This window comes from Ostrea edulis, chromosome 2, assembly GCF_947568905.1.
Source record: "Ostrea edulis chromosome 2, xbOstEdul1.1, whole genome shotgun sequence".
NCBI classification, from domain to species: domain Eukaryota; kingdom Metazoa; phylum Mollusca; class Bivalvia; order Ostreida; family Ostreidae; genus Ostrea; species Ostrea edulis.
The window spans coordinates 90,268,408-90,334,272 of record NC_079165.1 but is presented as its reverse complement, the minus strand read 5'-3'; the positions used below and the strand labels follow the sequence as shown (position 1 = coordinate 90,334,272).

Genomic DNA, 65,865 nt, shown 5'->3' with positions numbered 1-65,865 from the left:
TATCAATACACAAATTAACAACAAAATGAATATTTTCTATTTCAAGGTTCGCCGGTTTTATTTCATCAAAATTGAAAAAGACATGGCAGAATGAAAATTATCGAGTGTTACATGAAGCAATAAAAAAGGCTGCTCTGAATGCAAGTCAGGACTGAACTCGTTCAGAACAGACGCGCGTTTTTATTACTCCATGTTACACTCGATAATTTCAATATACAGACGACGTTATTTTTTCTCCCAGCCTTTGTAGTTAGTTTGTATTCTTATTTAATCCATTTAGTATTCATTTTTACGGAAATATCTTGTCGTCTTGAAGAAAGGACAGGTTGTCTAAAATGTTTGATAATTTCATATTGTTCGTGTCATTGGTCATTTTAGTTCTCTCTCTCTCTCTCTCTCTCTCTCTCTCTCTCTCTCTCACACAACATTCTAAAAATACAATAACAAACAAAGTTAAAATTCTAATGTAAATCTTTCATTTAATTAAAGAATATACATGTACTCGGGCGTATAATATATATTATCTTCATATTTACGTTCGAAAATTTTGATCTATGTTCGATCAACTTGTTATTTTGATTTTATTTGCTACGAATCTTGACTTATATGCGATAAATTTTGATTTATATTCGAAAATGTTGTTATTTATATTCGATAAATCTTGATTTATATTCGAAAATGTTGTTATTTATATTCGATAAATCTTGATTTATATTCGAAAATCTTGTTATTTATATTCGATAAATGTTGATTTATATTCGATAATATTGTTATTCATATTCGGAAAAAAAAAATCTGATTTATATTTGATAATGTTGATGCACACCTGCTAGAAATATAATGAAATAAGCCTACTGACTTTCATTTGTACCTTATGCCATCCACCTCATATTTTTAAAGGTGTGTTTAAGGGTTTGACTACCGAATACGCCTCATCCGCTCTACTCCTACTATTTCCCCAAGAACAAGGACTGGGCCACGTTTTACAAAAGACTTGCGACTAAAACCAAACTCTTCTTTTGTGAATTATCTATTTTATTGCGTTGTATACATTGTGATTTGTACTGGGAAAAAGAATAATTCGTTTTGTAATTTCATAGAAGTACAATCTTACAAAATTAATTAAGTCGACGAGTTTTTATAACTCTGTAACATTTTGTCTTAGTCGTAAGTTCTGTTGTAAAACACGGTCCAGATCCTTAAAACTCACCTGACAAACAGAGGATATGATCCTTGTAAGGTACAATCCACAATATGATGAGATGTCACGGCAGTACCGACAGTGCGACCTTCAGTACAAATAAAAACCTGACAAACAGAGGATATGATCCTTGTAAGGTACAATCCACAATATGACGAGATGTCACGGCAGTACCGACAGTGCGTCCTCCAGTACACAATATGACGAGATGTCACGGCAGTACCGACAGTGCGTCCTCCAGTACACAATATGACGAGATGTCACGGCAGTACCGACAGTGCGTCCTCCAGTACACAATATGATGAGATGTCACGGCAGTACCGACAGTGCGTCCTCCAGTACAAATAAAAACCTCAAAATGACAGGGTTCAAAGTTCAAGTTTCTTTATTCACTCAAACCAACAATACGTGGTACATGAGGTCAAGTACATGTGATACATTCCAATGGGAAAAGAGATACAGGGAAGAGAGACACAAACATTATCATGTTCACATAAGGAGAAAAAAGTAGGAAGCGAGAGAAAAAACAAAATAGATTAATGGAGGACAGACTAAATCGTATATTTTTTTTGTTATATAAACAAACATAGGTTTCTCAATTTTTAACACTTGTAGTTGACATTATTTCAGAAAATTTAACCACATCTGGATTTGTACAATACCTTGAATGTAAAAGTTGTTTACTTATGGCACACACTGATTTGCATTCTAATCTATGCTTCCCATCCCAATCTCAAGAACCTCAACGGTATTCTAAGAAAAGTCACACATTTTAATGGTACATGTAGTAATCACCGATGGAAGGAAACATGACAATAGTGGTTATTGACCATGATCCGAGTTTTTCAGATTAAAAAAAATGCAAAAGGAAAAATCCTGGATGTACTGACTGACGTTCTTCAACCCTCGAGGTATCAACAAACCAACTGACTACATCAGGATGTATAAGGGCTAAACCTTTACCAGATTTTGAGCGTCACCTACTCGTTTGATTATGTCCTAATACTACAGCCATATTTTCCATTTAATCCCTGTTCACTAATTTCACATGCTTTACCAGCCTACATACTGGCTTACAAGACTGTGTAACTGGTCTAGTTTTCCAACGTTTCATGCCAGCACTATCCACTATTTGACTTTGACCATTATCTGACATAACCAAATTTAAATTATCGTTTCCTGTGATTCTATAATACTTTTTTTTACCCTCTACCTCAGACATACCTGATGATTATTTGACTTTCTGCTAATCCTCTCTTTTTGAATTGGTCTATATTGTTTACCCTTTTGTTCTTTTTATCATTATTTTTTTTAATTAAATATTTTTAATTATTATCATTTCTATATATATTATCTATCATTTATCAAGTTTTTAAAAAATATCATTCTTACTATTCATATTTTCTTCTTTTTTGTTCATTCCTAGTGCACAGTAACGAGAGAATCTCACAGGGCACGAGTTGAATTTTACACTGATTAACAAATTTATACAGGGCACGAGTTGAAGTTTACACTAATTATCATGTTTACGTTGGTAAACTTGTCTTGAAGCTTAGACTTACCTATAGAAAGGGCTAATCAACATTAAATCACATATCAACTTTACAATTTTTTTCTTAATTTTTTTTTTTTTTTTTTTTTTTGGAAAGAAAAAAAACTTTTCTGTGCATTCTGTGATTTTAAACAAGCTTTCGATACAGCTTGGAGATTTGGGTTGTGGCATAAGGTAATTAAGAGTGGGGTTAATGGAAAGTGTTTTAATTACTTAAAAATATGTAGGAATTAAATCTATGGTAAGCTTAAATGGCACAACTACATATAATTTTAACTGTAATATCGGGGTACGCAAAGGTGAAAAATTATACCTTTTTATTTTCTTTATACATTAGGCTAATGACCTAGAGGAGTTTCTACTGGATAGAAATATCATTGATTTACACAGCAGAACAGATGCAATAGAAGAAGAATTGTGAAAGTATTTAAAACTTTTTATGTTGTTATATGCAGACGATATTGTTATCATGGCTGAAACGGATGTTGATTTGCAAAATGCCTTGATATTGTTCAAAATAGAAACTTAATGTTAATATCAGTACGACAATGCTTTTAGTATCTTCTAAAGATCCTATGCCAAAAAAGGTGCTTTACTATAATAACAGTGTAATTGAAAATGTAAAAGAATTTCAATACTTAGGGATAATATTTTCCCGCTCAGGTTCCTTTTGTAAGGCTAAAAATACTTATGTGAACAGGCACACAACGCAATGTATGGCGTAATAAGGAGGATAAGACAATCTACATGTACCAATAGAGTCTCAGCTGGATATTTTTCATAAAGTCGTTGTACCAATTTTGACATATGGCTGTGAAATTTGGGGAAATGAAAATGTTGAAATTATTGTACGGATACACTTAAATTTTCTAAAACATATTTTCCATTTAAAGAGTAGTACGCCTTCTTATATGGTATGGGGTGAGACTGGGCGCTTCCCATTGTAGATACAAATATATACAAGGATGATTTCTTTCTGGATAAGATTACTTACTAGATCGGATGTGTGTATATTATATAAATATTTATATTCGCAATATTCCTAAGGAGGTTTAAAAATTCATGGGTAGATTTTATACAAAATTTCAACATCTTGCGGATTTTCCAATATTTTATGAGGAAAATTTCATTGATAGGAAGTGGACTGTTGCAGTTCTAAAATAAAGATCAATTCCTTCAAAAATGACATATTGATGTAAATAGCTCATCAAAAGGTCAAAATTTATCTGAGAATTTTACCAAATAAATTTAGTAACATACTGGTAAAATTTAGAACTACACTCCATCAACTTCCTGTTGGGACTGGTAGATGGTCAAATATTCCACTTAACGAAAAACTTATTACATTATGTAACTCAGGTAAATAGCAGACGAGTTCCATATTAAAATGCAAATAATTAGTTAATATCAGGAAAAGTTTTTACATCCCAGATTTTGTAATAAGCCGAGTATACTTAAGTTTAGTGAGATAATGTCAAACGCAAGTTTTAAATCGTTGAAAAACCTCTGTTTCTTCGTAACTAAATTTTATGATGCAGTCTGTCCTCTATATCTCTCTTACATTTTCTTTTCCTTTGTTTATTGCGATAGTATGTATATCTCTTGTATTTTCTTTTTTTATTATCCATATCTTTTTTCTATTCACGATTCATTAAGACGACTTATCATTATCTTTTATTTATAATCTGTTGTACCTCATATACCACTGATTGATTGCGCTATTTACAAACATTTGGTCGATAATTTTTGCTTGCAATATTACCAAGAAAAATCTATTCCTTAATTGTACAAAAAGGGTATCTCCCAAATAAGGTTATCATCTCATAATTTATCCATAGAAACTGGCAGACATAAAAATGTACCACGTGAAAAAAAGGTTCTATAAAACATGTACATGTACCACTGAAATTGAGAATGAATACCACTTTTTGTTAGTCTGTCCTGTATATTGTCAGATTAGAGCTAAATTAGTGAAAACATATTACTGGAGTAAACCCTCCATGTTCAAATTTATACAACTATTAAACGTGAACAATGTTAAAGAACTTTGTAACTTGGGAAAATTTATTTGTAAAGCTCTTGAACCAAGAACACTCCATAATATGTAATTTGTATCGTCATTCTCCCTTTTTACTATCATTATACTATTGTATTTACATCTGCTAGATATATTTGTAAGAATTAGACGTTTATTTTCAGCATTGTAATTATTATGTATGTTCAATTTTGTTATAATGCTATAAGCTGTATGTCTTTCGCAAAAAAAGAAGAAGAATTAGATTAGATTATGGGAGCGAAATAAATGAACTTGAGTGTACCAAGTGATTTGGTATGGGCAAAAATCTTTTGTTCGAGGTGTGAAAACTTATCTAAAGATAGGTAACTCGTTCTACCTGAGATTCATTACTACATAGCGTATAGTGGATCAGCCCATTGAACGGATAAGACGTGTCCTATTTCGCTCCCAAGAAAACGTTGATTAGCAATTTTTAAAAAAAAAATGGTAGATTCAGTGCTAGTGTGGTACAAGGTGTAGACGACAAAATGTTCATTGTGTATTCTTGTTTACACAGGGATTTAGCTTTGCTTGTACTTGTATTTGACATGAAATTGTACAATGTGTTAAATTTTGTAGAAAATGCAAAAGTGCGAGAGCAATGCATGATGCAATATAATTTTACAATATTGTATTTCTAATAAGGAAGAATTGCAAATCAGAACTCCTGCATCCCCGGGATTTTAAGCGATGTGCAAAAGCAGCCAAACATCTACAATTTTTTAAAATATCGTCTAATCTGCAGCCGCACATCTGTAAGGAAAACTAAATGCATAGTGATGTAGAACAGGAAGACCTCTACTAAAATTGTAAATTTCATGACCCTGGGGTAGAGGTTCTGACTCCATGGCGGGGCCAAACCTGGTGTACATTGTATATTATTTTATAAAACACCTGAATAGCATCTTTTTTTTATTGCTGTTACTAAATTGAAACTAAATGGATATTTAGAAAGAGCAGATAGTCTTTTACCAAAATTATAAATTTGAAGATTCCAGTGGTAGGCGTTTTTGGCATAAGGATGGGGCTAAAATTGTCGGTTATTGAATGCGTTAACTATTGAGCATCTACATGTATAACTTCTTGATAACTACCATTACAATTATTTTTAACGTTCGTATGAAGCATCTTTGGGACAAGGGTGATAAAGGTTGTAAAATGCAAGACTTCTGCACCCTCAATGCCTTAGAGGCGGGGTAAAACCTGTCAAACATGGACCAGTATTCAACCATCTTTTTCTCTATAACTGCACATCTGTTACAAAATAAATGTAGAGCAGAAAGGCCTTTACCAAAATTGTAAATTTCATGATTTCCGGAGTAGAGGTTCTGAATCCAGGGTGAAGCCATGTGTAAAACATATAGGTGATATCTTCTTTAATGCTATCGATACTAAATTAAAACCAAGTAGATATTCAGAAGGCGTAGGTAGTTCTTTACCAAAATAGCAAACTTCAAGATTCTAGGGGTAAGGGTTTTGTTTCCAGAATGGATCCAAAATTATCAAAGTGATTATTGTCTTCATCATTTGAAAGACTTTGCTGATATGGTATAAAACCTAAAAGTATATTTAGAAAAAGCAGAAAAGGAATTAGCAAAATTGTGAATTTTGTAACCCTTGAGTTTTAAAACAAATAATAAACTCTCTATAATGAGTTTTTGTCATGATAAATAACCTTAATTTTTTTTATGAAACCTAAACATATTAGACTGTACATTTTTAATTATTTAAAGTTAAAAACAAAATTTGGGGGGAAATCGTGAATCAGTCCCTTTAAGCAATTCATCAGTATGGTCACTTTTGGGGGCCTTTATGTTTTTATAAAAACACATGCATCTTGTTTTATACTGTTGCTTAATATAAGAATTTAGCTTAGATAGCGGAACAAGAAAATTATTATGTAATTTACTGTCCTTGGGGCAAGTTATACTTTTAACGTATTGTTTTATTCTACTACCGAATATAAGTATTTAGGTTAGATATGCAGAACAGGAGTTCATAGCATTTGACCCTAGTGATACTTATAACTAATACTCAGGTGGCCGATAAGACGTGTGGGCCTCTTGTTTAATATCATCATGCCTGGAAATAAATCACTGGGCATTTCAAAAAGTCAATTAAAGTACCTGATGAATAGTCAAATTCAACTGCAAAAGCAACGTGTAACTGCTAACATTCACCAGGGATTTAATTAACATTTCCCCTGATGGAATCACAGGTAGACGATGTGTAGCGAATTCACTAGTTTATATTGCTCGTAGAGTTTACTGAAAAATTACTGGGAGAGTGGATTTCTCCAAGGAGGTGATTTGTTGTACAGACATGTCAGAGTTTCATATAATCATTCATTTCTTCATCCACATGGTTTGCCTAATCATTTCTACCTGCAAGATCAATTAACACAAGTATCAGTATAGAGTATTTACACGGGTGATATGATTGATGGTTTTGAAGATTATAATACTTTCCTTTCTCTTGCTTCTACCTTAAATCTCTGTTCTGCAAAAAAAAAAAACAAAAAAAAAAAACAAAAAAAAAAAAAAACAAACCAACCAACATTGGGTGCAATTTATACATGCAAGGTCAGTTAAGCTGCTATATTTACTGTGAATTTAAAATTCTTTATATTTGATCCTCATGCTAATGAAAACTGTAACTCTATTTTAATGACAGTATGTGGATTTTCAAACTTAGATTTAGATCTGCTTCGTTTTGTTTTTTCTTCTTTCACCTTTAAGGCGCCAGTTCTTTCCAAGCAGTATAGGGATATACAGAATACACGTATATAGCATTATCATCTATGTGAGATTCTATATCGTTCGTCATCTCGTTTCAATACTTTCAGTACTTTGATTCTTTGTATTCTCAAAAAGTATAAGTAGCTGACATCCTTAAACGTGATATCTGAAAATTGATGGCATATTAAGATACCTAATCTCACTCCTTGTCATATTTGAGATGGCGAAAAACATGAAATTTTAGGTTACCTGGAATTAAAAGGTATATGTAGCTGATTTCCTTACCGGTGATATCTGAAAATTGATGGCATATCAAGATACCTAGTATCACTCATCTTCACTTTGATACTTGTAAATTAGATATCTAATATAAACACAAATTTCCTTAAGATATCTACGAAAATCTTGAAATTTTAGGTTAAGGGGAATCAAAAGGTATAAGTAGCTGACTTCCTTAAACGTGATATCTGAAAATTGATGGCATATCAAGATACCTAATGCCACTCCCCTTCGTACGGATAGTTGTAAATTAGTCAGATATCTAATACAAACAAGGAGTTCTTTAAGATATTTATGAAAAACTTCAAATTTCAGGTAACCAGGAATCAAAAGGTATAAGTAGATGACTTCCTTAAGGGTGATATCTGAAAATTGATGGCATATCAAGATACTAAATATAAGTCCTTGTCATATGCGAAATGGTAAATTAATGAGATATCTAATACAAACGCCGAGTTCCTTAAGATATCTACACAAAACTTGAAATTTCAGGTTACCAGGAATCAAAAAGTATAAGTAGCTGACTTCCTTAAGTGTGATATCTGAAAATTGATGGCATATCAAAATACCTAATATCACTCCTCTTCACTTTGATAGTTGTAAATTAGTCATATATCTAATACAAACACAGATTTCCTTAAAATATTGATAAAAAACTTGAAATTTCAGGTTACCTGCAATCAAAAGGTATAAGTAGCTGACTTCCTTAAGCGTGATATCTGAAAATTGATGCATATTAAGATACTTAATACCATTCCACTTCACATGGATAGTTGTAAATTAGTCAGATATCTAATACAACCAAGGAGTTCTATAAAATCTTTATGAAAAACTTGAAATTTCAGGTTACCTGCAATCAAAAGGTATAAGTAGCTGACTTCCTTAAGGATGATATCTGAAAATTGATGCATATTAAGATACTTAATACCATTCCACTTCACATGGATAGTTGTAAATTAGTCAGATATCTAATACAAACAAGGAGTTCTTTAAGATATATAATAAAAAACTTGAAATTTCAGGTTACCTGGAATCAAAAGGTATAAGTAGCTGACTTCCTTAAACGTAATATATGAAAATTGATGGCATATCAAGATACCTAATACCACTCCCCTTCACATGGATAGTTGTAAGTTAGTCAGATATCTAATGTAAACAAGGAGTTCTTTAAGATATTTATGAAAAACTTGAAATTTCAAGTTACCTGAAATCAAAAAGTATAAGTAGCTGACTTCCTTAAGGGTGATATCTGAAAATTGATGGCATATCAAGATACCTAATATCATTCGTCTTCACGTGGATAGTTGTAAGTTAGTCAGATATCTAATACAAACACAGAGTTACTTAGATATTTACGAAAAGGTTGAAATTTTAAGTTACCTGCAGTCATAACATATAAGTAGCTGATTTCTTTAACGTTGATATCTGAAAATCGATGGCATATCAAGATACCTAATATCACTCCTCTCCATTTTGATAGTTGTAATTTAGTCAAATATCTAATATAAACACAAATTTCCTTAAGATATCTACGAAAATCTTGAAATTTCAGGTTACCTGGAATCAAAAGGTATAAGTGGCTGATTTCCTTAATGGTGATATCTGAAAATTAATGGCTTATGAAGATATATAATACCACTCCTCTTCACATGAATATTGGTGAATTAATGAGATATCTAATACAAACATAGAGTGCCTTAAGATATTTGCGAAAAACTTGAAATTTCAGTTTACCTGCCATCAAAGGGTATAAGTAGCTGACTTCCTTAAGCGTGATATCTGAAAATTCATGACATATCACGATACACAATATCACTACTCGCCATACGTATCGTTGTAAGTTAGTGAAATATACAATATAAACACGGAGTTCCTTAAGGTATTCACACATATCTTGAAATTTCATTGTACCGATAATCAAAATGTATAAGTAACTGATTTCCTAAAAAGCGATATCTGAAAATTCGTGGCGTACCAAAACACCATCTATCACTTCTTGACATATGTATAGTCGTAAATTCGTCAGATATCTAATACAAACACAACGTTTCTTACGGTATTCACACTTATGTTGAAATTCCAGGGTCACTCGTATCAAATTGTAAAAGTAGCAGATATCTCAAAATGGATGGTATATCAATCAATGAAGGTCTGAATTCAATCCGTATCATTTTTAAGTAAACACTCGGTTGAAAAGGTTTATTCGTATTTTGCATTGCAACGTTATGCAATTGGAGATAATTGAGCATGATTTCATACGACTCCTAGTCGTATTTAGAAATAAATCTGATAGATAATAATTTTCAAGCTCATTAACTTTTATCTGGTAGCTGGCTATCACTAATTATAACTTTTATATTTTGTAGTAGCTGGCTACGAGTAGCTAAGTTTTCTTATTTTTAGTAGCTGGCTACTAGTAGCTAACTTTTCTTGGTTCAAGTAACTGGCTACTAGTAGCCAACTTTTCTCTTTTTAAGTAACCAGTTACTAGTAGCTGGTTACTAGTAGCCAACTTTACCGATCTTTGAATTGAAGTGTGGATTCTTTAACGTGCCAACGCCTGCCGCGACATGGGGCCTCGGATTTTAAGCGTTTGGCGAAGGAGTACTCACTACCTATGTTGGTGCGGTCATGGCACGAGTGGAGCTCAAACTCAGTACCTCCCGGTTGCGACTGAGCTACCGCGAACGTTTGGTGGCATTGATCATTTTAGTGCTTGATATAAAGGTATCTTGCTTGCTTGTTTCAGTGCGCTGCTGCTTTTTATGTGACATCCACTTTTGCTTTATTTAATTATGTTTATACTCTAAATCGTCATAATGGCTGACTTACTTTTAAAATATGAATAAAAATCTAAATATCAGCAATATTTGTCTATTTTTAAAAAAAATTAATTGTCTAGTTATTGTAATGATTCCGGATATTTGAGGTACGACCATGTGGAGTTCTCAATTAGTCACTTTACATCACGTGATCTAATTTGTGTATAAATACCGAGACTCCGCAGTCGTCTGTGTCATTTGTTGCTAGCGTTCGGCAGAGGAAAGAAGAAGAAAACAGTGTAAGTTTGTAAATTAAATAAAGTACAAAATAAAGTACAATTCCTCGCCTGTTCTTACAGTTAGAGAGTGAATTTGGAAGGCCATCAGAAGTCTGGCCTGCCACGAAGAGGTTGACCTCCAGTAAAGAGGCTAGCCATAGTTTGTTTTCTTTGGTGTCGTCCGCATTGGCTGAACAGACCGTCGTTCAGGTCGCTATACTCATTGTCCGTCCCGAATAAGGCATCCTACAGTGAGTGTAGTGGTTGAAGGGCTACCACATATACTGTCCGTCCTGAATAAGGCGTCCTACAGTATATGGGGTAATCCAAGGGCGATTGGGCTCTACATTTTGTTAGTTAGCACTACCAGTTTATCGTTTCTTGCCTCTGATTGATATAGTGATTCTCTGTTTGATTATAATTAAGCTAGATAATGTTAGGACATATTTGTATATTTTGGCAGTCCACTAAAATCATACCAATTAGTTTAAGTTAGTTATTGTTGAATGCCCCAAACCCTGGAATTGACCAGGTACGATCCTAGAATTTAATGTAAATACGTTACAGAATTTGGTGGCAGCGTCGGGATTTGGGGTGAAATTCTATCATTAAAGTTTACATTTGTTCTTGGTTTATTTTAGTCGAGTTTGTTTAATTTTGTGAATTAGTGATATGTCTGAGAGCGATTTGAATGCTGAGATGACTGCCTTAGAACAGGAGCTAAGTAGGCTTCAGGCTAGTATAAATAAAAGTCGGACAAGGCCAGCCGCCAGAGATTCGGGATTACCTGAAAGTAGGCGGACTACCATAGATGACCAAGGTTACATACGGGAGGGCGCAAGACCTAAAACTGTTAGGACGACCACCCTACCTAATACATATACTAGGCCTGACAATCTTACTGATTTAAGTAGGGCAGATGATGGCGGGCCAGATAGATTTTCTATTACGAGCACACCATACCATGCGAATACATCCAGGCATGATTTTCCAGTGATGAATGAGACTAACATTACAACTCACCACCCTGAGAATACTGCACAGAAGGACAAACCCAAGATCACCATTGTGAAACCAGATAAATTTGACGGAAGTTCGTCATGGGCCGATTTTAAATCTCACTTTGATATATGTGCAGAATTGAATAAATGGGCTCTGTCAGAGAAGGGGATGTATTTGGCCGTTGCTTTGCGAGATCAAGCACAGAGTGTTCTTGGAAATCTGCCAGCAGTAGACAGATGTAACTACAGAATTCTAAGTAAGCCTCTAGAGGAGAGATTTTTGCCCTCAAACCAAACAGAATTATACAGAGTTCAGTTAAGGGAAAGGAGGCAAAAGGCTACAGAGTCATTATCAGAGCTTGGGCAGGATATGCGTCAACTTGCAAACTTGGCCTACCCAACCGCCCCTGTTGAAGTGAGAGAAACTCTAGCGAAAGAACAGTTCATTGATGTTCCGAGGGAAAGTGACATGCGATTGCGCATTAAACAAGCCCGGCCAGTTGACTTGAATGATGCAATTAGGCATGCCGTTGAATTAGATGCATTCAATGCAGCTGAACGACGTTTTACTGAGAGCAAAGGTTATCTGAGGGAGGTGAAACCAGAGGAAAAGGAGGACCAAGGAGATACTATTGCTTCCCTCCTGAAAGCAGTCCAGGATATCAAAAAGGAGATGTAATCTATGAAGATGGGAATAGAGAAACAAAGCTCTACAAAACTCCCCTCTGCAGGTGTGACCTGCCATTACTGCAAAAGGAAAGGTCATGTTAAGAAGAACTCTTTCAAGTATCAGAATGCAATACAAGGCAAGCCAAATACCAACTCAAGGCACAAGCCCACAGCTGTAACACATGAACATCGGAATGATGATAAGGAAAAGGATAACACAGCAAATAGGACAGGCATTAGTCGAAAGGATGGCGAAGCAGCCATATTTGTTGATACAATCATTAATGGTTATAAACTAATTGTAGATACTGGTGCAACTTTCAGTATAATTTCACCAGATATACTACATTCTGTTCTTAATGATCCACACCCAACACTTGCTGAAGTTAGCAAACCCATCCTAATGGCGGATAGTACTGCCATGAAAGTAGAGGGATCTCTTTTAATTTCCCTTACAATATCAGGCTTAAAATTTGGCCAAACATTTGCGGTAGCAGACACTGGTGTTGATGGAATACTCGGTCTTGATTTTATGACCAAAAATGAGTGCTTAATTGATTTACCAAACTCCTCTATGGTTATTAAAGGCAAGCAAGGAAAACTTGCTCTTCAGGGGAAGATAGGCTGTTGTAGGATCACCTTATCTGAGAATGTAAGTGTCCCACCTTACAGTGAAATTATAACAATGGGCAATGTTATACCGCCTGTCTTCGAAAAGGTTCCACTCCTTGGTATCGTGGAATCATCTGACCGCTTTTTAGAATCTGATAGAGGACTAGTGGCCAGAACTTTAATAGAAGGCAACAAAATAGCTCCTGTAAGACTAATGAATCCATCTGCAGAGTCACAAACTTTTTATAAGGGGACATTTGTAGCTACTTTGTCAGCCGTTGTGAATATCTATGATAAGACAGACTTCTTACAGAATAATAACAGAAAATTGCCAGACCATCTCAAAGATTTGTATGCAAGATCAGTAGCAAGACTGACTGCAGACAATGCCAATGCTGTTAAAAATATGTTATTGAAGTATTCCCACCTGTTTGCTGCCTCTGATGCTGATTTAGACCAAACTAAAGTTACTCAGCATACCATTAACACTGGAACAGCCACACCAATTAAACAGCCTCCAAGGCGCATGTCCATTCATATGCAAGAGGAGACAGACCTTCATGTTGATGATATGCTTAAATGGAAAATCATAGAGGAATGTACAAGTCCATGGTCATCCCCAGTAGTGTTAGTAAAAAAGAAGGATGGGACCACAAGGTTTTGTGTCGACTACAGGAAGTTGAATAATGTAACCATTAAAGATGCATATTCACTACCAAGAATCGACGATCCCCTTGATCAGCTATCAGGAAAGAAATATTTTTCAACATTAGATCTAAATTCTGGGTATTGGCAAGTGGAAGTAGCCTCCCATGACAGAGAAAAGACAGCATTTGCAACTTGAAAGGGCCTTTACAACTTTAAAGTCATGCCGTTTGGACTTTGCAATGCCCCAGTGACTTTTGAGCGATTAATGGAAACGGTCCTGAGAGGTCTGCAATGACAAATTTGCCTTGTATACCTTGATGATATCATTGTAGTTGGGAAAACTGTAGATGATATGATTAAAAATCTTACCCTAGTGTTTGACCGTTTAGTAGCCGCTGGGCTTAAGTTAAAAGCCAGAAAATGTACATTGTTTGCTACAGAGGTAGAATATTTGGGGCACATTGTGTCCCAAAAGGGGATATCAACAAGTCCAGATAAATAAAAGCTGTACAGAAACGGGAAGTTCCTTCTAATGTAACAGAGCTCAGATCATTCCTAGGATTCTGTAGCTACTACAGGCGCTTTGTGGCAAACTTTGCATTAATCGCCAAGCCACTGCATGATCTAACAAAGAAAGGAGCACATTTTATTTGGAGTGTCAAATGCCAAGAAGCATTTGATCTACTTCGTAAACAATTGTCAACCTCACCAGTACTGGCCCATCCAGATTTCAATGAGAGGTTTATCTTAGACACTGATGCCAGCAGTTTTGCTATTGGCGCAGTGTTGTCAAAAATGCAAGACGGTGTAGAGCGGCCTATTGCTTTTGCAAGCAGGAGTCTAACAAAATCAGAAAGAATGTATTGTGTAACTAGGAAAGAATTATTGGCTGCAGTTCATTTTGTAAAATACTTTCGTCATTATCTGTATGGCCGTCAATTTACATTACGGATAGATCATAGTTCGTTAAGATGGCTGATGAACTTTAAAGATCCTGAGGGACAAGTTGCCCGATGGATGGATGTTTTGTCTACGTTTGACTTTACAATTGAACATCGACCAGGAAGACTGCATGGCAATGCGGATGGCCTTAGTCGCGCACCTTGTAGACAGTGTAAAGTGGACCATTTTGTTGTTGACCATCTGAGTATCTGCAGTGCTAAAGTAGATGACCAATTGTTCCAGCAAAAACCCTTGAAATGCTTACAGAATGATGACAAAGACATATCAAAAGTAAAAACTTGGATAGCAACCAAAAGTAGGCCAAATAAAGAAGTTGTATCATCAGAATCGGTCACAGTGAAATCTCTTTACGCCCAGTGGGACCAGCTTGTTGTTAAGGAAGAAGTCCTATACAGGAAATGGACAGATTTAGTGACAAAACAGGACATACTACAAGCCATTGTACCCAGTAGTGAAAGAAGAACTGTTCTAAAGCACTATCATGATTGTAGGTCTGCAGGCCATCTTGGTATTCACAAAACACTTGCTCGAATTCGTCAGTCTTATTATTGGCCTGGTCTGCAAAGAGATGTGCATTCCTACATTGTTGGTTGTGAAGTATGTACTAGGCGGAACGCACCTACCCCAGCCAACAAGGCCCCAATGAAGTTGGTGTATTCTGGCTATCCATTTGAAAGGATTGCCACTGACCTTTTTGGAGAGCTACCTATGACTACCAGTGGTAATCGATATATCTTGGTGGTTGCAGATTACTTCACAAAATGGACTGAATGTTTTGCAATACCTAATATGGAAGCGGCAACAGTCGCAGCAAAGATTGTTGAGGAGGTTATAGCAAAGTTTGGAGTACTTGCTGTAGTACATTCTGACCAAGGACCACAGTATGAAAATAGTCTCTTCAAAGAAATGTGTAAATTACTAGACATCCAGAAAACGCACATTACCCCTTACCATCTCCAGTCTGACGGGATGGTAGATCGTTTTAACAGAACACTCACAACAATGCTCAGTGCATTTGTAAACGATCACCATACAGACTGGGATGTCCATTTACCTTTCATTGTGATGACCCACCGAAGTTCAGTGCATGAAACTACAGGATTGACACCAAACATGATGATGTTTGGAAGAGAGGTTGCTACTCCTTTGGATCTCCAGTATGAGATGCCACCTCAAATAAAGGACACACCAAGCAATAAATGGGTATGGGAGTTACAGGAACGTCTTGAAAAGGCCCATTCATTTGTTAGGGAAAAGATGAACCAGTCAATGGCCAGACAAAAACATTATCATGATCGAAAATTGAAGTGGAAAAAGTTTGAACTTGGCGAGGAGGTGTATGTTTATTTTCCAAGACGAAAACCTGGGACATCACCTAAATTATCCAGTTTTTGGCAGGGCCCTTACAAGGTTATGAAAAAGATGTCAGATTTGACATACCTTGTAAATTGTGGTCCACGAGGTTCAGATCAAGTTATTCATGTTGATAGAATGCGTAAAAAGCGTATACAAGTTCTATCAGGCGAAAGTGATGGCATCCCACATGGTCAAGCTGATGATATAATGGATGATCCTGATGTTATAGATATATCTGATTCTGATCATCATGCAAGCTATGATGATATCCATTCTGATACTAGGCCCACAAACATTAGTCGCCCAAGCAGAGCCCGTAAACCACCTATCTGGATGCATGATTATGAGACTAACATGTAATGATACTTTGATTACAGTATATAGAAAATAGTTTAAACATGTAATATATGCTTTGTTCACTTATTGTAGATGGCGAAGACGAAAGTTACTCCGGCGAATTGTCGTAGATGCCCTATGTGTACGTTTGTGGCAAGGTCAGGAGAAGAATATAAAAGTCATGTTCTGCAGTGTGCTATGAGAACATTTAACTGCACTTACTGTACCTACTCCAGCAATAAGGAAATCAATGTCAAGAGACATGAAAGAAGAAGCCATCCTGGCCTTCTCGAGGAACCCATCAAACTGGATGGAAAACCTGATAAGAGCAAAGAGTAAACCAGTAGTAAAAGTGTAGAAGAAGAAACAGAAAAGCCAGAGGAAGAGTGGCTGAAGCAAGATTATGGGGATATTATTGGTTTTGTCTCCTCTGACAGTAGCGATAATGAAGGGGAGTCGCATGAGTCTCAACCGAAGAAGATGAACCATCTACTAATGAAGATTTGCTGGAGGGAAGGGTAATCCGGACACAGACAGCACCCAGCAGACCTTTCGTTCCTAAAGTCAAACTTCCTCCTCCCACTGGTAATCCAGAAATGGAAAATAAACAAGACACAAGATGTGAAAGTTGTAAGAGAAAGTTATCCATGGTGGACATTGGAATCCAGACAGAGGCTTGTCAGAAATCTATCTCGTCTAAGCGGATCAAGAGGTTCCGTGAGGGTGATATTGACATTGAAGAAATAGTTGAAGAGAAAACAGAATTCTGCTGACTTTTTGGTTGTGTATAACGCTAGATAGTGAATATATAGTTGATAAAAAAGAAGAAGAAAGGAATTCTTTGTAAATTGTTCGTTTTGTCTTTTATTAAACCTTTGGCTAAAATAGAATTGTTTAGTTTCCAAGCTGTACATGCGGGACGCACGTCATCAGAGGCATGGGTAGTGTAATGATTCCGGATATTTGAGGTACGACCATGCGGAGTTCTCAATTAGTCACTTTACATCACGTGATCTAATTTGTGTATAAATACCGAGACTCCGCAGTCGTCTGTGTCATTTGTTGCTAGCGTTCAGCAGAGGAAAGAAGAATAAAACAAGTTTGTAAATTAAATGAAGTACAATTCCTCGCCTGTTCTTACAGTTAGAGAGTGAATTTGGAAGGCCATCAGAAGTCTGGCCTGCCACGAAGAGGTTGACCTCCAGTAAAGAGGCTAGCCATAGTTTGTTTTCTTTGGTGTCGTCCGCATTGGCTGAACAGACCGTCGTCCAGGCCGCTATACTCATTGTCCGTCCTGAATAAGGCATCCTACAGTGAGTGTAGTGGTTGAAGGGCTACCACATATACTGTCCGTCCTGAATAAGGCGTCCTACAGTATATGGGGTAATCCGAGGGCGACTGAGCTCTACATTTTGTTAGTTAGCACTACCAGTTTATCGTTTCTTGCCTCTGATTGATATAGTGATTCTCTGTTTGATTATAATTAAGCTAGATAATGTTAGGACATATTTGTATATTTTGGCAGTCCACTAAAATCATACCAATTAGTTTAAGTTAGTTATTGTTGAATGCCCCAAACCCTGGAATTGACCAGGTACGATCCCAGAATTTAATGTAAATACGTTACACTATGTAGCTCAGTAGGTTAGCATGTCAACTGCTTAACTGTAGATCGCGGGTTCGAGTGCAGCAGGGTTTTAATTTATTTCAGATTGCTTTTTACTAAAACTGCATTTTTTGACTAAATGAAGTAAATGTGAAAGTTTTCAATTCAAAATATTGTTGTACATAATCACTTTTCATCTATATCAAATTTCTCTGGTGTAGCATTCCTCCTTAATCTTTTATGCCTTACTTGTCTGTATATTCTTGCATGAATGACGTGTTTCATACCGATTGTTAAGCCGTTCTTGGCACACTGATTTTGACTGCGGATAACTCCGTTTACCTGATCAGGATATAGGGCTCACGGCGGGTGTGACCGGTCAACAGGGGATGCTTACTCCTCCTAGGCACCTGATCCCACCTCTGGTGTGTCCAGGGGTCCGTGTTTGCCCAACTATCTATTTTGTATTGCTTGTAGGAGTTATGAGATTGATCACTGTTCGTTATCTTCACCTTGCATGAAATACTTTGTTTAATATATACTAAGTTGAATTAAGGAACGGAGCTTTGAGATACATGTATGCATGTTTCAACTGTTAAAACTGTCTGAACAGCATTTCTCCACATATTTAATGTAGATGAACAACTGAACGATTTAGTTGGGTAACTGAAGTTTTACACGTTATTTGATTTAGTTGGGTAACTGAAGTTTTACACGTTATTTGATTTAGTTGGGTAACTGAAGTTTTACACGTTATTTGATTTAGTTTCTATAATTCCAATATTATTTATTACAATTGTTTTGATTGGACGAAAATAAAGCTGAACAAGAGTTTACACATCAATAAATCCGAAAACGCGATGTATTCATACACGCCTGAAAACAAATAACATAGTGCAGGGAAACTATTCAAATTTTTGCAATTGTTAATAAAGTGAACGAATTGGAATGATAAGAATCAAACATTCTTTTTGAAGAATTTATCGATGTGTAAACTCCGGACATTTACTCACAAACTTAACATAAAAGTGCTTCGCACTTTTATTCAGTTTGTGAGTAAAATGTCCGGAGTTTACACATCGATAAATTCTTCAAAAAGAATGTTTAATCCTATATTAATCCGGACCGTAACATTTTGGAAGGTCAGTCACGTGCAATTTTTGCAGGGTGTAAATTGTAAAGACCATCACTCGGTTAAGGTAATTATAAGTACATGTGTCCCGTTCACGCTTCTCAAATTTCTTGTTTAACTTACCCCTGCCTGCTGACGTGTCGGTTACAATACACGTGTCGATGGAGACCTGGTACAATGTAGTGATAAATGCAGCATGTTAATTTTTGATCGTCTAGATATGTATGTACACCAGCAATATTGATAATCAAATTTTCGGAGCAATCTGTCCCTTCGAATGATGGATTACATGAATAATTATGAAGCAAAATTACATCTAGCACAAAAAATGCACCACTAAACAAACAGAATAGCTAGGCAACACTCTGCGTATTGTCTAGTGTCGAGTATTTGAGCGGACGAAACACCGTTTTTGGTTTTTTTTTGGTTTCAATATCGGGCGTTGAAGCTTAATTAAATCGGGGTAGTTGGAAACCACCTTACAACAAGTACATTATGTCCGACTGATCCGATGTGTTTTGTGAAGTTCAATTTCCAATCCTAAAAACAACCACGTAGTTTATTGTAGACAGTAATTTAAGATTGTTCTTACAGTTGAAAAAATAATGTTGCTTTATTGATTTGTTTCTTTTCCACATGTACGTAACTTTCTTTGTCGGGTGGAAGAGTTAATAGTTATTAGTTAAATTATCGATGGCTAATAGTAACAAACCTTTAAGATTTATTTACTTTTATTCTTATAAATACTATAAGGACTGGTCGTTTGAATATTGAAATAAACCCACGGCTTTCATTTTCTAACAGTGTTTATAACTTTCTATAATCTAAAGAGGCATAACTTGAAAAATATATTAAATTGTTACAGTTAAGTAAGATAAAATGATGCAGGCATTGCAGGGACGACCAAGGAGGTATAAAATATAAAAGAAAATTTTAGTTGTGTTCTTTTGCCGAGATACAACCATTTGCTTGTACATGTACGTCTGTTGCCTCGGGTACCAAACGCTGTAGTATACTACTCGATTGAAAATTTTCCTTCATTCAAGTCGATCCCCCCTCCCCAATCTCACGACCATAACCACTACCCTTTTTCTACATACTAATAAAGTTTTTGTGTTTAGAGTAACAAAGGCTCTAAAGACTGAGGATCTCACTTACGGTGTTCAAATTGTTTGATTTACTACGCATGTCAAAATCTCATCTACGATAAATACCAGATTATGATAATTAAACAGTGGTAAGCAAGGAGATTTTAAGAAGTCGTGCATCATTATGTCATTTTTAGAAATTTCGTTAAACAAAGAAGTAGACAAATATCAGGGCAAAATGTGGTCACATGACCGTTGTAGATATATAAAGACATGTTCCACGATTTCATTAAAATATTCTTTTAGAAAGCTGGAGAGAACAGAATATATTCATCGATAAAAAGGTAAGTACATCTTGTATAGTACATTGAAATAAAACAAAGTGATAAAAACTGCAGTCTGTTTTTCGCTGTGATAGTGATAAATACATGTAGGTAGAGCGGTCGTTTCATGAGCGATAAGTCGTGGGCTCAAATCTCGCTCCAATCAGACTTGAAATTTGTAAACGCAAAAGTCATCTGTCAGGTCTTTCAAATGATATGTTGAAATTAAGAATAATTTCAATATATTCTTACTAAAATTGCCACTAGAACTCATTAGAGCCGAAATTAGATATGGTTGAATTTTTATCTATTTCAGATGAAGTTCTGGACATTTGTAATGGCCTTGTTTCTTCTTATTCTTCTTGTTGTATCAGCGTCAGTTCAAGGTATGCATTAAACACCCTATCATGATGGGGAAAATAAAGATTTGAGTGTCAATTGTAAAAAAAATAATTGAAACTTTCTGAACGTGTTTGTTCATTTCATTTAGGATCAACTACAACAAGTTCAGCTACAACAACTACAACGGATATCAATACATCGACTACACAGTCGCAAGGCGGGGCGAGTGCCGCGACAGCCTCGGGGATGACCATCCTCTCCTGGGCATTGGTGTCCCTCTTCTTCTCACAGTGATACACACAATGATGGTCTTCCAATCATCGCCTAACAGACTCTAGAGACACCACACAACACTGCAGGAATGTTGTCTTACAACTTGTTTTCTTTCATATCTTTGTCGATTTCGATTTAGCAAAACCATGATTTTTACTTGTTTAGGAGAAATCAGACTTTCATATTTATAAAAGATAGTCAGTTTTGTAGATACTTTGATGTACATTTGTATTATCTGATTTCCCCAGAATCTTCTTTTGTAAATATTCCTTCGTCATTTGATATGTGATAAATGACAGATTTCAATCTCAGTAACTCTTATGATTTTGTACAGATATCAGACGAGAGCAAAAAAAAAAACAAGCTGCGGTCAGCAGACACAAGTCTATCTTCATCATTGCAAAGGGGCCTCCGTGGCCGAGTGGTTAGAGCATCGCGCTCATTATCACACGGACTTTACCCTCTGGTCGGCGCGGGTTCAAATACCGCTCGCACCGGTGGGAAAGTTTCCCAGTTTACTTTCGGAAGTTCGGTGGTCTCTTTCCAGGTACATTGTATCTGGGTTTTCTCTTCCACCAATTAAAAACTGGGCGCCACCATATAACTGAAAAATTGTTGAGTGTGGAGAAAAACCGCAAAACAATCAATCAATCATCTTCGCAAGCCAAGTGTCTGATTCGCTTACTCTCATCTCCCCCTTGGTGGATTTAGTCGCATTTCTAAGACTTCAAAATATCCCGCTTTGGCTTTCCAAGGCATCCAATGAAATCGCATCATACACACAGTTTGGTTTGAGTAATGTCTAGCCCGTGCTGTCGCCTTTGCCATGACAATTTGTCTAAAAAACAAAGACGGGGGATTTTCGGAGAAAGTTTTGGGGTTTACGATCAACTTTTAGAGATACTCGATCATGTACTTCACCCAAAATGATGACAAAGGACGGTATGCGCTGGAATAAACTGAACAAACTCAGCTAAATTGAGTACAATATCAAAACGAAAGTAGAAACTCTGACATATGAATGTTGATACGTGATTTACGCCTTAAACACAAAGATGGCATAGGCGTCCAACAAGTATTTACACATAAATAAAAACAATTTTATTGTTTTCATCTTTCAACTCCATTTCGTAAACATACACATGTAACAGAAATTATAATGCGTTACATGATTGGTTAGATTTTGTTTTCGTCAAGAACGATAACTCGCACGATCCGTTAGATGGCAATTCAATCGCAACTAAATCCACCAAGGGGGAGATGAGATTAAGCGAATCGGACACTTGGCTTGCGAAGATGGTCTATCTTATGTTATTAAAGAAAGCCCCACACTTTACAAATTATGATGATAGCCATTTTCTTACCAAAACACTGCAGTTGTAAACAATGCGTGTACGAATCTTATCGCAATTCACCTTTGAATTAGAACGCTTTGGCCGATAAAGCATTGCGTTGTGTGACGACAGAATTGAATCTGTTTGAAATACAATTGCGAAATGCAACAGATACTCTCATTGGTCCGTATGTATAAGACCGCCCAAATTCCCTTATACGGGAGTAGTCGGCATTTGATAACATGACGACCAGATGGAAACAAACTTCAAAGGAAGGAAGAGAAAAAGTTGTATTCTTGTGTTGTTGTCTTATAAATTTAATACCAAAAAATCCCTTACATATTTCCTACAATACTTGTGTACAAACATACCTTCAAATACTTACTAAAGCCCCATTCGACCCAAAAACTCACAGTTTTGATGATTTCGTTCGTTGACGTAGCCATGTTAAGTAGCCAGTCAATTCGAATCCCGGTTCATTTCCATATTGGCACAATAGCGTCTGGATGTGAACTAATACCCCACAAATATTTTAGCTAAATATTTTAAATAATATATCATCCCAGTTCCATTAAATGATAATTATTCAAATAGCTAAACTCACGTAAATGCGACTTTCATTAGTCTGGTCCGGTCTACATCTTTGCCACACGAGTGTTAAGGACCATAATGGGCTTATGTAGCATTTTCCTTAATCAAGAGCTTATTTTACCTTTACAAAAACTATAGTTTTTAATTTCTATTAATTATTCATGTTGATAATAAATGAAGAGCGAATACATAACTTACAACCAATTTAATGAATAAGATACCTATAGTAGCACAGTTCGAATTGACTGGCTACCTAACATGGCTACGTCAACAAACTAAATCATTTGAAGCTGCGAGTTTTCGGGTCGTGTTTGGCTTTAATGAATATAGGAAGGTATGTTTGAACACAAGTATAGTAGGAAAACATGTTAAGATTTTTTATATTGAATTAATGAGACAGCAACACAAGAATACACCGATATCAGACCTCAACCGTGCGCAGCTTTTTGTGCCCCGTAAATCGAAGGTTTTTATTAGAGGTGGATCTGTGGCTCTCTGTTCCGTCACAATATTTTTTCCAGAGAGCTATAAGTTCTCCAGCTAGGCCTAGTAATTTTCTAGTCCGTCCATCTTATATGATCATCTGAATCCTCTCGAGAAAGTGGGCGGGCTGTAATCGGCCAATGAAAACTCTTGTTGTATTACATCAAACATGTCATTCAAACTGTTCACTCGTCTCATTCGATTGTGCCGTCACACAACGCAATACTATATCGGGTAAAGCGTTCTAATTCAAAGGTGAATTGCGATAATGAATATATAACTATGTGTTATGTAATCACTTCTTTCTTTACTTGTATATGTATATGTACATTATTTGTATGTATTTTCATGCTGCCCCTTGAGGGCCCTTGATTGGAAAATAAAACATGTTCTATGTTCTCTCTCTCTCTCTCTCTCTCTCTCTCTCTCTCTCTCTCTCTCTCTCTCTCTATATATATATATATATATACATGTATATATATATAGTGCGTCTATTTCAACTGCTGGGAATTCCGACAGAAATGAAAGTAGAATCAATGTAAATTGAATGATTGTATATTATTTAACGTCCCACTCAAGAATTTTTCATTCATATGGAAACGTCACCATTTACCAGTGAAGAGCTGCAAAATTTAGGCTTATGCTCGGCGCTTACGGTCTTTGAACAGAGAGGGATCTTATATATATATATATAATATATATATATATATATATATATATATATATATATATATATATAAAGCACTAAATAATCACAACTAGGTACTGAAAATAATTTTTGGGACGACCTGTCCATTCCTCAGGACGATAGAATTTTTTACATAGTAAAGAAAACTAACCAGAAAAGGAAACTAACACTACAACTAAACTACAAAAGCTGATAACTAACAAAACGTCTACATATTAAAATTATCGAATGTAATGAAAAAGTCTGTTCTAATCGAGCGTCAACACTGATCAGTTTTCACTTTGGATTTTGAGTAACGGTCGCGTCATTTATCAAACGTCTTTATCGCATATCTTGCTCTGTTTGCACAGGCATATGCTTTACCCTTTCACCGATGATATGATGCATTTTAAAAAATGAGTGTTTGTTGTCGTCTGCAATTCTGTTTACATAGGTCGTAGATCATCTGAATTCAGAAAGGGCTGCAAAGAAGACGTCATAACATTAGTTCAAGGCGGTATGTTTCGGGGAAGTTGAAAAAATATCGAAAATTCCTAAATCAACTGTGTATAGTGTTTGGAAAAAGTTTCGGGAGCGAGTTGCAACAGAAAATAAACAAAGACGTGGACGAAAGAAATTAGGGGATGAACGCGCAGTACGGAGACTTGTCAGACAGACACAGGCGGATAGAAAAAGACTACAGTCGGACGTTAGAAGTAAATATAATGAAAATATCAATGCAAACTAGTACTATTTGGCGAAGTCTAAAAAAGATGTGCCTTAAAAAAAAAAAGACGAATCCGAGTTGCCAATCGTGTAAAACGTGTATAAAGAAACGGGACCTTGGAAAATGAAGGGAAAAGGGCAATTTTTTCTTCTGACGAGAGTCAGATTATTGTTGGAAATGACTGTCGAGTATAGAATAGAATATATTTATATAGGCCTATATGAAGAAGTGACGAATATTGGCAGCTGGACTGTATTTCCCTTGGAAGTTGTAGGAAACTCAGTGTTGTAATTTAGGGGTACATTAAGTATCATGGCGTTGGTACTCTTTGTAAAGTAAATGGCAATATTAATTCTGAAAAATAAATTGATATTCTGGAAAAATAACTTGTGGCCTGTTATAGCAAAACACTTTCAAGATGACACAAATTTTATCTGTTTATTGATGACAGTGCACCTGCTAACCGATCTTGTCTTTCAACCAAGAACAAACTGAAAACCAAATTCCAGCACTGGAGTGGCCAGCACAATTAGCTGATTTGACCCGACCCCCCCCCCCCCCCCCCCCCAAATAAAAACCCATTTGGCTGGCAATTAAAAGTAAACCTCTTGCACAATAAATTCCGTTGGTAAAGCGTGCAACAAAATTCTGGAAATCTGGACTTCACAGTGATTTATCTACAGAATTTGTGTGTATCCCTTCCACCACGAGTGCACCAAGTTCAAAGGGTTCGGGGTACATCACGAAATATTACGGTAAGACATTCTTTTATTTATTTTTATTGATAGAAGCATTTATGAGTTATTTGTGCCGTTCAGACTCTAAAAAACATGTTTGTTCACCATAAACAAATTGGCAGCCATCGCCCATACAAATAAATTTGTCCATACCCCCTCCCTCTCTCTCTATTGTTATGGGTCAGAATTTAACAAACCCTTAATATAGCGCAGTGCTCAGAATTTACTAACAAAAGGCAATTTAACAATGATACATAAAGAAATTAGTTTCATGTATATAGCACGGAAATCCAACAACTCCATACTTTCTTAAAAGATACAACAATATCAACAAGAAAACTTACATGTATAATTGATGCAAGCGTCAAATTCAGCAGCAATTACAAGGTAACGATCAAAACTATGTAAAGTGAAAAACTGAAGATAACGAACAGTGATCAATCTCATAACTACCGTAAAGAATACGAAATTGTGAGTAGTCTAAACACTGACCCCTGGAAATATCACGGGGGGATCAGGTGTCATAAGCAGAGCCCCCTGTTAACTATTCAAACTATGTAAAGCAAACCATTTAGAAACCTTACTGTTTTCCTTCATGTTGTGCTTATTTCCCCATACATTAGTCCTTCACTATAGTTCAGTCTGGCAGGCAAAGTATTGCATTAGATAATATCCCATTGTATTTAGTAGCTTTCATCTCTAAAGAAATGAAAATAATCCACATGTAGAACGTATTTCACTCTGAAAAATAGCTACAGAAAACTTTAATTTTTAATCAATATTATTTTTCAAATACAGAAAAATGAATAACATAAAATGTACAACTAAGAGAAGAAATAATACGACAAACTCTGATTAGTTAGAATAAACCATAAAGTTAAATTATCACTTTCGAAAATAAATAGTACGAGTTAACAGATTCTACATACCGAAAATTATTATTACTATTTAAAATTGTGATTAAATATATGTGAATACCGTAATTCAATTTGATAGAATGATCAAATGGTTATGATGTCTTTGGATATATGTTTATTTTTTTATAACGTAGGCCCGCAGTAAATCACGGAGGTCTTCCTAAAACCACAACATATAATCGCCCGCCAAGAGGAATACAGGGCACTGGAAAGGCCACGACACTTTTGGTTGTTTAAGCCTCAAATCTGAATATCGTCACCAGCCTGTCTTATCAGATATTCACATACCAGTACACTTGAGGTTTAAATAACTAAACTGACCTTTCCAGTGGGTGGGTGGGTGCGTGCGTGCGTGTTTGTTTTCGTGTATGGAATCAGTTGACATAAAAAACAACATTTGCAGGTGATGATGAAATCTAGTTAATTTGCACATCTACACTATGTTCAATAAAATGTCCACATATGAAGCAGATATGGAAGCCTCTGTAGTATATATGTAGAGTTAGTTTCCTTTTCTATTTAGTTTTCTTTTCTATGTAAATATTCTATAGTCCTGAGGAAGGGACAGGTTGTCCCGAAAATTTGACAATTCACTGTTGTTCGTCATTTTTAGTGCTTTTTATGTCCATATTTTATTTGACCTCGTATCTACTATTAAATCCGACACTTTGGATGTTGAGTGTTGTTGGATACAGTGCTTTATATATATATAGTGTATATATGTATGTATATTTTATGTTAGTCTCTCATTTTTAATGTTTTAAAACTTTTATCACAACTTTGACATTAAAAACATTAAGAATGTTTTATGTCTCAAAGTTGATTTAATGAAATCAAATATTTTTACTAACTCCGACTTGACAAGGTCTATACTGAGGTGAGTGCCGCCACTGAATTATTAAATATTAAAAATATCAACTGATGCCCAGCTAACCATTTTGATTGTTCCTTTCAAAATATAGTTCAAAGTTTACAAAGGTATAAACAATGTTATTAAAACACCTTGTAAGTAGCTGGCAAATATTTGTGCAGATTGGTCCAATTTTCTAAACCTTTGAAAATCAAAATACTTCCTTGTTTGTGCGAGTCAATTTCACCATAAATAAACCAGCATTCTTATCAAAAAATCCCCATCCCCTCCGTAATTCTAAATTTTTGTGATTTTGAACTTAAAATACCTACAAGAAACAAATTTACTGATATCCATTCGAATCTGCATTGTGACCATAATTCAACACAGAATTCTGTTATATGAAAATCAAAGCAAACAAGAAATGAATTATATGTCCAATTTTGAAAAAGCTCCAAATATAGTTGTGAGTATATAGACTTATCATGGATTTATGAAACCTGATATTTAATCTTTCGATATTTTATCCTCTTTGGTCCTAACATATAAACTCCATGCACTACTTAAAAAGCGTACCTATTCTTATCACGGGTCCCTATATAAACCTATGAGATTAAAGACTTGTTACATGCCACAACGATCTCAAAATGGTAAGTATATTGATATTATGAAACAAAATATTCCTTTTTTGCGCAAATGGTTATGTTACACAAGCTTCAAATTTAATGAATGTTTCTTGTACATATTTACGATATTGAAATATGAATTATATTATCCTGCAACACAATGTCAAGTCAAATAAGATTTTGTATACTGCAAATTCTTCACTTTACGTAAGAAAAGTAGATTAAAACATTACCTTTGAAAAGATGAAAAAACATGGCAAAATACAGTGAACTGCCCTTTCCTTATTTTTCTCTAGTACTTTCGCGGTCAGACTGTTTTTTTGGTTAAATCACGAGTTCATGATTTAAGAGATGTATATTTCGCGTCATCCATTTTGTTTCCCTCAGCCAGAACAAAATTAATTCCGCTCCAAGTGAAAAATTCCTGACATTATTCCTATTAACTATAATTGCTGTTTTAAAATATCAACATCTTTTTCTTGTTTTCTGATTTAGTTTAATACTTCTTTCAGATGGCTGCACGCAACACTGGGTTATTTCTTGTTCTCGTGATTATTGCATCATGCCTTAAAGGTAATATTTGAAATCGAATCATACAATTGATACATAACCACTAATGTTTTGCCTACTAAGTTATGTTTAGACCAATTCGTTTGAGATGTAACTAGATTTAGACAGTTTACGCATTACGTGTAAACTGTTTCATATCATGCTATACACTGCATCGTATCAACTGGTTTAAATTTAGCTTCATTAGTTATATTCTTGAATCTTTTCAGAATTACTAAAGTAATTTTCATATCAATACGGAAATCTGCATTAAATTTGAAGCGGAGAAATTTAGTAAAGTCAAATGGCGCAGCTTACACACAAAGTAGAAACCATTTTGAAGGATGTCGATCAACCAATCAAATTGTGTGTTTCAGCTGAATCAGATATTATGATAGCGCAGTCAAATACAGTCTGGGAGATTTTTAAAAGAACTCTTAAAACAACAAGCTTTCCCTCAATAGAGATTTCGCTAAAACGTGTCAATTACAATATTCATGTACATGTACGTTTTGACTATTTCAAATGCGGGCGCTGGACGAGGGAACAGAATATGAAACATCTTAGGATTAACGCGGCTGTCAGTATATGAAACATCTTAGGATTAACGCGGCTGTCAGTATATGAAACATCTTGGGATTAACGCGGCTGTCAGTATATGAAACATCTTACTATAGGATTACATGTAACACGGCCGTCGGGAGCAAGAATTGAACAGAGACCACTCGGTTCCAAAGCGAGTTCTTTAACCACAGAGCTACTGATTGTATTCAGCAAAGCAAAATATATATCTAGGAATAATTTTTTATGAAAACGTAAAAATATATAGTGGACAACATACGGCCGAAATAACAATCACCTTGATATTTCTATGACATCATAATAGCACACCAAACAATAACGTACCCGTCAAAACGCCACTCCAAACAACGTACACTGATGAGATCAGTCAGAACTATTCCATGACTGGTGCAACTTGTTCGCGAGGCCATGGGAAGAATGCCTGGAAACTTAATATTACAATGATAACATCTTAAACTTACATGTAAATCTAGTGATCATATACGAATTTCATGTTACAACGCGCTCTATTCATTATGACTGCACATATTTTTGAGTGGTTGATATCAACAGAATATATGTTAAAAAAAGAAAGGAAAACATTTAACACTAAAATAATCACATCGATAAATGGTCATAATGTCCACATTTTGAGTACGTTTCTGCATAATGTCAACTCAGAGCTTAAAATCATTCAACCTAGGTTCGTTGTCCTTAATATCTATTTGAAGGAATTAGGTTTCTTAAAAACTAACTGTATTTCAAACTGAAATAATCCTTAGAAAGGTAGAATTTTACTTCAATGTTACATGAAAATGGATTTATTCAATATAATAGTTGTTTCAAAATCGGCTTTTAACATTTGTAGTAATTCTTTTATGATATGTTAACTCTAGAAAGCCATTTATCAAATACTACCACAGGTGGCGCTGCTGCTTCGACTACACAATCAACCAATACTACCACAGGTGGTGCTGCTGTTTCGACTGCAACGGCAGCTAGACCATCAAGTTCAAGTAACAGAGCTTCCACTCCAACAACTTCCGTTATCAATACGCCATCTACCGGGACCACTGGGAACAACACAGGAAGTGGGAGAGGAGGTGACGCAAGTGCCGCGTCTCCGAATTTCTTTCTCAGTTTGTCAATTGTGACTGGGGTATATATTGTGAAGTGCGTCAGAGAAAAATGGTGATCAACCTTTTCCCGGCTTTGATAATTCAATTTTGTTTTTCATGTACATAGAATCCATGATGTGAATTTTTACAGTAAAATTAATTTATAGAATATCTTATGTTTACCTTTCTCGATCCTTGATTTTATAAAAATATATGGCTAATTAATGTTTTAGTTTACCATCAATATCATTGTAATCACGAAATGGTTCACTCATACTACTCATTACTATTTACTTGATTGAAACAAATTAATTCTAGTATCTGCCTTATCTTCGAAAATCGACCAATCCTTAATAACAAATATTTCAAATAACTGTATAATAAAAGTCGCAAGCTCGTGCATTTTGACAGCCAACTCGTGCCAATATTCACCTATATAAGTTAAATAACCCTTTTATTATATAGCTAAAGTATTTAGTTGTTAAATCATATCCCTTTTCACTCAAACTACTCCAAAATAGATGAGAATTCATCAATATTGGCAGTGTGCAATAACAGCATCCATTTCTTGACTGTTCAATATTTAACCCGTCGTTAATGCATGAAGCAAACTGATTTTGTAAATGGGGACATCATAATTTATGTACAGTAAAACATTTTGCGTAAGTAAAATATCAAATACCGGCTCTGTCAGATTCGGAGGACCGTCGTCTGCCATTTTGGCTTGTTTACGTCGTTACGGTAACGTCAATATTGAACGCTCATACTCGGAATGTTTCGGGCGCATACAATTTACACAATGCAAAGTTAGCGTTCAATAAATTCTCAGGATATTGAACGCTAACATTCTCTAGATTTTACGCAGATTTTATATTATACTATTTATTAGCTATATAATAATTCAAATAACTGTATAATAAAAGTTTTGTCTTGGATATATAGTAATATCAATAGTTCCCGGAAGCTTGCTTTCATCATTAATATACAATGGTACATCTGTAGGTAGAGAGTAATGTTTTTCCAAACTAAAACGATTTGATAACAGACAATACAGTGCTGGTATCTGTCATCGTAATTTCTCTCTTTGCTGTTAATTAGATAATGAAACGCTTTTTAAAACAGAAGTAATAAAAAAAACATACATTTAATCAAAAATTAAAGCACGCTTTTATTCTACCTGTCATAAATTATGACACAGACTGGGAAAATGGAATTGTATTTTATGAATTAAAGGCAAATAAGAAATAAAAAAAAAATAAAAAGAATTCTTCTTTTCTAATCTGAATTACTTTTCTTGCAACATATTGTAACATCTTTCCAACAAATCTAAACGAAGAACCATAAGAAACGGATTGCCATTGAAATGTTCAACCTTGGTCGGTTCCATTTTTGTTCAACTTCCCTAAGCTTTCACGCACTGTCCACACGAGTATACAAGTATAGAGGACTTAATTGGTGGTGGACCTCTTCACATCCTCGCCTGTCTTAGAAAACGTTCTCCATACGATATATTTCTATATTCAAAAGCTAAAATCTAAAACAAAGAGAGCTTATTTCAAATTGTAAACGAGCACCATACCTTAGGCAATATATATCATCGATGATTGGAGAGGTCGAAGGTTGACATACTCCAGATTATGCCTGAGTCTCTGCATATAATACATGAATGACTGTAATGTGGAATTTTTAAAATGAAGACTTCACGACGTTGTCTTTGATACTGACATTACACACCATTGCAACCTTCTTAAAGATGCAATCTGATTAAAATCAGATCCTAGAATACGCTCACAATCGCTACAATAGGATCTGACATAACCCCATAGGGGGTCATGTCCGCATGACCTTTCGCTTGGAATATTCATGAGAACTATCAGCCACAATCGTAACTACTCGGCTATTTCCGTAACCGCACGTGAACCTCGTAGGTGGATCGACGCCATAAAAGTTGGTTGCTACGTATACATAAACGTAACTATGACGTCACAGTCGTACGTTACACTATGAAACGTGGGCTTTCAAATGCATCTAAGATATCATACACATCTAAGGTATTGTACCACTATTAATTTCCACTTGTATGTTTATGTATTAGAGTGAATAAGACGTTAATGATATTGTGGTGAAAATCTAAACAATACAGGGATTCGGTTCTGGCCTTCTTACCATCCACAGGCGCGCTTCCGGCGAACAAATGCATCGATTTGATGCAATTCTTGCGCCGATCTACGTCCGAGTCTTCTTACCGGATACGGAAAAGGACGATCGCGTGATCCGATTGCTATCAGCCAGTCAGATTGCGCCATACAGACAATGATGGCTATTTATGCGGTTCCTGGCAATTCGTAAACAAATTGCTGTAATCTCTCTCCCACGAAGTTTATTCCACACTGTAAAATTGTATATTCTCGCATAACGAATTTTAAACTTTCGCAATAATGCCTAATCTATTCCGTTCATACAAACAACAAAACGTACGATATGAAATACATGTATACCCAAATTAAATTAACTGTGAATTCCGATGTATGTATGAATAGGGATGGGTACGATTTGAATAGTTTTCAAGATGGTTTACTTAAATAACGCGGGGAATATAACGCCAGTCGACGTAAACAGTGAATTGTGACGTCGCATCTGGCTGCGATATGTTTTCTTTCAAACCAAACAATTGCAGCCATTTTCCTTGAATTGTGAACTCCATCGTGATTTTTTAGCGTTTGAATGAAAGAAAACCCGCAGAGAATACAGACGTTGTTTAAATCGCATGATTTGGTGTGCAATCGTCTGTCAAACGCGCAGCCATTTTTATTGCATCTCTAACGTAAATAATGACGCAAAGGTTCATGGGAGAAAAATTATCGTTGGTATAAATCGACAGGGTCAATTTGATTGGCTTAACGAAAGGTCATGCGGACGTGACCCTATATGGGGTTACATCAGATCCTAGTGTAGCGATCTAAGTGAGCGGATCTCAGGATCTGGTTTTAATCAGATTGCTTAAAGATGAATGCTAAAACTATTGGAGTTTCAATTCTACTGCTCACGGCGGTATATATTTGAAGGTGCTGATTCTGTTTTATTAACAGACGCTTTTAAGCAATGGAATCTTTCCATAACTATTTTTCACTGAATAAGAGAGATTTAATCAGATTTAGTTCACTTTGACGAAATTCATGTCGTCAGAGTCCATTAACAGATCAATATTATAATCTACAGCAGAATGACTTCTAAGCAATCACATACTTAGCGTAAATAATCTTGTGGACCAAAGACATGTTCCTCCTATGTCGTTGATTTATATGATAAAGTGGTAATTCATTAAATCAATAAAAGATGTATGTTTTCTGTGGTGGACTTTTATAGTTAGCGAATAAATATCGTATCGGGAAATATTCTTGTAAGATGGATTATATATTGTTCGAAAGACAAATCAATAATATTTCAGTATGATAGTATGCAATCGAGGGAAAAACACTCCGTGTTAAATATTTTGTTAAGTCCTTCACAAAGTGTATTTCATTTTGCAGTTTAATAAAACAATGCTTGAGAATCGGTCACATGATGTACATATAATATTTATCATTTATACAAACTTTATGTCGATGTGATGTAAAACAATGCTTCATAAAGTATAGCAAAATGCAGTAAAAACTGCCTAATCTGACACCTGTGCAATCTATTTCACTGAGCATTCCGACCCTTAATTTCAGCGGGGTTTTTTTACACTGTGTATTCCAACACACACATTCCATTCGATATACTAGAGCTTGTTCTGCGTATAGTCCGTTTTTAAATCGAGGTAAGCTATTTATTGACAAACAAGTTGATGGTAGAGGGGTTTCAACAGTCTCGATTGAAATGAGCATTTCGCAAATTCTATGGTCGTTATAACGATCTAGTTCGTCAATACAACCTATCATTGGGTCAAGTGTTGTCTGACGTGTTTCATACCGATTGTTAGGCCGTTCTTGGTACACTGATTTTGACTGCGGATAACTCCGTTTACCTGAACAGGATATAGGGCTCATGGCGGGTGTGACCGGTTGACAGGGGATGCTTACTCCTCCTAGGCACCTGATCCCACCTCTGGTGTATCCAGGTGTTCGTGTTTGCCCATCTATCTATTTTGTATTGCTTGTAGGAGTTATGAGATTGATCACTTTTCGTTATCTTCACCTTACAAACAAATGTTTCCCAGTGCAGTCAGCGCAGTACTGCCACATAAACATTTAAAAAAAAAATTCACACTTTAATCTGTAAAATTTCTACTCCCGTCGAGAATTTTTCACTCACTGAGATATCATATATTTAGAGCCTTGCTTAGCGCTCAGGGCCGTAGCAATGAGGATTCATATCTTCGTTTATAAGGTCATAATTATCCGAAAGACCGAGTTATGTCCAAGACACGATACGATATCGACAAGTACCACTCTAATAATCACATACATTTACTTACAATATCCTGTCGATATCGATTCACGAAATTATTTCTCTTTCTGTCGATATCGTAAGCAGACACTATGCTGTGTATACCAAGACTATTAATTCAAACACATTTAGAATAGGAATTATCGATACGATATCGTTGTGAGAATGTCGATATCGACATTGATACTGTGTATACTAAGACTATTAATTTAAACACATTAAAATAGAAATTGTCGATATCGATACGATATCGTTGTGTGAATGTCGATATCGACATCCTAGGCAGGCATTATGCTGTGTATACTAAGGTTATGAATTTAAACACATTTACACGGCCTCTTACCTCTGGTCGGCGCTGGTTCGAATCCCGCTCGCGCCGGTAAGTGAGAAAGTTTCCCAGTTTACTTTCGGAAGGTCGGTGGTCTCTTCCCAGGTACATTGCATCTGGGTTCTCTCTTCCACCAATAAAAACTGGGTGCCACCAGATAACTGAAAATTTGTTGTGTATGGCAGAAAACAGCAAAAACAAACTAAACACATTAAAATAGAAATTGTCGATATCGATACGATATCGTTGTGAGAATGTCGATATCGACATCGTAGGCAGGCATTATGCTGTGTATACTAAGGTTATGAATTTAAACACATTTAAGGTTGATTGATCATCCTGTGATGTTATAGGTTTTTGTAAAATCTTTATTTAATCAAATTGTTCGCATGGTTGAAATATATCTTTCACAGGAATTTTATTCACTGAATAAAATAAAAAAATGTGGTAAACTTTTGATAATGAAAAAGTTTTTATTTTCCATAGATATTCAATTATTTATAATTTTAAAAATGTTGTCAAGGGCAATAACTCCTATGCTAGAATTTTTTCTACTGCAAGTCTATGACAATGATTTCACCAATATCCACACTTAATTTTTATATATCTATGAATTATCAGATTTCTTAAACTGTTGACATTTAAAATTTGTCATTGCAACAAGTTTTTATTAATTTTCATCATTCTGTTTAACGAAAATGTGCGATTTTTTAATGTTGATATATGCTTCTGTTTTTGTATGTCTGACATCTTTAAAAGGGGGGCAACATACATATTTTCTTTGGTTATTGGTTAGATTAAACTATACTGAGTGGAAATTAATACAGTTTTTCCACTTTTAACCATTAATATTGATAAGTCACCTGGGGATCGACCCACCTTAAAATAGAAATGGCTGATATCGTTGTGTGAATGTCGATATTGACAACGACAGCAGGCAACCGCCGCGGTGGTCTAAAGATTAGAGCGTTCGTCCGGAAAGCTGGGATTTAAATTCCGTCCGCGACAAACCGAAGTCGTTAAAACAGGTAGTGACAGTTCCATCGCCAAACGCTCGGCATCAGGTGTGAATATCACGGGTCCTCTGAGATGACCTTAAAACGGATGTTCCGTGTCACAGTAGGTATGACACGCTAAAGAACCCTCACTGCTCAATGGCCCTAAGCGCCGAGCAAAGGCCTAAATTTGTTTGACGTCTCGATATGAGTGAAAAATTCTCGAGAGAGACGTTAAACAAGATACAATCAATGAATCGTAAGCAGGCATGATGATATCGACTCGATATCAATTTGATATTGTCGATATTGACGATAAAGAAATTGGATTAGATTTTGGACATGTATGGACAGACCCGTGACTTTCACTCCCAAATGCCGAGTATTTGGCGAAGGATAAATCAGTATTTAGGATTTACACGGCCATGGCACGAGAGGGGCTAACTCACGACTAGCCGTTTACGAAGCGAACGCCCTTACATTGAGCAAAGCAACCGGTGGTTTTGGCTGTGATAAATTGTAGGGGTCTGTACCATACCATCCCCTAATAAAAACACAAGGAATGAAATGGATTTTTACTGAAAACTTCGATTCGATTCAAAATAGCTCCAACATTCTTCTTTTATCACCACCCACACCAAAGTTTTTTCTGCTCCAGTCATTTCAATAATTCATGCCATTGATCTACCATAAAACAATCCTCTTCGACAGGTATAACTCGCAGTATTTGATAGTTTTTCGCGACCAATTATTGGTTCATTTCCTTGTTTGTCCTGGTGGCCATGACCAACGTCACTTCCGGTATCTCGTTTAAGCAGACAACTCTCAAGTTCGAATTTGAACAATGAAAAAAATACTGGTCTCTTTAAATATTGAGATGAAAAGGTCTTGTCCTTAGAGGAATTCGACTCAACTTTTTGGCACCCGGTTTTTCTCTAAATTAGCTCTAGCAAGTTTATCGTTATTTCGGATTTCAAACATTTCGGTTGAGCATCACTGAAGAGACATTATTTGTCGAAATGCGCATCTGGTGCATCAAAATTGGTACCGTATAAGTTTTACATGCAGTTATATAAAACAGAAATGTGTTAACATAAAACGGTTAATGTAATTTTATTTGATTAATGTACATGAAAATATATAATTACTGGACATAAAATGTTATGACTACGATGTGTGAAATATTCATTGATTTGATTTTTTTGTGCATATATCATTTATTTGGTAGTGAAGTCCATCAAATCTACTAGCTTACTTTTTAAAAGTATTTTCGATGATAATGATCATTGTACTTTGTTTTGTGTTTTATCTTTTTATTATTATTATTATTGTTTTATTCATTTATAAAGCGCAAAATTACACATAGTTTCTATGCGCTGTACAATATTTGTGCAATCTTTCTTTCCTGTCATTTAATTAATATGATTATGTATGATATAAAGTACTCATAGTTCCATAACAACATCCTGCAGTAGTTATGTTGGCGCCGGTCTACCCTTCCAAGATATAGGAAGTGGAATTTTTTTTTTAATAAATTCTAAAAATGCGTTCCATTCTCAGATCTGAAAATCGTTTTAATTCAAAAGCCATACATGCGCATGAAGAACTTTGTAAAAAGATAAACTATCTAGTAAAGCTCCACTAGACGTGATATTATAAAGTACTGAAGAAATGAACCCAGAATAACTAGACTTAGTACAAAGTGAGGTCACTATGCAGACCACGAGCATGTCATCTTTCGCTGGGAAGATAGCTAGGATATAAAGTGTTTTACACCTTTCTGTCGGATTTCTGATAAAGTAAATAAACATGGATTCGGCTTAACTATCACTCAGAAAAGATTCTTTATTATCTATCTCTTTGTGTCGAGGACTACGTTATATAGCCATTGTCACCTTAAATTTTCTAAAATACACGGCTGAGAGATTTGACAAACTACATTTCAAGTGTTTGTATGCTCATGTTTAAACACACATGGAGATTGAACGGATGAACCTTACTGAAAAGAAGTTATGTTAGAGGCAGTGAAATGCTAAAATCATACAAAATAGTCAAATGGTATTAAAACAAGTTATGAGAATGGATTGCAAGTCAGTATAGGTTTTTTATCTTAAGGTATCCTACACATAAATGCATTTATTTTCACAAACAGTCAATATCTATAGTACAACATCTTTTGTGAAAACAAAATTTTCAAGTTTTAGTGAGATAAAGATGGCAGAGAGAGAGAGTATAGATGATGCCCAGATCTATTGATAGTGAATTAGATTTTTGTTTGTTTGAGTTATCTCCCCTTGTTGAAATTTAGAAATACATGTAATCATATATTGTCGTGATTTGTATGGCAACCTTCACTTTTCTTTACATATTTTGAAAGATCGTGGCAATACGAATCTTTTCATATTGAGTTTTCTATGGAAATTATATTTTGATACATGCATACTTTATACGTCAAAAATGTACTTTTCTCATCGGAATTAATGTTAATCTCTAATAACGGGGATTTCTTGTCTTGTTAATTTTGAAAATTCTGTTGATGAATCAATGTGTAAATTAATCATCGTTCATTTGATACCAAGTTTTGCAGTACATAACAATTAATTCTTGAAAATAAAAAAGGGTGTTTTGTGGATCGGATGCCTTAAATACATATCTTTTAACAATAATGAAGTATGATTCACTGAAGTAAAAACTTCAATATCCTGAAAAACTTTGGTGACATCTTTGAAAAATTCATCTTAGAAGAATAAATGCTTCAATAAAATAAGTTTTAAAGACATTGACTTGGCGTACCAAAAGCACTGATACTTTAGTTTATTATAGTAAACCCTGGCATGATACAATTCCCAGCTAGAGTAAAAAGCCATTGTTGACTACCGGGGTATAGTAAAAATCTTATACTTTGACATCCTAATTGTATTTTACCATAGGAAGCTTTTGTTCGGTCACATTGATACAGACAGCTTTGTGGTTTTGATTTCTGGATGATAACTTTAAAATAATTTATTATAAATTCATCGCGAAGATAAAACATGACCAACTCTACACTATTAAGACAACAGTGTGTAACTTATATATAACTTATCACGAAAACGAGGCAAACGTCTAGCCTAAGTTACGTAAGGCGTTTGACCCCGACTTCAAATTCTGACCCCGACTTGTTTACATACGGATTACTGTATGTGTATTTACTGTATATAGGGCTTCATATTTTAGAGCCTTTGGAGATGAAAAAAGATCGCTAATCTCTGGCTGCGCTAAAATATGTAAACCTCTACTTATTCATTATCATTACCGTGTTGGCACAATTAGTGAGAACGCCAAACAGTACATCAGATCCCATACTGTCAAATTTTGAATACGCTAAGATAAGCACACATATACAGTATCTATGCATTGCATGCACCCTTAATCTGGAAGAAGGCATTACTTTGTTATAATATAGACATACGATTAAGCCATCTAATTCGTAGAAATAAAAAAAATACTTTTGTAAATGAAAATATTGTCCAAGTACGTACATGCTCCTTTACTGATCTACAATATTTGATTCCAAATCAAGTAAGTTTTTTTCTTCATTTGCTTTGTCTGCTGATAGAGAGTGCATTTCCACATTTTCTGGAAATAAAGTTTACAATGACTTAAGAAGACGAAATAATAGTGTAAAGCAACCATTTGATTGGTTGCGGCGAGGATATCCTTAAAATATAAATGGATTTGCAACGAGGCATTTCCAATGAGAAACCAACAACACTAGAAAGGTTAACATTACAGAAAAAGGTGAGTTGGAATTATTTATCTACTTCCAGAAAATTAACGGAGAAATAATTATTTCATTACTGAATTTAAATAGGTATAATTAAAGTCAGATTTCTCAGACACTATTGTTCAAGTACTATCATACTAAACTTACAGATGTGTGCTTCCCCTCTGCTCATTCTTTTTCTGCTGGCTTCAATAGCGGTTAATGCAGGTAAATGTATGAATTGTTGTCTGAAATTGAATTATCTGAACCCAACATGTATTTATTTTAATATATTCAAACTATTTTCAGCAACGCAAGGTGGATCAGGAGATGGAAATCAAGAAGTTGACAAAACTAGTACCACTCTACCTCCAGGCAATAAATCCGGAGCAGGCATAGTGACAGCTCCAGTAATAGTCACTCTCTCGTGGACTACGTTCATGTGCTTATTACTGCAAGAATAAACCATGAACCCATGCAACTGATTTGCTTTCCCATGAATATCCAAATGACTGTATGATTTTGTCTTGAACTGGCGAGGAACACAGCGTATATACCCTGTGAATGATTCGTTTTTCAATGTACTTACACGTTATTATCTGGTTAAACCTGATTATTTGATAATTACTTTTTTTTCTTGATGAGATGTGTTTGTATTCAATAAATACTGAATATAAGTAACATTAAAAGAATAATTTCAAGAAACTGTTTTTGTGTTTTAAGATTTAAACTTTGCTGAAAATAAATTTGATAGACGGCTAGAGACATTTCAGTCGGCTCTTTGAGAAATCAATTTCATTTTTGAAAACACATGAGGGTATGAACTGCGATGCTTCACGTGTTAGCGCGTCATGAAAAGTATACCGGCGTGAAGCGTTGCAGTTCATACCCTCATGTATTTTCAAAAATCAAATTTATTTCTTACATTTACATTCTACTGTTATTTCTTTTGGAATTCTCAACTGTAAAAATAAATGTACTATATTTATCAAGATTCATACGCACATTGTTTACAATTTTAGCGCGTTCATAAGGAATTGGGTATCATTACAATTTGTAAAGATATCAAAGGCAAAATACATTAGAAATGTACACATTTTTTTTTAGCTAATGATATCTTTATAAATTGATCTTAATAGAAATGTACAGCTGTATACCCGTATCATTATTTATTGTCACAATGAAACACAGCACCGATTCTGGAAAACCCACTTTCCCTATACATTTTAATATTGCTCTACTCGATCCATGATTGCAGAGTGGTTTGGCGTAAGATTTGTATTGCAATGGCTGTTTTTACAAACAGATCATCCAAAAAAATATACTCGATCAATCTCATAATCTACAAGGAATACAAAATAAAGAGTTGGGCACACACGGACCCCATGACATACCAGAGGCAGGATCAGGTGACTATGAACTAGGAGTAAGCATCCCCTGTCGTCCGGTCACACCTGCCGTGAGCTCTATGTCTGGAATAGGAAAACGGAGTGATCCGTAGTCAAAATCAGTGTACCACGAACAACCCGTATGAAACATGCCAGAAAGCATTTGACCTAAGGATAGGTTATATTGGCAAACTATATCATTATAACAATCATATAATTTGCGAAATGCTGACTTTAAACAAGACTGTTGAAAATCCTGTAATATCAATTTGTTTGTCAGTAGCTTGCCTCGATTTAAAAACTTAACAGAATCAGAACAAGCTATTGCGTATCGAATCAATTGAGAGATATAAATACCACATGCAGGTGATAATGGAATAATGTTACATAAATATGGGAAGTTGACGATGGAGAAGCTGAAATCATCTCATTTGTTATAAAGTTGAGTTGTTAGTTTGCCGTTATATACATTTTAAATAAAATATCTAATTTAAGTACGAAGCAGATCTGGAGGACTCCTTGGTGTCTGCTACATGTATCTCGAGCTCACAGGGATATATCTAATCAAATATGAATGAAAATGATTACTGTTAAAGGGAAAGGCAACCCTAACCACATTGTTGCTTTTATGAATAAAGTATTACTTACTGATATCGTAAATAACAGTCTATAACAACAACAATCCTTGCTTAATGATGGGGAAAGGCAACCCTAACCACATTGTTGCTTTTATGAATAAAGTATTACTTACTGATATCGTAAATAACAGTCTATAACAACAACAATCCTTGCTTAATGATTAAATCAATATCAATCTATCATATATTTTAAATTACCCGCCGCTAATAGAGAGGCCATTGAAGTTTAATTTATGACGTCACACCGTCGGTTTCGAACTATTTCATTAGTATCACTGTAAACATGACAAGTTACACACAGTTAAGTTTGGAGCCGTATAGATTTGAGCCCGTTCTTTCGCAAGAAGAAATTGAGAGAAGAAAATGTTCAGGCGAGTCGCAGACCAGGCAGGCGGTACACGTTTCTTCATACAAATATCTCGAACCTCAACTTGTCATTACGCAAATGATGGATTCACAGTTTACATAATCTTTTCTTTTCAGATGACTTGTTTGGGTCAGGATTTCGAGAGAAAAAAAACTCAATTTTTTATCACATATCCCCTTTCGCATTAGTGAATTAACAGCTTGACAGGAAGGCATCAACCTATTTATTCGTAAAATTACCACATGCATATCTTTTATGGTCTTGGAATCTCATCAAAACCGGAACAGACGATGTGACGTCAAAATTATCGATTTTTGTGGTCTTGAATACAAAAGAGTTCCACATCATGGCAGCTTCTATAAATGGCGGGAATTTCAATTTTTAACGTTTTCAAATTAGTACTGAAGCTTATTTAGGCGGTATACCAACATAATAGTATGACAAAATCTTATCATATAATTAATCCTATCATTTATAATGTAAAATATTTGGGGGTTGCCTTTCCCTTTAATTAATAGATAAAACGCGTCGATACATATATGTACATATATCTAAATGTCGATTTGAAGGCCACAACAAGAGATTATTTCTTCTCAACTTGAAGTGTTTGAATAAACTCTACTTCATAACAAAATAAAAACTGATCAGCTAACAATTGAACACAACTCGTGCTGAGGGAAATTCCAGAATATTGTTGGAAGACCTGATCATTAAAGACTACGAAGATATTATCAATGAGGGTTCGTTATTTTAACTTCAGAGTACTTGTGCGTGAAATCAGAGTGGTGTTTAACGAAGTAAATTTTTTGGATGGCTGATCACCAGATACGAATATATCCTTTTTCCATTTTTGTTGAAGAAACAACTGTCTATGTCTATCTTAGAAAACTTTTGCAACTTCAATTACATGCTTCTCTAGTAAAGCAAAATTGTGGTGAGAATATTAGAAAAATAAATTTAAAAAACCCCAAAACCCATGCAATTTTCCTCAAAGCAGATGCTTGAATTTCAACGTCCGACCTAACCACTCCTACTTAAACGCGAATCTCTCTTCTTGATGCCGAACGTTTAGCAAAAGACCAGTCTTTACCTATTTTTACATCGTAGGTTTGATGTGACCTAGACATGAGTAAGGATTAACCTCACAACCTCCCGTTCTAACCACCGACCTATATATCAACCACTGCAAGATATTGTGGATAGGAGTGGACTGATATAGTAGTACGGGACCTTAGTGCTACCTGCTTTGAAACTAGGGGAGCGGGGAGGGGGGGGGGGTCAATGCTGACCATGTTAAGCTCAACTCTATGACTAAATAACATGCGTGTTCGTAAAACGCTATTGGCCAGTTTACTATTTTGACGTAATACTAATATACATTGAAATAGAACATTTTCAAAAAAGTCCTAAGAATAGAAATAACAAACCATGTGTCGAAAACAAATTCTGTATTACGACAAGAATTTCAAATTTTCATCATACCTTATTCTATACCCATTTCTAGATATGTTATTGCTATAGAAAAAAGCCCAACATTTAATATCATGTCAATTTCTTTTGATCTAAGTTTATCACTGCAATGTCAACTGCAATAAGCGGTTAGGTATTCAGGCTTATCTGAGAATCGGTAGAATAAATATCTATTAACAATTTCGAAAAAAGCAATTTATATACGTTAACTGACACTATGATCAGAATTCGAAGTCACGGATACGCGCGGCACACGGATTTATGTTTTTAAGAAGCTTTCGCCAATGTGTTCTTGAAAGAAACTATATTACAGTATCTCACACAGATTTTTTCAGATTTGTTGGTCAAACAAATAAATTACTCATAAAGCATTAGGTATTTACCCCCCGAGCCTTTACCACATGGATTCACCAAAATGCACGGATATAGGATTTTAACAATCTACATTTCAAGTATCTATATATGGTCTTCATGGTAAATACTTCACACAGAACTCCATCGTCGGTAACATATCGTCTCACTATCTCCTTTTTAAAATGTAAACTTCTCTGGTCCAAGGGTTCCTGAGAAGATTTTATCCATATATTTGTATCTAAAACATTGATCCCCTTTTGTGGCCACATCCTACCCCCACGGGTCATGGCTTTAACAAACTTGAATCTGCACTATGTCAGGAAGCTTTCAAGTAAATTTGTACTTTTCTGGCCCAGTGGTTATTGAGAAGAAGATTTTCAAAGATTTGACCTATCTATACCAACATAAAACTCTGATCCCCTATTGTGGCCCCAATCTACCCCCAGATGGTCATGGTTTTAACAAACTTGAATCTATACTACAGTTTATATCAGAAAGCTTTTATGTCAACTTCTGATCTGAGAGAAGATATATAAAAGTCGTCAATGTATTTTCACTATTTAAAATTTCCCTTGAAAAGAGATATGACCTTTCATTTGAACAAACTTGAATTCCTTTCACGCAAGGATGCTTTGTGCTAAGTTTGGTTGACATTGTTCTCAAGTAGTGCTGGATAAGATTTTTAAAAGTTGTTAATGTATTTTCACGATTTTTGTACAAAGCATTCCATTGGATCAGAGAGGACCACAGTAAAACATTGAAAGTATATATACACATGGCAGTAGGAACCCGGGGGGGGGGGGGGGGGGTGCCCCCCCCCCAATATCCCCCCCCAAAAAAAATTCATATAGTAAAATTCACAAATAGTGTAATGTATAATTATTTTTAAGCAGAAAGTTCATTTAATTCAATGAGACTCAGAGTCAGTCAGTGTGACTGTCCTTTAGCTTAAATAAAAAAAAAAATATTATGAAAAGCACTTAATGCCTTAACATTTCTTAGGGCATCATCCAAAAGGTCGTAATCATGAGGTAATGGTTCGGTTCTCGTTCTCAGCTCCGCATCTGGCGCGAAACCTATGATATGTAATGACTGTTCCTTTGCCAAGTGTCCGGCACTAGTGTCGTTTAAAGTCCTTTACCGGTATTTGTTGACGACTCATACGAGTGAAAAAATCTCGCAAGGGACGACTGATCAAAAGGTATCTAATATGTGTGACCTTAACTAACTTTCAAGGTCTAATAATTCATTAGATAGCTTGTTCATAGAAACTTCGTCTTGATACAAAAATGTCTATGCCCAACTGCCCTAATACCAGTTCAACGTTTGTATATATTTAAAATCTTTTTGTAAAGCTAATATGCAATCTCTACCCAGATTTATCGGTCCTTACACTCACTTACATCTCTGTAAACGTCTCAAGGGTTTTACAAGATTTTTGTAAAATGGCACGTATGCTCAAATAAAGTATGGATTTGACTTCAGTTACAAAAAATATACGTAAATAAATAAATAAATATTGAGCAGATGTCAAGTGTATTTGTGACACAAGAAGCATTGATTTGGGTTGAAACGTAGATATTGGGTAGTTCTATTGCACCAGGCCTATAGATAGGTACATGAAGAATATATAGTAATGGGAAAAAAAATATACAAATAGTTGCTTATCCTACATTTTCCAGATATTTTATAAAATAGTTCTTAGTTTTATTAGCCGTAAAAAAGTGGATTTACATGTGGAATAACATTGCTTATTTTGAGACGTTAACAGAGGTGTAAGTGAAAGCAAGGAACGACAACTCTGGGTAGAGATTGGCTAATATGATGAATTGTTGACTTTTTTATCATCACAGTTTTTATGGTAAAGGTAAACCCGACAATGTGTGAAGTCTATTTATCAGTGACGTAACACCCCCATGTGACGTAGGTCATGACGTGTAACAACTTTTTCAAAACTTGTAAAGTCTCAGGCTGTCAAGACCCGTTTCATTCTTGGTCCAAGAGTAGACACTATCGTATCAGTGTAAGATCAACCTTCCGCACAGTTTTAACTTTGATTATATTTCACAATTTATGCCCAGACGGACGAAAGAAAGGCATTTTTCGAAAAAGTGCACGAAGAAGCAAGGAATGCAGGAAAAAAGGGATGAGGAGCACTAAGTTTTCTTGTTAGACTCAAAGGGCAATTTTTAAGAAATATCCACTTCCATCAAGCATACCTAATATCCCAACTTCGAATATTCGAAAAAATGCTGTTTCCTCAGAGCTTTATCCAAATGATGCTCCTTCTGAGCTTATCCCGACTCAGATATATGGTGATGGGAATTGTTTATTCAGAACTCTCCCTTTTTGTGTTCGGACATGAGGACAATTTTAAGGAAACGAGGGTACGAATTGTGTTTGAACTTGTTTCAAACCTGAAGCGCTACACGAATGAAAACACTTTAGTGACCATGTCCACAAACAAAAGTTCACTTCAATATGTCTGAAAGTTCCCTGTCAGAAGAGTGTTTAATTACTGGTGATTTGATTGCTTCGTGACAAAAGGAAACAATAAAACAACCCAGAACGGTTACTATTCAAGCCTTTTACATATGTTCGTAGTTTCTAACGTTTTGCAGAATTTTCCCGAGGTGCAAAACCCTGGTGTAAACAGTCAAGATCATAATCAGCTTATTGTTCCTCTTGACCGTGCTGATGCTAAAGAATATCAGGATGCTATCCACATCATGTGGACTCAAACAATTGCTACAAAAATAGATGGTTGGACACCTTATAATTTTGTTGCCTGTATTCACAAGCATGAGGAACCTCTTTCAAAGCGTTCGAGGTTATCCTTTGAGGATTCTGAACCTCATCGCTCATTTGAACCAAAACAATCACAAGATAGTCCTCCCCCACTCTTGGAGTCTAACACAAATGAGGAGTCTATTGAAACAGGTAAATTGGGGGAAACTGCAAACAAAGAAATAGACAAACATGTTAAGGTTGCTTCCTTTATTGATTCTTCTTCTTCAGAAGATGATATTTCAGAAATACCAGTTCAAAAGGCCCAGGTTGTACATGAAAAATGGCATACACCAGAGATCGATAGTACCCCAAATAAGCCACGGAATATTTTCTTTCCAGCAAAAACGTTTGGTAAAAAGATGAGATCTTTCAATGCCTCCTGGTTTGATCGGTGGTCTTGGTTACATTATGTAGAAATCAAAGATGTTGTATTCTGTTTTCCTAGCATAAAATCATTTCAGAAGAAGACTCTCAGTTGTCACAAGAAAGAACAAGAGGCCCATGGGCCACATCGCTCACCTGAGTCACCTTGGTCCATATCAGAAGATTTTCCATATCTATTTGTATGTAAAACCGTAGTCCCTATTATGGCCCCAAACCTACCCCTGGAGTATATCCTTGAATCTACACTATGTCAGAAAGCTTTCATGTAAATGTGAACTTCTTTGGCCCAATGGTTCTTGAGAAGAAGATTTTTAAAGATTTTCCCTATATATTTGTATGTAAAACTTTGATCCCCTATTGTGGCCCCATCCTACCCCAGGGGGCCATGATTTTAATAACCTGAATCTGCACTATATCAGAAACCTTTCATTTAAATCTCAGCTTTTCTGGCTCAGTGGTTCTGGGAAGAAGATTTTTCCTATATATTTGTATGTAAAACTTTGACCCCCTATTGTGGCCCCATCCAACCCCCGGGGGCCATGATCTTAACAATTTAGAATCTGCACTATATCAGGAAGCTTTCATATAAATCTCAGCTTTTCTGGCTCAGTGGTTCTTGAGAAGAAGATTTTTCCTATAAATTTGTATGTAAAACTTTGATGCCCCCCTTGAGGCCCCATCCAATCCCCGGGGTCCATGATTTTAACAAACTTGAATCTGCACTATATCAAAAAAAAAAAAAAAAAAAAAAAAAAAAAACACCTTTGACCCCTTATTGTGGCCCCATCCGACCCCCGGGGGCCATGATTTTAACAATTTAGAATCTGTACTATATCAGGAAGTTTTCATATAAATCTCAGCTTTTCTGGTTCAGTGGTTCTTGAGAAGAAGATTTTTCCTATATATTTGTATGTAAAACTTTGATCCCCGGGGGCCATGATTTTAACAATTTAGAATCTGCATTACGTAATAAAGCTTATCTATAAATTTCATCTTTTCTGGCCCAGTGGTTCTTGAGAAGAAGATTTTTTAATGACCCTACCCTATTTTTACCTTTTCTTGATTATCTCCCTTTGGAAGATGGCCTGGCCCTTTATTTTAACAATTTAGAATTCCCTTTACCTAAGGATGTTTTGTGCCAACGTTGGTTGAAATTGGCCCAGTGGTTGTTGAGAAGAAGTTGAAAATGTGAAAAGTTTACAGACGGACGGACGCCGGAATACGGGTGATCAGAAAAGCTCACTTGAGCTTTCAGCTCAGGTGAGCTAAAAAGCTTTCATATCAAGTGGTTTTAAAAACTGGAAAAAAGCAACCACAAAAGTCGCCGCACACGAGAAAAGTGATTGCCATAAAGAGGCAATGGAAAGGGAGTTTACGATAAAGGAGGAGGTTAAAGATGTTGGAGAATGTCTTTCAAAGACGCACGAAGTCGAGAAGAAGTCTAACAGAGAGAATTTGCTTAAAATCACAAACATTTTGAAGCTTCTTGCTCGACAAGGAATTGCTCTTCGGGGTGACAAAGACGAGAACAACTCGAACTTTGATAAACTTCTCATGCTAGAGGCTAAACGCGATCCCCAGCTTCAGGAATGGCTACAACGCAAGACAAATAAGTATGTTGCTCCAGATATACAAAATGAAATTTTGCAGATGATGGGGTTGCAGGTTTTGCGACAAATTGTTGCTTTCATCAAATCGTCTGCATTCTTTTCAATAATGGCAGACGAAACACGAGATATTTCCAACAAAGAGCAACTTGTTTTATGCATTCGATGGGTTGATCAAAATTGTACTGCTCATGAAGATTTATTAGGGATGCACTGCCTTTCTGACATTGGGGCTAATTCAATAACCCTAGCAATTAAAGATGCCCTTTTGAGGTTCGATCTGCCTATCAACAAAGTACGAGGCCAGTGTTATGACATGACATGAATTTGTGTTGCAACACCTGTCTTTGAACCAGTCATAGAGACTGGTTCAAAGACAGGTGTTGCAACACAAATTCATGCACTTGAACCCAGAGCCCTTTACATACACTGTTATGGTCATGCTCTTAACCTAGCTGGCAGTGATTCTGTTAAGGGATGTAAGTTGGTTAGAGACACCCTGGACATTGCAAAGGATATAACAAAGTTGATTAAAGAATCTCCAAGAAGGGAGATGATTTTCAATACATTAAAAAATGCCCAAAATCTAGAGAAAACGTCAGCGGGAATAAGGGTTTTGTGTCCCACAAGATGGACAATAAAAGCCGACACATTTTTGAGCATTTTGTCAAACTATAAAATTCTAAGAAATGTTTGGGATGAAAGCCTCCAATACGTGCGCGAGGTAGAAATGAGAAACAGAATTAGGGGAGTGGCTGCTTATATGTGCAGGTTTGATTTCTTCTTTGGGTGTTTACTGAGTGAAAAACTTTTACGTTATAGTGATAATTTGGCAAGGGCTCTGCAGGCTCCAAATCTCTCGGTGAGTGATGGTCAAAAAATGGCATCAACGACAATGAGTGCTTTGCAAAGTCTCCGAGATGAGACAATCTTCACTCAGTTTTACGAAGAAGTTGTTGAAAAAGCATAACAGATGAACATCGATGATCCTGTTCTTCCTACAAAACGCATAATTCCTCGTAAACTTGATGATGGGACAGCAGCACATACTTTTTCATCGTGTGCAGATATGTATAGGAAATATTTCTACGAGGCATTAGATCTGCTTTTAGCTGGCATAAAATCTAGATTTGACCAACCAGGTTACAAAGCTTATTTTAATTTTGAAAACCTCGTAATTAAGGCTTGCACAGGTCAAACGTTTGAAGAAGAATTCAATTTTGTCACGACCCTATATGATACAGATTTGAAACCAAAGGATCTTCACTGCCAGCTTATAATGTTAAAGACTGTTTTGCCAAAAGACTTTACGCCAGATATACCAAGTGTGGTTGAATTTTTCAGACATTCAAATGAAAAAAGTCTGTTTGCCGAGATCCTCAAACTAATTTTGGTACTTCCTGCAACTAATGCTACCAGTGAGCGCTCATTCAGCGCCTTAAAAAGATTGAAAACATCACTGAGATCAACAATGAGCCAAATACGAACAAACAATTTGCTTTTATTGTATGTTCATAAAAAAGGGGTACCTGTAAAGTGCGAAACGAAATCTACCGAAACGAAACGAAACCTACCGAAACGAAACCCACCGAAACGAAACGAAACAGATTGTATAATCGAACTCTTTTAATTATAATAATTAAAAATGGTATCTTAGGCCCCTGTGAAAGTTACAACATATAAATAAAATTCGCCTCCCCTTTGATGTAGGCTTTCGGCTTGACTGTTACAAAGTTTTAAAAGTTGGAAGGGGGGGGGGAGGGGGGAGTAAGCACAAAGTACATATCCGAAGTTGATTAAATGACATGTACAATTAGTTTCGGATCCATAAATTTCAGAACCGAGGGTTACAGTCTCAGAGATCTGGGGAAACACACTATACGACGTTGGATCCGCCTTTGGGCATGGATACATTGTTTGAAGAAGCTGGTGTCTGAGAAAATTGAAAGCAGGAAGAGCTCTTAACCTCTTATTTTATCTCTAACTGCTGAGGTGCGAGTATTTTCAATAATGGAAAAACTCTATACATTTGGGCAATCTCTACCCAGAGTTATCGTTGTAGGGTAGCGTAATACGCCCTCTGGTGAGAGATTGACATTTGGGGTGTTGCTAAGACGGGGAATTGAAAACGGGACGGAAAACGGAATTTTTTTAATGCAATAATATTAGGAGGAGGTTGGCATTTTGTAAACTGAAAAGGCTTATGAACAAGGGAATTTTAAGCAGAAATCACAAAGAGAACGGGGGGACATATTCAGAATCCACCGTTTGATATACTACATACAAATACACAATATCCACATGTATACATATATTTGTCTTTAGAACAAAAATACTGAAACATGTATTTATGCCCAAAAGCGGATCCAACGCCGACGACCCCATCCCTCGTTTAGTGTGTTTCCCCAGACCTTTGACCTGTGAGAATGTAACCTCCCGTTCTGAAATTTATGGATCCGAAGCTAATTGCACATGGTATTTATGTGCTTTGTGCTTACCCCCCCCCCCCTTTCCAACTTTTGAAACTTTGTATCAGTCAAGCCGAAAGCCTACATCAAAGGGGAGGCGAATTTTATTTATATGTGTAAACTTTAACAGGGGCCTGAGATACCATTTTTAATTATTATAATTAAAAGAGTTCGATTATACAATCTGTTTCGTTTCGTTGGGTTTCGTTTTGGTGGGTTTCGTTTCGGTTCGGTAGATTTTGTTTCGTTTCGGTAGATTTCGTTTCGTTTCGCACTTTACAGGTACCCATTAAAAAGAGACCGATGAACTGAATCCAGAAAAAATAGTTGAGGAGTTCGTAAGTGAAAGTGAACACAGACTGGCGATTTTTGGAAAGTTTACCGAGTACTAAATACCTTATGACTCAGAAATGATTGATAACAAAATGATAAAGATATAAACAAAAACAAGATTTAAAAAAATCCTTAACACCCCCCCCCCTCCAAAAAACAACAACAACCAAACAACCCCAAACAAAACTTAAAATTAAAGTTGAGGGGTTTGCTGGGAAACTAATTAGATTCTATGTACATAATTAGATTTATGTACATGACGTACACCTCAATGCTTGCACATATTTATGCAGTTATCTTTTTACTAATGGTTTTGTCGAAATCACTTTTTTGTCGTAAATTACTTTGGTGTGGTCCCCCCCCCCCCAAGTGAAATTGCTTCCTACGGGCCTGGTACACCAGAGTTTTGGGGGGTTGGTTTACGGATTTATGAATTTAATATTTTCCCGTAGTATTTATTCATTTTTCTTCACACCACTGTCTCATAAACCAGTACGAAGCCCTACTATTTTGATACTTGTGCCAAAATTGTAAGTATTTATGAATGAACATGATGACTCTGGTGAGCGTTTTGTCCACCGGACCTCTAAGATTATATTTTTATACCTGCATTTATATGGGATGAACTTTAAATATATCGCAGATTATAAAATTAATGATAATGTCTTTTGTTTATACAGGATTGCTTAATTAGGTACATCAACTAATTTGACACTGTTGGAAATGGATAAGAATACGATTAATTACACAAAGCGGGATATATATATATATATATATATATATATATATATATATATATATATAAAACAAAAAACCAACCACTCTCTGATTTGTTAGGTATGTGAGGCGATTAATAAAAAAATCACTTTCTGGTTTGTTAGGTATGTGAGGCGATTATAAAAAAAAAATCACTGTCTGGTTTGGTAGGTATGTGAGGCGATTATAAAAAAAAACTCACTGTCTGGTTTGGTAGGTATGTGAGGCGATTATAAAAACAATCAGTCTGGTTTGTTAGGTGTGAGGCGATTAACCGCAATGGAAAACGTGATAATCTGCATAGCCGTTATGCATAAATTATTACGCTTTTTATTGTTGTTAATCACCTCATACACCCAACAAACTAGACAGTGATTTCTTATATTTGAAATGAAAATGATTTTATATTGTTTAACGTCGGTAAATAAAATATTGTTCAACTAGTATTTCTATTCTCAGAACATGTCTACCGGCTTTATCACACACACGTTACCTTAAATTGTCATATAATGATGCTGCGTAGTGATACACTTGGAACTTGAGGGAATCCAGGATGCGGAGTAATTTCAATCATTGTAAATACAACTACTACATGTACTTGCATGTAATTTTTTTCACTGTACTTTTTAAATTCCGCGAGATTAAAAGGAGAACTCCTCATACTTTATATCATCTAACAAGTATTTTATAAAAGAAATATTTAAAAAAAATCAGTAGAACTACTTTAAAGGTAAAATAATAAAAACATAAAAAGAAATTCCTCGGAATTCAACAGGTATGAATCCATGATATGACAGTGGAATAATGTTTCACACAAATAATTTCACTGTCAGTAGGATACAGTTAAAACTTTTATCAATGTTCTTCACAACAAATCCTCTCACGAGTGGGAAGAAAAGAACACCAAAGCATACTACTTCATTTGAAACAAATGGATCAGAGATACATCACGAATACGGAATAAAGCAAATTAGGAGGTAAATCTGCAAAGACTGGGTATTTAAGGAAGGGATTGTCTGAATTTCACATCCGGTTAAAGGCAAACCTGAAACATCATTACAGTATGTATATCGTTATAATATTTTTCTGAAACTTTTGATGACCTATGTTCTACATTTCTTTATATATTCAAAACATGTTTTTACATACTTGATAAATAAGATTTTATAAATTAATGATCTCTTACACTTGCTGGGATCTGTCATTTCCTGAAAAATCACTAATACTAGTACTAATACGGAAAAAAAAAAGATTAAACTTTTTTCCTAAAACAAAGTGTCATTTTATTGATTTGAATCACATGCACATGATACAATAAACATTCTTTGTTTCATTTTATCCGGGCGTGATTTTTTTTTCATCAGGTGAGTAACCACATAAAGCTAAGACGAAATCTCAGTATATCCTCCAGAAAGATCTATTTATATGATAGCAACGTGATTTATAATGACGAATTCTTCACTGTTAGCCTATATATTAGTTAGACAACTCGACTCATTAACTGATTATTCGTAATTAGAATTGATATATATTGTAGTTTCAAAAGGTGTTGAAATGTAAAACTACCCTTCATTTGAACACTTTTTATTAATTATGCACATTTATTTCAGATGTGCCAAATCACGCTATTACAATTACTGACTATATTAGCTATTTGCTGTTGGACACAAGGTAGGATTTCATAGATATTTTCTGTACATTAATGTTTTCAGTACAGCGATCAACATTTATTTACAATAGCACTTTATAACTGCTTATTGCCATAGTTTAATTATTGAAACACTTAAAAATTTCTTCATTATGTTTAAATCTACACTAGCAATCAATTGTAGGAACAAGTGTTCCATCCGGTAAAGTAGCCAACGCATCAAATACAACAAAGCCAGCAACCACAAAATCTACAGCACCTACATCAGCAACCTCCAAACCAAACACTGAAGCGCCAGGAGCAAACAGTGGTGTCACACAATCTACAGCACCTGCATCAGCAACCTCCAAATCAAGCACTGCAGTGCCAGGAGCAAACAGTGGTGTCACACAATCTACACCTAAAGGAAACGATGCTAGTAGAACGACGGGTGAAATAGCGGTCAGTCTGATTGCTGGACTGGTTTTTACAAGGGCCGTAATGTTTTCCTGATTATGAACAGTAATTAATCTGTGATCAAAGACTGAGAGGTGATGACAGGTACTGTTAAAATAAATATTATTGAATGATTGTTAAATATGTTATACTTGTAGTTTAACGTTAGGATCATGTAATAAAGACAATATGATGTACATGACTTATACCCAATTCCAAAAAAAAAACAAAAAAAAAACCAAAAAAAAAAAAAACAAAAAAAAAACAAAAAACCAACTAACATTTCTTAGATTAGTATTAATTATGGATACCATGGAAAATACAATATCTCCCGTATTTGATTTTATTGCTCTTGCTTCACCTCGGATAAGAATGACATTCTGTCATTGGATAAAACGCGTCACATGATTGTCGTCTCTTGACAACAAAGTGTGTTTTGCTACAAAATACCGCGTTCCATTTTGTAAAGTTAAAGGTGCATTCTGGTTCCCTGTAAAAATATTCTATCCAAATCAAAATGAACAGGTGAAGATAAAGAACAATTTCATAACTCCTATAAGGTAAACAAAATTAAGAGTAGTGCAAACGCGGACTCCTGGACATACCAGAGGTCGGACCAGGTGCCTATGAGGAGTAAGTACCCCCCCCCCCCCCCCGTCAACCGGCCACACCCGCCGTGAGCCCAATTTCTTGATCAAGCAAACGGAAAAATCCGTTGTCACAATCAGTGTCTAAAGAATGACCTAAAATCGGTATGAAACACGTCAGACAGATGGCTCCTTCAACAAACGAAATCATTTGAAGCTGTAACATTCATTAAATATGTTGGGAATTTTTTTAATATCAAATTTATGAGACGGCAATCCAAGAATACAACGATACAAGACCTCAACCGTGCGCATTTTTAGTGCGCCGTAAATCGAAGGTTTTTATAAGGGGTGGATCTGTAGCTCTCTGATCCGTCTCGATATTTTATCATAGAGCTACAGTTCTGCAGCTAGGAACAATGCAAAGACATAATAGAATTAAAGACTGATACGTTTATCAGATACCAACCGATGATATGAGGGGGCAGATTGTCGTGAACACACTTAGTCTACACATTGCAGAAATTCTTGTTCTCTGTATCAAAATACCAATGTTTCAAAAAAAAGTACAAGAAACTAGAGACCTACATTGTAATCCAACTTTGATAATAATTCACCCTGTTGTGCGCAACTTTTCAACGCAGCCAACTTGCCTATTTTTGGGTCCCTTTCCTGTATTGGGAGAGGAAATATTTAATATTTGATATAACCATATCTCTGATTATTCTCTAAGAGACTTTGAAAAGTGTCTAACATAAAAGGATTGGGAGGGGGCAATTTAGATTTTAATCAGCATCGTAAAACTATCATTTTCGTCATTAACAGTTACCCGATGACACAATTTGAAATAAAGCAAAGTTTAATCTCTGTGTTTTAATTTACATGTCACATAAGTGTAAATATAACGAAATAAATATACACAAATTGTCACATTTAAAGTCTAAACTGTTTTCCATTCATTTATACCAAGTCTGTATTAAAGTAAATAGATAGTTTTATCCCAAACTTTTACCCATACGTTTAAATCAGGTTTGAAATTGCCGACTAACTCGGTCTAAGCAAGGTATATTATTCAAACTGGTTTGCAGTGATTGCTTTGGTCAGTTTGGGCGCAGCAGGCACGGGTAACAGACGCCAAATAGCTGGTAGTTTTAAGCATTATAAGATATTTAGTTATATTACTCCATAATACTCGGGACTGTACTTGTTTTCTCATGAGAGTTCTACACATTCTCTATACTTAAAAACTATAAACATTACTTGCAAAATTAACAATATGCAAATTTGAACAAACTTTACACAACAAAGTCAATAAACTGCAAATGAAGAAATTTGGTTGAATTACGCACATCACATATTTTCTGATTTGAAGGCATTTGAAGCGAGTGGGTATTTGTTTTTTTATCTGGGTCAGAGTTATACTCTTTTCTTAGTCCCTGTGGACCGACCTATCGATTTGCAGGTCAAAGGACAGACATATATAGCTAATGATGTCCGACCAGTAACTTTATGACATGTTACTAAGACTGATTTTTACTGGTAGGTGACCTCTATGGTTTGGAGGTCAAATGGTCACTGTCTTACAGAAGACGGCGTGTTTACAATATTATTTTATAGTAAACGCCATGAATCATTCGTAGTATAAAAGCTGCATCGGGGAGATTTTCTCAGCATTCCATAAGATAGGTGAATTCATCACCTTGCAAACTTTTTATATCTGAATGAATGCATCGTTATTGCAAATGACAAATCTTATACATCTAATTTCAATGAAATGTGTTTGATACAAGATTACGCGTTTGAATGGTATTCGTTGCCAGTTTTTATTTTTGCAAGGTGAGTGCATTTTTATCATATACAAAGACTTCATTAATCTTACATTTCTAAAAGAAATTTCGTGGGTAAAAATAAGCACATCTCTTTTTATTTATATGACGGTTAAAAAAAACCGAGTAAAAACTAAAAGCACCATGAAGATTTTATTCGACCAATTGCTGATCGCATCACTTGTGATGAACTATGTACACAAATAGATGAAAAATCTAAGTTAAAGCCGCATTTTTACAATCTTTACTTGAAATAAATAGAAACATCCATACACAGAAATGGTTAACAATATCAAATGGGTTATCATTGTCAAACAATTTACACCCAAAGATGTTTTTCTTTAAAATCTTCCAAATATTGACAATCACACAAGCGTGACATCACAATGCCAGAGAACCGCATTATACCGTGATCTGTTCGTTTTGGCGAGACGATAGTTCCACTGCAAAACTCGTTATTCACTTTGTATGCGCAGCTCACGAGACGGAACATTCGATCTAGCGTTTCTCACGTGACGTGAGAGAACTATGACGTCATAAATAGTTTACGTCCCAAGTATTTATGATTGGATGATTTTTTACCTCTCCTATTGTTTATTTTGAGATAAAAATCATTTTCATTCACAGAACATCAATAATTCATTAGTGACACGATGCTATCTAAGATAATAATGGTATCACTGCATTGCTTATTCCATGTAGGTAATTAATCAAACTGTTTCCTGTCCCTCAACCCCACAGCGAAATTTAATAAATAAAAGGATCATCCTATATTTAAGATATTTAACATCAACCCTCGAGGATCCGGGTTAGAATAGGTCCTCAGTACCCCCTTTCTCGTCGTAAGAGGCGACTAAATGGGGCGGTCCTTCAGATGAGACCGCAAATACCAAGGTCCCGTGTCACAGTAGGTATGGCACGATAAAGATCCCTCCCTGCTCAAAGGCCATATGCGCCGAGCATAGGCCTAAATTTTGCAGCCCTTCACCGGCAGTGGTGAAGTCTCCTTATGAGTGAAATATTCTCGAGAGGGACGTTAAACAATATAAAACCAATCAATCAAACCTCGTAGTGATAACAGAAATATATATCCCCATATGTTCTCTAAACACGGATATATCATATAACTAAAAATGACAGTTGATATGCTCTTCAGTCACAAATGCACCATATTACTGTAAAGAACAATGCACATGTTCTCAAAGAACAATTTACCATTAGCCAATACATCACGTATTTTTTTTTTTTAACTTAGACCAACACTCTACCATTGTGACACGATGTGCGATCTTTGTTCTATATTAGAATCGTTGACGTTTCGAAAACTGGGGAGCGGATGGAAGATCTAATTTTAATTAGATTGATGCTCTGGTTGCCATTTGCTCATCGCTAAGGGATTTGGGGACCCAACGGGCTGTTAGCTTGTGCATACCTAAACGATCAAGGAAGATTTTTGAACGCTAACATGTGAAATGCCTAATGCCGCTGAGTAATGCCTGCTCTATTTCATCAACCTGAATCGCCTATCAGAGTATACCAGATCCCGAACTTTCTTACACATTTCTTCGTCGGTGGCATCCAGACTTGACTTCATCTTCTAAAGACGTTCTACCGCGTTTGAATTCCCCTACCCAGAATTTAACCTGAACATAAGATGGTGCAGAAGACCCATAAACATCGGCTAACTCGCCGTGTATTTCCTTGCCTGTTTAGCTTTTAAATACAAGTACCGAATTATAGCACGGTACTCAACTTTAGATGAAAAGCATGCCTTTGCATCACTAGCCATGTTTGACATTCATTATATTATTAAAGAATGGCTCGATACGCGTGTAAATTTGTACCTAGATATAAAACATGTATTAAAAGAAGGCATGAAAGTTGTGACCGTCTTGGTCAATCGGAAATGGGATAGGCTGGCCACTTATTGACTCGCCCTCGTAACCTTTTTATAGATGAAAACTAGGCTGGTTGGGTTCTGCATTTATTGACACAATTTGAAATCAAAATTTCTGAGAGAGAGAGAGAGAGAGAGAGAGAGAGAGAGAGAGAGAGAGAGAGAAACCATGTAACATAGCAAGAATGAAATAATAAAAAGATAAAGGTTTTAAACACACATAATATGAATCAGGACATAACATATCATAATAGTTCAAAAAATTGCAAGAAGGATAACTCTTGAAAGATAGATATTGAGAAATACAAGTTATACTCCTTGAAACTAAACTTTTAAATCAAGATTCATAATGAGTTCTAGTCAATATGAAATACACACATGTATATATAAAGGATAAAAACCTGATGTAATTTAATCTTGGAACGAGGTAGTACTTAATTTCTCATCAGTCAATTAATGAGACTCTAGGTTTCATTCAGTACTTCAAATAATATTTACGAAAGTACTGTACTGATTGAATACATGATGCATAAAATCAATATATACAGATTGTAGTAAGAAATAAAGTTCTAGAATTCGCTCATCTATCAATGGAAATTACTTTCTAACTTCAGTTTAATAGAAATGCTAAATTAGAAACTTTAAAGAAATAATATTGATAGAAGATGTAAAGAAATGTGAAATAAACAGTGTACTTACTATCATGTCCAAATCTTCAATTCTATTTAAAGTTATGCTCAATATAAAATTCAGTCCTTCCTCTCTGAGAGTCGTCTGAAGTCTGACTTTGGTATGAACAAAGACTAGGGACTTTTTAGCGGCAAAATAAAATAAGTAAAACTATTGGTTTAAAGAACCACGTGACCTTAATCACATGTCTGTAAGTGACCACACAGGTATAGATGCCCCAAGGCTCAAAGAGAACTTTGGTTATAAACAATAAAGAACCAGGGAGTAAAAGAGTGTTATATGTACGTAGCACTGAACAGTGTATACTGTTGATGATATAAATGATACTAATGAATATGTACATAATGATCAAGTGAGATAATTAAGTTTAAAAGAAGACGTGTTTGTGAAACACAAATGCCCCCGATAATGGCCAATTCCAAAGATGGCCAAGGTCACAAGGACAAACATCTTAGTACCAGTAGAAAGATCTTGTCACAAGAAATGCTTATGTGAAATATGAAAGCTTTAATATTTACCAGTTAGAAGTTATGACAAATGTCAAATTTGTTGAAAGTAGGTGAAATGCCAAGGTCAAAAGGTTTAGTACCCACGGAAAGGTCTTATCACAAGGAATACTCATATGAAATATCAAAGCTCTAGCACTTACTGTTCAAAAGTTATTAGCAATTAAGGTTAAAGTTTCAGACAGAATGACAGACAGGACAACAATATGCTCCCCGATCTTCGATCTCGGGGGCATAAAAAAACACTTTCAAATATATTGAAAAGATTTATTTCCTTCTCTCACCACTAAGTAGGAATGGGATTAATTTGTCTTAAATGCACCTATTATACCACTGCAAAATGAATGTGAATAAAACTACACCGCACTACATTAGTACGAAATGCTAATAAATAACTGTCTATTTCGGTAAGTATAGAAAACATACTTTGTTTAGTCTACATCTACTATTCCTTTATGTTGATGCTAATTTACATGGTATGATATAAATTATTACTAATTCCGATTTTTACTTCCATCAAATACATCTTATATAAGCCTTGGGAGATCTTCCTTGGTCATCCACGGCTATCTCAGTGGTCGTGCAGCTCGCCCTTATATAAATGTACCGGGATATGATACTAAGTTATAGTGTATGACGGAGGGTTTTTGAGTTGTCATCTACGTCAATATGTAACAAACTCGGTTATATCTATGTTTTATGACATCTATACGCATTCAGTGGCCTCAGCATGGTATCCAAGAGTCCTTGTTTGTTTATATAAAAATATTGTCTGTTCTCCTTGACGTAGAAAATCTTCTGCTTATTTTTTTCCTGCATGAAATGATAAAAATAAATTATTTTACACAGCACATATTATATTCTCTGACTGCCAATTTGGACGAATTGGAGACTACATTGCAATTTAAAATACTTAAAAATGTACCGAGTCTGGTTTTGTTAGAAGTAGAAGTATGCAGCTACAGTCATACAAATGTCAAGTTGCATTGTGTTTGTGTTAGAAAACACACACACACGCACGCGCGCATATTGAGAGAGAGAGAGAATATTTTCCTATAAATTTGTAGACATGCGATCTTAGTAGGTAGCCTTTAAATGTCTCATTAATTTTTTTCTAAAAATAAGTTATAATTTTGGTACAGAACATTAGTACCTGAACTGTCTGCACACTCGGATGCTGAAGGCGCCGTATATCAGGGGATTGGCCACCGAATTTAGAGGCAACAGACTTTGGATAAATATCCTGATTGAGTTCATTTCTTTAGATGGTGTTGTATGTTCATATACATCCAGTAAATTGAATATCATATAGGGAGCCCAACAACACATAAAAGCTGAAAAAGTGAAATAAGATTCAACAAGATTCTTATACAAAGAAACGCTCTATACGTACGTACATGTATAATACAGAGGTATACCCACAATACTTCAATAGAATTAGCAGGATAAAAATTTGTGTTTAATTCACTTATTTACCGGTTGCTACAGCATCATCAATCACGCGGATTCTGTTCTAAATCACTGAAAAACAATCTTTGTTTGAAATTATCTAATCAAAAACACCAATACTAGTTTAACGTTTCATCGGCAAAGCCTGGACCACATTGTCAAATATATCACGTTTCAGTCAAAGCTGTACAACTGACATACACTAAAGATTGATTGAATATGATTTTTTTGGTCGTATTGGCAATATATCATTCAGCCATTTTACGGCGGTTAACTAACTGAATTGATTGATGGATTGGTTTCTTTTACGTCCTGTAGAGTATTTTTCAATCATATTGAGACGTCAAAAGCTGTGGGTGAAGTACCACAAATTTAGACCTATGCTTAGCGCTCAGGGCCGTAGGAGTGTGGGTTCATTATCGTGCCAACGTCTACCGTGACACGGGACCTCCGTTTTTATGGGCATATCCGAAAACCCTTGATTCTCACTTCTAAATGCCGAGCTTTTGGCTAAGAAATAATCACTACCTATTTTAACGTCTTAGGTTCGATGCGGCCGTGGCACGAGCGGGGCTCTAACTCGCGACCTCCCAGTTACTAAGCGAACGCTCAACTAACTGAAATATAATTGGTTGTGAATATTTTACGGCCCCCAGTGAACCTTCTCTTTTTTTCGAAAATCAGGGAAACGATCTTTTGCGTGCCAAGGGGGTTGTGATCCTTGACACGGAGTACATTTTAACATCTCATCCGACGGACGTAAAAGTTATGCGAAAGAATGAGTAGCCTTACCCACTGAAATCATGAAGGTCATTTTAATGGTCCTCATTTTTGCGTCTGATAGAGTAGAGCTGGAATTTCTCTGCCCCACACCAGAGGACGAACTACTAGTATTCTGTCTGGAAGTCAGTAATGTTGACTGCTGTGCACTGGGGGAAGATATTTCTGTTAACTGAAAACCTAAGCAACATAATGCAATGTTAGTACGAAAATTCACCATTTTGTTGTAAAAATTAAGAACTCATTGATATAGGTATTTCTCTAAATGTGCTAGATTTTCTCTCTATAGGTATTGCTATCAAATATTTTTGCATTTTGCCATCACAAAATACAAGTTTTGATATCTTAATTTTTAGTGTCACCCTTTTTCATTTGGCTCTTCCTACCTTCTGTTTTGTTGGAGACATTCCATATAATGAAAGCAATCATGGAGTAGCATCCCGCGATGATGATTGTTGGGATGACAAAAACGAAGACAAAAAGTACGGTAAAATAGATCTGTAACAAAACCATATATAGCTGGATAAAAGTACTAAAGCTTCACAATACAGCACTCCAATATCATGAAACATATCAGAATTTTGCAGAGATTTTTATCAACGCCCTAACCAGTAGGGGAAAGGGCTTTTTGGATTAAACAATGCATTAATCAATATGTCCACCAGTACCATGGACAAAAACAATTACAAATACATCTCTCTCCCTCTCTATCGCGCTTGCTTGATCGCTCGACCGTCTAGTAAGGTTAAGAGCAACTATCAGTCGACGACAATGGGATTCTCGTCACGCTATCACATGTTGAATTCTCGTCACGCTATCACATGTTGAATTCTCGTCACGCTATCACATGTTACACGTTCATTTAGAATGCAGGTTGGATACATTCATTTGACGTTAATTCAAGAAGCTCATAAATATACGCATTGCATTTGAAATGTTTTAAATGACACAGAGATTGCAATTATCTCTAAAATCAACATACAGCTGTAACAGCCATCGACGATAGCCACGGTTACTGAGGTCGGTAGTACCTACACTACCTCAAACTTTGGCTGCATGATCAGTGACACCCTCCATTTTCATGAATATTTATGAAATGACGCAATATTTTTTTAACCAATCACAGTCACAATAACAGTTTCCAATATTTTAATGGCTGCGACCACAACTAAATCGTGCAGTATTTGTTTACAAGTAAAAACGGATATATATCCCTGTTAACAAAAGCAACTAAAGTTTAAAACTATGATAGGTGAAGAAAACGAACAGTGATCAATCTCATAACTCCTATAAGCAATACAAAATAGTTAGTTGGGCAAACACGGACCCCTTGACACACCAGAGGTGGGATCAGGTGCCTGGGAGGAGTAAGCATCCCCTGTCAACCTGTCACACCCGTCCTGAGCCCTTTATTATGATAAGGTAAACGGAGTTATCCGTAGTCAAAATCAGTGTGCCAAGAACGGCCTAACAATCGCTATGAAACATGTCAGACAGCATTTGACCCAATGATAGGTTGTATTGATGAACAAATCGTTGATAACGACCATAGAATTTGCAAAATGCTGACTTCAATCGAGATTGTTGAAACCCCTGACATTGTTTGTCAGTAGCTTGCCTCGATTTAAAAACTGACTATACGCAGAACAAGCTCTTGCGTATCGAATCAGTTGAGATATATAAACACGATACGCAAGAGCATGTTCTTCATATGATACATTTCTAAATCGAGACAGATTACTGACAGATATACTAGCGGAAAAAAGAGAGTGTGTAGTTTAGGAATTTTATTTATAGATTTATATATACAAAATACTGTGTTGCATTATGTAATTCATTGTTTAATATAATAATGCATTGTCTTTCAATTCAAACACAAAATCACGGATTATGTTCATTATGGTTGATAAAAACAGCCACTGAAAATAAGGGGGAGGGTGCAAAACAGTTTCATAGGTTTAAAAGCGTGTATGACCGCCATTTGCACCGATGTATTCTTCACACCTACGACGCGATAAAAGAATCCAGGGCCATTATTCACAAATATCTTACGGCTAAGCTAAACAAATAAGTCTGTCTGATAACCAAATACCGACCATAAGATCATTTGGTATGTATTCAAGTTTTATAAATCATGGATGTACTTTACATATTAATTAAGAAAATCTACATGAAATAAAAAGTGAGAAAATTACAGTGTTCGTAAATTTTGATCTTATTCGTAAGATATTTTGTGAATAGGGTCACAGGTTATGCAAAAATGCCTTGCGAATGTTCCGTCTTATGCGCAATAAAATATGATGCAAAACGTCGAACGTAGCAGGGGTTTGGCCCTTGACGTAAAACTCGTTCTATTTCATCCCAACCATGTTCTATTATAGGCGATAAATCCGGTGATATCGCAGGCCAGGGTAGCACATTCACGTTTTGCTGCTGTAGATAGTCACTAAGAACGCGTGCGGTGGGCGTTCGTGCGTTGTCCTATGCAGAATGACGTTACACTGGTTGTGAGTGAATGGAATGACGTACTGACATACAATCTCGTCACGGTAGCATTCGCCTGTTATTATCACCAAAGGGGTCATTCCATGTTTTGTAATTCCATCTCAGACCATAATTCTCTCTTCGCCGAATTGGCGGCGTTAAATAACACATGCGTCAATGTAATGTTCTCCGGCACGGCGGTAAGCCCTAACACGACCGTCACTGCTGTCGAAATGAAACGTCCGTAAACCAGTCTCTGTTATTAAAGCAACGATGCCTCCCGCACCACACTAACCTCACAACACAGTGACGACAGAGCAGAACAGGGCGAATAGCAGGACGTCGAGGACGGATGTTGGCCTCTCGCAATCTGATCCTTATGATACGAGGACTTATACATCGATGCCCAGGAATGCTTCTAGCGGTCAAAGAAGCCGATTGGAATCGATTACGTAAATATGACGTACGTATCCTGCCGACGTGACGTCACACACGGGCGTCCTGGTCGTGGGCGGTTCTGAACGGTGCTGATTTGTTGGTATCGTCTCCATAAACCAGAACACTCCCAACTGCCTTGCCACATTGCTTAGAGACATCCCAGCTTCCAAATAGCACACAAACGATTATTTTCAATAAGGCTAGGCATCTTTCAATCCCCCCCTCCCCCAATGTTTTTTTCTGTTTCAATACATTCAATGCTGTCATTCTAATCAACTACTAACCAAGTGTCGCTCAGGTTCCAAACTCCAGAAAAGCCATAAACAGCGAATCGAACGCGGGGTTTAACAAATTATGTACTTATTACACGGGTTTAGTCTATCAAACTATGCCTTATCAAAGAATAACGAGAGATCAAAGAATACCCTTTTCCCGCTTGTAAAAGTTAATGTTAAAGGGGTTTCAGCGGACTCTTTTGAAAGCAACATTTAATTCTTTGGTTGTTATGATAATCATCATTTGCACCTGTCATTATGTTGAATGCTGTCTGATTTTATTCATACTAATTGTTAGGTCGTTCCTTACCTACTGATTACTCCGTTTACCTGATTAAGATATAATAGACCATGGGCTAGTAAATGTAATGGGAATCTCCTTAAGGATTTTTGAAAACAAGTTTCTTTTAAAAAGTACATA

General features: G+C 35.7%; 1 protein-coding gene and 3 long non-coding RNA genes across 4 annotated transcripts in view; 3 read left to right on the top strand and 1 right to left on the bottom strand.

The window, feature by feature from the left end:
* The first annotated feature begins 20,481 nt into the window (after positions 1-20,481).
* LOC125682488 (uncharacterized) lies at positions 20,482-21,526 on the top strand. Its single transcript, XR_007372567.2, has 3 exons — positions 20,482-20,621; positions 20,917-20,986; positions 21,091-21,526. It is a non-coding gene; the product is annotated as an uncharacterized LOC125682488 (long non-coding RNA).
* A 6,571-nt stretch (positions 21,527-28,097) lies between these two features.
* On the top strand, positions 28,098-30,546 carry LOC125682487 (uncharacterized). Its single transcript, XR_007372566.2, has 3 exons — positions 28,098-28,171; positions 28,660-28,720; positions 30,181-30,546. It is a non-coding gene; the product is annotated as an uncharacterized LOC125682487 (long non-coding RNA).
* A 22,810-nt stretch (positions 30,547-53,356) lies between these two features.
* LOC125653140 (uncharacterized) lies at positions 53,357-54,654 on the top strand. Its single transcript, XR_007361809.2, has 3 exons — positions 53,357-53,490; positions 54,040-54,100; positions 54,262-54,654. It is a non-coding gene; the product is annotated as an uncharacterized LOC125653140 (long non-coding RNA).
* Positions 54,655-60,271: 5,617 nt separating this feature from the next.
* The window catches only part of LOC130051969 (mesotocin receptor-like), a 46,705-nt gene continuing 41,111 nt past the window's right edge, over positions 60,272-65,865 (bottom strand). Inside the window, exons 7-10 of the mRNA XM_056155401.1 lie at positions 62,634-62,745; positions 62,260-62,427; positions 61,172-61,352; positions 60,272-60,831 (exon numbers count right to left, since the gene is read on the bottom strand). Coding sequence (XP_056011376.1) covers positions 60,774-60,831; positions 61,172-61,352; positions 62,260-62,427; positions 62,634-62,745 — 519 coding nt within the window. The 3' untranslated portion in view covers positions 60,272-60,773. The remainder of the gene's footprint in view (positions 60,832-61,171; positions 61,353-62,259; positions 62,428-62,633; positions 62,746-65,865) is intronic.